The sequence below is a fragment of the Vulpes lagopus genome, chromosome 4 (assembly GCF_018345385.1).
Source record: "Vulpes lagopus strain Blue_001 chromosome 4, ASM1834538v1, whole genome shotgun sequence".
Lineage (NCBI taxonomy): Eukaryota > Metazoa > Chordata > Mammalia > Carnivora > Canidae > Vulpes > Vulpes lagopus.
The window spans coordinates 31,824,265-31,895,625 of record NC_054827.1 but is presented as its reverse complement, the minus strand read 5'-3'; the positions used below and the strand labels follow the sequence as shown (position 1 = coordinate 31,895,625).

The following is a 71,361-nucleotide window of genomic DNA, read 5'->3' as shown; positions in this document are numbered from 1 at the left end:
GCAGTGTGACTACCGGATGTCTGGAGCCATGAAGAGTCTGGAAGGTAGAAAGGCCTCTCTCTTGGGGTGGGGGTGAGTCTGCTGGTGGGGCTGGGGCTCTCAGTGCTCAGAGCAAGACAGAGGAGCAAGGCTCTAATTTTGGGGGCCAGGGTACAGACCAAGGGCCCCAGAAGGAGAGGGTGGCAGGGGAGGAATCACAGAGCAGAGTTCTGGGTCAGTAGAATGCGCAAGACGTCTTGCCACCAAGGCAGATCCCTGCACCCCCCAAATGCTTTACAAAAAATATCTCCTCTCTGTTACTCGTACAAAGGATAAAACAGAACCTCAAATGTAAGGAAACAAGAAGAAATGAAGGGGAAAGAGGGGGAAAAGAGAAGGGAGAAATGTAGTCTTAACCGTTAGGAAGCATGCAAGAAATGCCCCAGGAAGGGAAAACAAATAGAACCCCAGAACCCCAACTCTCCCTCCTCCCCCTAAAACCAAACCAATAAAAAAAAAAAAGCAAAAGCAAAACAAACAAAAAAACCTTATATCTAGGAAAAAGAAAAAAAAATAAAAGAAAGGAAGAGCGGTGGGGAACATGTGGTTATTTGTGTGATTAATATTATTATTTGGGGAACACAGACTTTTTGCATACCATTGACTCGTGTGGGCCGTTAATGCACTTATATTCCCAGCTTGTAAGCTAACATTATAGTAAATAAATACACAGTCCGGTGGGGAGGGTCTGGGCGGGGAGCCCCGGCAGGGAGAAGCAGTAGTGGAGGTTGGCAGCGGCGAGGCGGCAGGGGGGAGGAAAGGAGAGGGAGGGGGAAAGGAGGGGAGGGTGGGGGGAGCAAGAGCTGTAGTTACTGGTATCCCAGTGCGGAGGCTGAGGCTAGTCTCTGTCCGTACAGCGCATACGGTGAGTAGTAGGGTCCGGCTGTGGGGAGGGAGGGCACGGCCAGGCCCCCAGCTGTGGATAAGTGGCTCTTGCCATAGGGGTGGTACCGGCTCAGCCCCAAAGTGTGTGGACTCCGCAATGACAGCGACCCGGGGCTGCCCGGGGCGGTGGGCGGGGGGAGGTGCAGGTGGCAGGAGGCGGCGGCCGCGGCGGCTGCGGCGGCGCTGCCCAGGCCCGAAGCCCCGGGGTAGGCGGCCAGAAGTTTCTCGGCGCCGGGCAGGGCCGTGTGAGTCCGTAGGTGGCTGAGCAGCTCCTCTGAGGTGGCGAAGCGCTTGTCACACGGCCCGCTGGCCGCCACCCAGTTGCAGCTGTGCGGCAGCGGTTCGTTCTGCAGCATAAAGCCGTAGGTGTAGAGCGGGTGGCCCGGGAGCGCGGCCTGGGCGGCGCTGGACGAGAGCGCAGCGGGCTGCAGCGGGTGCCCGGGGTACACCAGCGGGTAGCCCCCCGCCTTCAGGCTGGGCCCCGCGGGGTCGTGCGCGCTGCAGGTGGAGCAGCTGGAGCCGCCAAGGTGCGAGGCGCTGTGGTAACCTCCCAGGCAGTAGGGGTCGCGGCATAATCCCTGCAGGAAGGAGGGCGGGGAGGCCCCGGTGAGCGGGCTGGAGCTGGGGGGCTTGCCCGGAGGCAGGCCCAGGCCCCCCGACAGCTGGCCTCCCACGAGGCCAGACTTGCTAGGATCCAGGCCAGGCACAAACTGAGACGGGTAGCCGGCGTAGGCGCCCACGATGGAGCCGTGGTAGCCGATGCTGGAGGGTGGCAGCGGGAACACCGAGTGGCCCGGCTTGTAGGGGGACACGGGCGCCACGTGGCCGGCCCCCACCAGCGCCGAGGGCGGCTCGGACTTGCGCCCCGAGGCCCCAGCCTCCGCGCCACCGCCGTGCGCGCTGGGCTCCGCACCGCTGCCGCGGCTCACGGCCGCAGCCTCCGGGCTGGGCTTGGGCTCCGGGTCTTTCTTGTCCAGCTCCCCGCCGCCGCCGCCGCCGCCGCCGTTCTTGCAGTCAGGGTGGTGCGGGGAGGCGCCCCGGGAGCCGCCGGGCGAGGACGACGACGAGGACGCGGAGACGGGCGCTCCGTGCGGGGGGAAGGGCGTGCAGGCGGCGCTGGGGACCCTGAAGCCCGCCTTGTCTCCCGGGGACAAGGAGGATGCGGAGGAGGTGGACGACACGGAGGAGGAGCCGCTGTCTTTGCGGGAGTCGCCGCCGCCGCCGGAGCCCTTGGAGTAGGGCTTGAAGCTGGACTTGTCCTCGGCCGGCGAGTCCCCCAGCTGCTTGAGGGCCGCGGACGCGGGCGCGGCGCCGGCGCCGGGGCGGCCGGGGTCCTTCTCGGCTCCCAGCCCGTTGGCCGCCGCGGCCACCGAGTTGAGCTTGGAGGAGGGCGGCGGGTCCGGCTTGCCGATCTGCGAGCAAGTCTGGGCCAGCAGCGCCAACGGACTCTTCTTGGCGTCCAGCTGTGGGAGACAGCGGCAAGGGGAGGGAGGAGGAGGTGAGACCGGCAGGGCGCGGGGGCCCGCAGCGCGCCTGGGGAGCCGGGGCGGGGGCGCGGGCGCGGGCGCGGGGAGAGGGCCTGAGGGCGAGGGCCGGGCCGGGCGCGGCGCGGCGCGGCGGGGCGGGGCGGGCCGGCGGGGTGGAGCTGGGCTCGCAGGCCCGGGAGGGGTCCGTCGGTCCGCTGCGCCCCAGAGCGCGGCGCAGGCCCGGGGAGCCGGGCGGTGGAAGCGGCCCACCAGGGGCCGCCGCGGGAGCAGGTGACTGCGCCGCAGCGGGGCTGGGGGAGGGGCTGCGACTCGCCCCCGACCCTCCGGTCTCCCCCTCCCCTGTGCCCAGGAGAAAACTTACTCCTCCAGTTCGGGCAACTTCGCTTGGGACGGGTTTCTGGCGCTGGCGCCGCGCGGCAGGAGCCGGGACACGCGCGTCCCAAAGCCGGGGCTGCCGGGGCTGCCGGGGCTGCCGGGGGCGCTCCCTCGGTGGCCCCTCCCTCCCGGGGAGGGCACCCAGGGAAGTGGGAGGAAGGAAGACCTGGGCCCGGGAGTGCGGGGCTAGAGCGCTCCGACCGGCCGGGACAGAGGCGGGGCGGGGCGGGGGCGAGCCGGCTGCAGAGACCGCGCGCGCGTCTGGGGGCTGGGGGCTGGGGGCGGGCAGGAAAGGCCCCGGCGAGACCGTCCTTGGCCTGGAAGCCGGGTGCAGACGCAAAGTAGGGGGCCCGGTGGACACTCCAGAAACAAACCCGATCCAAGAGAAAACACGAAGCTCTGAAGGGCGAGCGTGGAAGGGGCGGCCTTCCACGGAGAAGCCTGCGGAGAGCCGGGCGGACTCCGATCCCCTTCCCTCGGCCCCTCCTCGCCCCGTCCGCCGGCCTGGCCGGACCTGGGCGGCGCAGGAGCCCCGGGGCGCAGGGCGTGGGGCCGCGGGCCGGCGCGGGGCGGGCGGAAGGGGGACTGACCTCAATGGGGCTGACGGGAGTGGAGGACAGCGGCTGCAGGTACTCCGGGTGCAGGAGGTGGCCGGTGTGAGCGCTCAGCATCTTCAGGACCCTGATCGGGAGCCGGTTCGCCTGGCGCAGGGGGTCCGCCGGGGGCAAGAGGGACACCGCCGCCGGCACCGCCGGCCTCTGCCCGCCGCCGCCGCCGCCGCTGCCGCTGCCGCTGCTTTCGGGTGTCCTTGGGTTAGATCCAGCGGGCGAATCGCTCATTTGGAGGAGGCAGCGCCGCTGGGGGGGCGGGGAGGGAGGGGAGCACCGGGGAGGCGAGCTCCCGGGGCGGGTGGGCTCGCTCCGCAGCGCCGAGCGCGGGGCAGCAGTCGCGGCGCCTCCACCCCTCCTCCTCCTCCTCCTCCTCCTCCTCCTCCTCCTCCTCCGCCGCCGCCGCCGCCGCCGCCGCTAGCCCGGGCGAGACACACAAAAACCTTCGCCTTCCCCGAGCCGCACGTCAAATAGCCGCGATCGGCAGCCACACTTCAAAGGGATCGCCGCGCCCGCCCAATCGCAGCTCTCGCCGGGACCCCGGGGCGGGGAGAGCGGCGGGCGGAGGCCGGCGCCGCCGGTGGGAGGGGAGACCCTTAAAGGGGCCTCGCCCGCCGCCGCCGCCGCCGCCGCCGCCGCCGCCGCCGCCGCCGCCGCCGCCGCCTCGGCCTCTGCCGCCGGCCGCGCTCCCCCGCTCCCCCGCTCCCCCCGGCCGGGGGGTCCCAGAGAGGACGAGACTTCCCCGGGGCCCGGGACCCGGGACTGCGCGCCCGAGCCTCCGCGGGCCGGCCAGTCTCTCCCCTCTCGCTTCACAGCGCCGGGGGCGGGGGGCGCTCGCAGGGGCGGGGCGGGGCGGGGCGGGGTGAGGGGGCTCCGCCGCGGCCGAGTCCAGCCTCCCCCGGAGGCCGCCTGGGGGCGGGCCGCGCCTCGGGAGCTCCAGCCTGGCTCCAGCCTAGCTCCAGCCTAGCTCCAGCCTGGCTCCAGCCCGGCTCCAGCCTAGCTCCAGCCTGGCTCCAGCCCGGCTCCAGCCTAGCTCCGGCCTGGCTCCGGCCCGGCTCCGGCCCGGCTCCGGCCCGGCTCCCTTCCCCTAATGGGCTTCTCCCTGGCGTGAGGACTTGGAAGCGCCCGAGCCCTGGAGGCGTCCACGGCCCTCGGGACGCGGCGTGGCCGCTCCAGCTACTTTGAGCCCGTCCGGCCCGAAGCCTGCGAGTCTGAGGACTCCCTTCGGGGGTGAGATGGTCGCGACCAAGCGCGGTGTCCCAGCTGTGCCCGCAGCCCGGACTCGCCCGGCGGCGCTGCCCGCAGATCTGTAGGTTGGGTCTTGGGTGTGTTTCAGGTTTCGAACAGGGTCTGTTTGGAGGCGCGCAACTCCCTTACTGCATCGCGCCTAACTGCTGTTTGGGGGGATCCAGGATCGCAGGAGGGGCCAGTATCCCATTGGAGGGGGGACTCTCTCTCTCTCTCTCTCTCTCTCTCTGCTGCACGTCGATACCGATTCCAGAGATGCGCCTTCCCATTCCCATCTTTTCTTCTCGTGGGGGAAAATGCACTAGCTTTTCCCAGGGAAATTTTGGAATAAAAACTTTTTGTTAAAAATAACAATACCCTCCTCCAACCGCCCTCCCTCCGCCTTTTAGATGAAGTGTGTATTGCCAGCTTAGCGCTTGGCAGAGATTTTACAGAGTCATAGCACTGACATTAAAGTTCCCGGTTGGCGGATCCTCAGAAGGTGAAGCTGGTCCTTTGTGCGCCGGCCTCTAGGGAGACCACTTTCCCGTGCTCTCAGCGGCCAGTGGAGGCGCGCTGGTGTCACTGCCTCCCTTCGAGTACCACTTTCCCAGACCCAATCCATCACTCTGATTGTCAGGCCTGTCACTTGGGGCATATTGCTTTGGGACTACCCGTCCCTGACTCTGCCGCGTGGATCTACGCCTTGAAACAACATGAGAACCCAAGGTGGGGGTAGGTGATTTCAAAGGGGTTCTTCGAACAGAAAGAAATAACTATCACGGAAATAACAAATAAGCATCCCGTACATTTATCATGCTCAGTAAAGAAGACAGCAGGCACCACTCCCAGGCCATATCAATCATACAATCATACACTAAACTAAATGTAGTCCCTGCATCCCTGCTGGGTTTTTTTTTTTTTTTTTTTTTTTTTTGGGCAGTATGCATAGGCCTCTTAGAGATTACACAGGCTCTTCCTACCCCGGTTTTAATCCTGGTAGAGTCAGGTTGACACCAATGCTAAGGGATGCCCTGGCCAGGAGATATCTTTCATTTTGCAGCAAGAGAGGGTACAAGGAGTGTGTGTGTATGGGGGGGGGGGCAATCCCATTTATCTCTGTGTCTCCCCTGCCCTTTCTCATGCCAGCCTCTGTGCTTTCTGACATCATTGCCACTGCCAACACCACATTTACAGGTCCTTTGCAGAGCTGCTGCAACCTACAAGGCTGTTTGGCCTTGGGGAGATTGCTACCCAGACAGAACAGAAGAAAGCCTTACGGACTGGAAAAGGGTGAGACTCCATAGGCACCCTAGAGGAGGACTAGCTGGGAAGAGAGAGACCCAGGAGGCAGAGAGATGAAAGACTCCTTCTTGATTATTGTAACCAGCCCAGCTGTGAAAGCCAGCCAAGAAATCCTTCCAGGACCCAAGCAGATGTGTGTTAGGGATGATTAATGGGAAATCAGTTGGGAGCAAAGGGGAGGGGAGAGAGAAGAGGAATTTAGAAGGAAAAGAGGAGCAGGGGGCAGCAGAAAGGAGAGAGGGGAGAAGAATAGAGGACGACAGTATCTATTTGGAGAGGAAAAGAAAAAAAGGGTAGTAGTTGAAAGGAGAAAGGAGGGGGTGAGGATAGAATGATCAGGTTCTGGGTGGAAGGTGAGCAATTTGCCTTGGTAGTGATATACTGTCCTTACCAAAAAAACCCAAAACAGAACAAAACAAAACAAAAAAACAAATTGGGGCACCTGGGTGGCTCAGTTAAGAGTCCAACTCTTGGTTTTGGCTCAGGTCATGATCTTAGGGTCCTAGGATCGAGCCCTGCATCAGGCTCTGCACTCAGCACAGAGTCTGCTTGAGATCCTCTCTCTCCCTCTCCTCCTCTGCCCCGCCCCTACTCCTGCTCTCTCTCCCTTCCTCTCTCTCTCAAATTAAAAAACAAAAAAACAAAACAAAACAAAACAAAACAAAACAACCAAAACACCCGTGCCCTTAGGTCATAGCAATGATCACAGATAGAAACAGTGGATGCCTGACAGTACTGAGGTCAGACCAGGCCTGTTTTCCCCTCTCCTAGAAAGTGCTAGCAAGGGAATAGGGACAACTTTCCTTTTAGGGTGCTGGTGAGAGCAGCGGGGCTCCTCTGGCTAAATCCACCCAATTGCCTTAGCCAGGCCAGAGGCCTAATTAAAACATCACTAGATGATTACTACAATCAGTATTTGACATTCACTTAGCTGAAATGCTAACCTATAGAGTCCTAAATGGGGGCTCCAGTGGCCTACAGCAAGGGCAGTTTTCAAAGGAATGGCTTGTCACTTGGGAGACAATAAGGCTCAGTCTTCAGTTGGGCCATATTTATTGAGGGTCACCTGTAGGCAGAGCATGGTGCTATAGGGGAGTGGTTGAAAAGCCCATGCAAGATGTTGTACAGGGCATCTGGCACTCGTCCTTGCCTTGTGGAAGAGTGACAGATGTATGGTTAAGGAGCCTCCCTCTCTCCAGGGCCTGTTCAGATTGCCCTGGGAATGAGCAGCACCATTAAGATAGGATGCGGCGAAGGAGAGGGGATGCCCCATGCCATTGTGTTGAAGCATAGCCATTCCATGTGTTGGGCACTCCATACGCATTAGGTACTGTTATCCCTATTTCCACCTGAAGAGAGCGAAGCTGGAGGGGTTAGTCCCTTACCCAAAGTCACTTGACTGGTGAGTGGTAGAGCGGTCACTTGGATTTGGGTCTCTCAGAGCCAGGCCTTTGAACCATGCTGCGGTGGGCTGAGGCAAGGCAACCTCCCTTCCCTCTTCCCCATGTGTAAAATGTAAGAGTGGCCTCGTCGGAGTCAGGAGGCCAGAAGTGGACACTGTGTGGCCACATGTTCAGTGCTTGGCACAGGAGAGTTCCGGGTAGATGATGGTGATACATCAGCTGCATCTGTGGGGGCTATTGGTCGAGAAAACAGACATAGCAGCAACTGGATCCGGAGCCTCAGCACTGGGGATTGCCACCCAAAACCCCAGCTGTCCCAGAATTTGACCAGAGTGGGAGTGCCCCTCCCCCAGCCTCCAGTCAAAACGTGTCTTTTTAAAAAATGCACCCCCCCAAGCCATTAAGAAAATCCTTTAGGAAATTCTTAATATTTATAGGGTTTTTTTTTTTTTTTCACTACTTCGATTTACAGAAAATTCATCACCCAGGAGAAAATGCCTGAGTCAGGTTGAGAGCTGGAGGTAGTGGATTTGTTGTGTGGGGTTAATGTGGAGTTTTCAGTTTTCAGTCCTTGCAGAGCCAGAATTGCCTGAATGATCGCCTCTCTCTGCATAACACTCAAACCCTAATGGCAACAACGTGAAATAATATCTCACTGGGTAACTATTTACATTTTTTTTTTTTTTTACAAGCCGTAAGAACTCTGAAAAAGTCTGCCTCATAGAGGACTTGGTCTTCCTCCCTGGCGCTTAATATCTTTCAGCGGCTGGCAATTACTGCCTTGGCCAGGAGCCCTGGTTTAGGGCTGCATTTAGGGCCCTGGGAGGCACTTCCGCCGTCTGCCTCATCCCCAGCTTCAGACACAGCCCGGGGCAGGAGAGGGCCCCGAGGGGCAAGAACAGCTCCCTCTTCTGTGCTCTCACGGTTGTACTGTGTCCTGGAATTACACTCATCACTCAGTATCGGCCCTCGTTTGTTTACTTGTCCGTTCTCCCATGGGACTGTGACTGCTTCTGAATTGTCGGCCGCCTGCTTGTGTTCTTACTGCCCAGCAATAGCATCACAGTGGCCAGCTCCAGGAGCCAAGCACTGTCGCAGGTCCTTTGCCCACAGGATCTCATCTAATCCGTACAGAAGCCTGAAGACATGGGTCCTCTCCTATCCCATTTCATGGCAGAGGACTTGGGGGTTAAGTCACTTGCCCAGTCTCAGCGCATGAGAGGGGGGTGGGGTGAGATATGAATCTAGGGCAGTCTGGGTATCCTGAGTGCCCTGTGAATGTTTGCTGCTGAATGCACGAGAATTTTACCTGTGCAGGGCTATTTGTTTTACATCTCACCTCATTGGATTCCCAGAAAGGTTCAAGGTGGACAGTGTGGTGTTTTTCAAAACGTCAACTACATAAACATGTGAAAGTATCTTTTCCCAAATCCGTGTTTCATCATTCCCACCTCCACCCCCACCGGCCCCAACAATTTTCTGAGTTATTTTGGGCAGGTGTTTTCATCTCTTTGGACCGATGAAGAACAGACACTGAGGGTTTTATGGGGAAGCCTCAAGTCACACAGGGAATCACTGGCAGAGCGCTGGAGAAGAGGCCCCCTGGTTCTCCTATCAGGGCCCACTACAGCCTAGATGGGGAGGTAACTCCTTTTGATAAAAGAGGGAGGAATTAACTACTTTCCTCCCCCTAGAATTTCCTTTGGAGATGTGGTGGGAAGGAATGGACAAAAGGAAATGTAGGCTGGAGCTTATCATCAAGCCCTGGTGTTTGATCCGGGTCCTTGAGCAGGGTGCTTTGAAGAAGTGGTTTCATTTATCTCCTATCAGCCCCCAGGGAGATAGGCAGGGCTGGCCTGGGAGAGCAGTGGGAGTAGGTGTGCTTTTGAAGCTCTTCTCGCTTCCTCTGCCCCGCCTCTTACACCCCATACATCCACCTCAGCCCTGGGCATTCACCCTTGACTACTTTGTTCCTTTGAGCCTCCAAATTTCTTAGAGATTTCTCTTAAATTGCAAATCCTTCTGGGAGGGAGGAACCCTATTTTAATAGTCAGCCAATGCCTCAGTTATGATTAGCAGACAGTAAGTATGCCACCCAGGGTAATAAATAACATTTACTGAGCACTTACTGAGTGCCAGACACTGTTCTGAGCTCCTTGCATGAACTCATTTAGGTGGGCACTATTATTATGCCTGTTTTATTGGCGAGGCAGTGAGGTCCAGAGTGGTGAGGTAATTTGTCCAAGTTCCACAGCTAGAATGTGCTCAGACCAGGATTCAAACCCAAGTAGTTGTTTCCGGAGCCAATCTACTGTGTGCGGGGCTGAGGGGAAGGAGGCCCTATAGCGGGGAGAAACTGAAAACAAATGCCTTTAGTTGTTTCCCAGAGCCCTGGTCTTCTCAATCAGGATTTCCCTTTCATCTCTAGGAAGGACAAGATTGTGGACAGGAAACAGAGGCAGAGAAAGAAGTGAGGGGAACATTCATTTAATTAATTAAACTGGATTGTATTAATTCATTCAATGACTATTTATTGACCACTTGGTTGGCACAGGTTTGAGGTGATCCTAAGGTGGATAAGGACCAGAGCAAGGCTGCATGCACATTCCACAGCTTCTGAAAGGCAGGGCAACCCTTTCTTTTAAAAAATATTTTATTAATTTATTTGAAAGGGAGAGGGAGAAACAGACTCTCTGTTAAGCAGGGAGCCCAACGTGGGGCTCGATCCCAGGAACTCTGGATCGTGACCTGAGCTGAAGACGGGTGCCTTACTTGTGTGGAGTGCTATCTGATGCCTGACTGAACCACCCAGCTGCCCCAGGCCTTTCTTTTGAGAGGAAGGATCTGTGTGCTTCTTTTGCAAATTAAAAAAAAAAAAAAATGTCAAGAGGGCTAAACTTAAATCCGGCTTAGTACCCCATAGTTTAGTTACCCACTGTTCTTAAGTGCATTTACTCAAAGTTAAATTCAGATGCACTAATATTTACCGAGCACCCTGGGGATGCCAGTATAAACTGTCCTAGGTGTGTTCATCCACTGTCTCATTTAGTTATAAGGGGAGTTCCAGAGTAGAATGAAGGCCTCTGAAGGGGAAGCAAGGAATGTGTCTGCTGGCACACCCTGCTCCTATGTGCTGAGCTTCCACTGGCTGGAACCAGTGGGCACCACAGGCCCTCCTGAAGATCTCCCTTGGTCTGTGGCAGACTGTGAGAATGATGTTTCAATGATCCTCCACTTCTGGGGGTTAAGCCTTTAAACTTGCCAAGAGCGTGCATGCCTCCAGGCTGGACTCGCCACTGGCTAGGATGTGCAGCTTCAAACTCATTTCAGCAAAGACAATTAGAGAAAAAGGGGAGAGCTGCTCAGGCAGTGGCTCAATTATCACTGGTCGTATTTGATGAAACCAAATTCCAAGATGTCAGAACAATTTCAAGGAGTCTTTATTTCGGTGGCCCTCTGCCAGCCTCTGCTCAGAGAAGGAAACCTAAGAGGCCAGGTCCCCACTGAGCCCTTGGCCAGAAATATCCAACCCTAGTGGTCCATTCAGAGTGGGGATTTACATAATGAACCCCCTCTGAAAGTGATTTAAATTATTTTTTTTATTTTATTGAAAAATGCATTTATTTATTTATGATGAAGTGAATTCCCATGGCACCAAATTCCAAAGCTGTGAGAATGTACAGTGAAAATACCTCCCTCTTGCTAGCTCATTTCTTTCCCCAGTGCATCAATGCTATGAATTTATGGGCCATCCTTCCAAAGATCTTTTGTACATATACTAGCAAATATGTGTATATTCTTTCCTTCTTTAATACACAAATGGTGACATATTTAAAAAATTATTCTGCACTTGCTTTTTTATTTTTATTTTTTTCTTAAAGATTTTATTTATTCATGAGAGACACAGAGAGAGAGGCAGAGACATAGGCAGAGGGAGAAGAGGGCTCCCTGCAGGGAGCCCAGTGTAGGACTTGATCCCAGGACCCCGGGATCACACCCCTAACCAAAGGCAGACACTCAACCACTGAGCCACCCAGGGGTCCTGCACTTGCTTTTTTTTTTTTTTTAAATTTGATATATTTTTGAGATTGCCTCATATCTATCTATCTATCTATCTATCTATCTATCTATTTATTTATTTTGCCTCATATCTATTTATTTTTTAGTTTGCTGGCATTGTTACACAGACATGCCACAGTTTATGTGACTGGTCCCCTACTGGTGGACATTTGGATGGTTTCTAGTCTTGCCACTGCCTGTATATACATAGTATATGGGTATATATAGAATATATATCATTTTCCATGTGTGCTAATATGACTATAGGGTGATATTCCTAGGAGTAGAATTGCCAGGGCAAAAGCTACAGGTGTTCAAAACAAGCTCCCTTTAAGATGGTTGGGAGGCGGGGCTTAGAGTGAATTAGAAGTTCAGCTGAGGGACTCAGGCAAGGAAACATGGAGGACATCTCAGGGACTTGCTGGTCACATTCATTTGGAGAACCTGAAAGGTCCATTTCCATCTTTGGATTTATTTATTTATTTATTTATATTTTTAAAAGACTTTATTTATTTATTCATGAGACACACACACACACACACATACACACACACACACACACACAGAGACAGAGAGAGAGAGAGAGAAAGAGAGGCAGAGACATAGGCAGAGGAAGAAGCAGGCTCCTTGGGAGAAGCCCGATGCCAGACTTGATCCCAGGACCCTGGGATCACAACCTGAGCCAAAGGCAGATGGCTCAACCACTGAGCCACCCAGGTGCCCCTCAATCTTTGGATTAAAAAAAAAAAAAACTAAACATGCATGCTTCTCATGACCCTGCCTTCTCCCCTTCCCACCTTCTCCTTCATTTCATAGGAGAAAAAGGAGGAGAAGAATATTCAAGTCTGGCCTAAAAGAATCCAATACAGCAAACTTTTGAAAGAGTAAGCCTCAATAAGAACTCTGTATCTTCTAGACCTTCCTTGTTAGTGCTCACCGAAAGGCAAAAATTTGTGCTGAAGACAATACAGGAAATGGGTTTGGTAGCATCAGTTAGGTTTATTTCTAGTCCTAACCATGAATTTCCAGAAGAAGGCCTGTGAAACATGGCAAGACGTCAAATCATGAAATCAACAATTTACTGTTAGTCCAGTGCTCACCAAAGCAGGTAGATAGTTTTAATTTTCATTTTATTTTTTATTTTTCAAGGTGCAAAAGGGTATGTAGGTATGATTTCTCAACAAGGGTGTAGCTTTTTATTGCCAAGACTCATAGCAGAAGCACTACCCTGGTCCCCTCACTTCCAGGCCTAGGCCTGGGCCTCTTCAGGTGCATAGCTGAGTCAAAGCTCACTTTTTATTAGTAACCTTGACCTGGTGGCAATGGGAAGAACCATCAGGACCAGGCAAAGTGTTGATAAGCTTTTGAAATTCGGATAAATGTGCATTCCAAGATGCCTAAGGTAAAATTCTAACATCTTGAAGAACTTTTCTCAGGCATCCTGAGGAACCTCTTGCATGTCTCCCAGGGCCCTGTCATGGATAAGTTCAACACAACCACTTTCTGCCACACCTTCTCTGTCTTTCTCATTAATTTCCTTAAATGGAGAAATCAAATCAATAAGGAAATGATTGAACAAAACAACAAACAACCCAAGCAGCCAAAGCCAGAAAAACTACAGTAGTTCAAAAATCACCAGTAGACAAGTAGACAGTGTCCTCTTCCTTTTGTTCATTCCCGTTTGAAGTCAGGCCTGAAGGGGCTCTCAGAGGTCCCTGCCCAATCTCGGTGCTGGGTGAATTTTTCACCACTGCAGTCAACATGCATAATGACAATCTTATTTATGACAGGAGACATGTTTTAAAACAGTTGTTTTAAAACAACTGACAGAGCTGCAAGATGGAACACGACAAGAAAGTGCGATTTTTTTTGGAGGGGGTGGGGCGGGGGGATTGGCTGCTGGCACAGGAGGATGGTATTTTCCTTATTAAAAGTTGGAATTCATCCTTTATTTCTGGAGCAAGTCAAGAAAATCATCAAGGAAGAAAACTAGGGTAGGAACATTGCATAATGACAGTACTTGGAAGCCTGGACGGTTGGGCTTGGGCTTGCCCTTGACTTGCTTCTTATTGGGCTTTCCAAAGACACAATGCTATATGCAAGTATACAGGCAGTTTGGGGGCCAGAAAGAGCTGAGCTCTGCTCTCCAGCCCCACATCCCCCTGTTCGATGGATCTAGGCAACTCAACAAGTGTCTCTGAAGCCCCAAGATACCTGCCCTTGACATGATGTTCACAGTCCAGGTGGAGGATGCAAGTTGGACACTCTCAGAATGGCGAGAGAACAGTATTGGCTTTATACAGATGGCTCTTTTCCTGTGCGTTAAGGGAAGAGAAATAAAATGTTCTCTCCCGTGTTTTAGGAGAAAACTCTTTCCTAGGGCCAGCATGGGAAACTGTGATCTCCTTCTTAGAGTTGTTTCTCCCTGTGAGTCTAGAGGGAGAATCACAGATGCTGAAACCTTACCTGGTTTGACTCTGACCCTACAGGAGAAGAAAAACAGAGCAAAATTAAACACTGCAAAAATTAAGAGCAAAGAAAGGAAAGTAGGGAAAAGTTCATTCTAACTTGGATGAGAAAGACGTTACTGTCCTCACTGTAAGAGTGAATTTTAAGAAAGTATCTGAAACTGGTAATGGGACCCAGGGCATGGGAAGGTGTTGAAGTACTCCTGACATCTTTTTAGAAAGCTTTGGTTTGTTTGTTTGTTTGCTTGGGGCCTACGTGTGATGGGGAAGCATTGATCAGAAGCAGTCAACTGTGTTGAGGGATCTTTGACTCTTTCTTTCCTTGGTTTCTGGACATGATCATGTTGACATGGGATCCACTGGGTTAATTCAACAAGCTCATCTCTTTTTATTCCGACAGTGATACAGCCCAGGCCTGCGGGCTACGCACCCAGGAGCCTGCTTATACTCAGTTGCAGGACTGGGCTCCCCCTTGCCCCTTTAGCTCAGACCTGGGCAGGATGCATAGTTAAAACATTGACCACTTCTTCCTTGGGGACATGGATGCAGACCTTCTTAGAACACCCCTGCCCCCTCAACCACTGTGCAAGCAAAGCAGGATATTGGTTTCTTAAACCTCACTGTGTTTTGCCAAATCAGAGTGTTAATACCCCCTCCTCCCCCACTCTGCATGAATTGGATTACTTAAAGCATCTTTCCAGAGACGTCAGCAGTTTAATAGAGGCAATAAGTCAGGGCTGCCCTTGTGTTTTATTTTTCTGCCAGTATTTAGTTAATTAAAGAATGCAAATTAAAACACCTTAATTTATATAATATCAATACCAACGCCTTAAAACATTTGGCATAACCACTCTGGCACGTCCCTTACATAAACTCTTCAGAGCAGTGCTAATAAAAATGAAAAAAGGTTGTAAATCAAATTTAATTTATTCATCTTCTGTTTGGTACAAAAGCATATGCCAAACTCTAGTAATTTATGAGCGCGTCATAATAATAGGCATTTTTGTTGGGTTGCAAATGACAAAAAAGGTTTTTCTGAGGGATGTGTGTTTTAATTGTCTTTAGGTGCAGCTGTTTTCTGGGCTCTGATCTCTAAGATTTATATTTTTACACCCCTATCTTCAGAAAAAAAAATAGATTTAGATACCGAAAAGCACAACGAGCCTAAAAACATGGCAACATCCGCTCACAAAGGCACCTGCAACCGTCCATATGTAGATAGACACATACACCATCCGTCCTATGGAGTATGGATCTTCAGGTGAGATAAAAGGTTGGTGATTTATATCCGATTTCTTAAATATTCCATTAAGAGGATTATCTCACAGGAGGCTCAGATACAGACAGCGTCGGAAGGGATTTGGTGCGCAGCTGCTTCCTTGGAAGCCTTGGAGATGAACTACATGTACGTGAATGAATCGCTGAACAACCATTTTCGTCTTTCCCCGCCTTTGTTGATATATTCCTTCTTTGTCTGGTGGATCTGAGCATAGAATACATTTTATTCAGTCTTGGAGGAAGAACAGTAGGCTCCATTCAGGGGTACTGAGGGATGGCGTGTTCTCCCTGCTTCCCGTGGCAAAGCTCCCTGTGCAATCGTCCTTCTCAAACTCCCTTGCTCACCCAGCTTTCGGCTCTGCTCTGCTCAAACAGGTCTGGGGCAGGTGGGAGAGTTGAGAGAAGTTTTGGAAAAACCCTCTCCACCCTGACCCCATCCTGGAAAACCCAAACAAATTCACACATAGGACACTCTAGCCAGCCCTTGGCCTCCCTACTTAGAAACCCCAGCACAATACTGTGCCCTATTCTGTTATCTTTTATTTTAACACGAGCATTATGAGCTGGGCGGAAGAGGTAGGATACCGGGGATCCCCACGTGGGGAAGTGATGGGCAGGAGAGGCAAGTGGCATCTTTCTGTGACCGTGACAGCTGTGGGTCCTGGGCTGCCACGAGGGTTGTGGGGAGAACGCAAAACCCTAAAGAAAACACAGTTCGGTGGTTCCCTTTCTGATGTTAAAAACAGCCATACACCTTTTACATTGCTTTAGTTTGGAGCTAATGGGATGCTCTCCCTTGCCTCAGACTCATTGCAATAGTGAGGTAGAAACTTACACTCTTTCAAGTAGATGCTTCTTTTTTATGGGGCGGGGGGCAGGTACCAAGGAAAGCAAGAGAAGGTCTTAGAAAAGTTCACTGCCTCCAGCCCCTATAACCTCCCAAGCTCCTCTACCTTCCCACTCTGTAGTGTCCCATTGGGTTATGGGAAAAAACAGAGTCTGGTATGACAGGCCAGCCACTCAAGGGGCCCCCTGAGCTCTGCTCTGCACCAGGACGGTGAGGATTGGAGTCTCAGGGCAGCGCTGGAGGGAGCACTGTGGCCAGTCCCTCAGGGTGTCCACAGATACTTCCCCACGTGCAATCGTGGGCAGATTCTCTCCCTCTTTTTCTTGCTACATGTCATCTTTAAAAGCTAATTTTGACCTTTATATTTATTTATACCCCTCCTACCTCTGTAAAGATATGAGGTCGCTTACAATTCAAATAGCAGATACAGTAAAACCTGAAGCCGTTAACAGAAAAGTAACAAGATCAGAGCCAAGTACAAAAGAGGACCGGGAGGAAGAAGCAGAGTTATTATACCAGAGGGGGAAGAAATTTAGATTAAGGAAAGCTAATGCAATTGAGAACAAAACCCAGCTCCTAACTCCCTGGTAGCGTGGTGGGCGACTGCCAGCTATTGTAATAACTGTAGATTATTGTACCTCAAAGGCAAGTTTAAATGCCCACTGAGGGTTCACTGGCCCCATGAGCTTGGTCAAGCTCCTTCAGCTCTCCAAAGAATCTCTGTTTCCTCATCTGTAAAGTGAGGATTAACTCACTCATCATGGGGCTTTTATGAGAATGCATTTCAACAATGGCAGTAGCTCTCACTTAGATAGCTACTCTTCTAAGTGGTTTATTTTATTTATTAGAGAGAGAGAGAGAGAGAGAGTGAGAGAGAGAGGGAGAGAGAAAGCGTGAACAAGAAGAAGCAGGGGGAGAAGCAGACTCCCCACTGAGTGGGGAGCCTGATGCAGGGGCTCTATCTCAGGACCCTGAGATCATGACCTGCGCAGGAAACACTTAAATGACTGAGCCACCCAGGCAATTTTTATAAGTGTTTTATGTGGACATTTTAAACATCTTTTAACACCTCTGACATTGCTATAAAGGCATTGTGTCACATATTGTTTCACAGCATGTTCTTCTTTCCCTATTGGATCTAACATCCAGGTACATGGTGGATTAGACATGTTATTAACCCATTCAGCCCTCACACTAACTTTACGAGGTTGGTGATCTTTTTGTACCATTTTACAGATGAGGAAACCGAGGCATAGAAAATTTAAATGACTTCTCCAAAGGCTGTAGCTGCCAGGCAGTGGAGTTGGGAATGTGATCCCAGGCTATCTGACTTCACTAAGACACTATACCGTTTTTCGACAACCATTTCAGCAACATGCGCTGTAATGAAATTTCAGTGTTGGGCACTGGGAGCATAAGCTGAAAAGATGCGTACTTGCCCTGGAGGACCTGACTCCACTAGTCCATGTAAACAGGCCACATCTTGCACTACTCAGCGCATCAGTGGAAATCTACCCCAGGCATAGAGGCAGAGAAGGGAGGATGATTAGTTTCTCTGAAGCCACTGTCCTAGGGTTCAGCTTTACAGTAGCAGCTACCCCTCTAGCACGTTAGGAGAAACACATGTTTTCTTGGCTCTGAGAGGAATCTTTTGGGTGGACTTCCAAATGACAGGCGTTGGACAACTTCAGTGAACGTGTTGGAATAGTGGAGAACAAAAAGCACAGGGGTCTCAGCTGTGGCCATTTTAAATATATGGACACTGGAGGAGAGCTGCGGGGCAGCAGATCTTAAGGGAGCATCTTGCTCTCAGGAAGGTTTAGAAGTGGCTTTTGGGGCAGAGACTATGCGAGATGTTTGGCTCTCAAAGTAAGACTAGAGGCTCTGTCCTTGGACACTCATAACAGGAGACTAAAAGGCCAGGCGAGGACCTGAAGAGGGCAACAAGAATTAACCACCTGCTTGGAATAAGAAAACGTAGCTTCCAAAGGAATGGGACAATCATCTCTGGGATGCAGTGAGGTGTGGTGAAGGAAGGAGCTGACTTGGAGAAAGGGTATCTGAATTTGAGAAGTGATTTTGCCTCTTGGGACCACATTCCCTTTTGAATCTCAATTTTATCATCCGTCTAAGAGGGCATAAGGACAACACACTTATTACCTCACACAGTTAAAAGACCAATTAAGATAATATACGTGAAAGTGCGTTCCAAACTAGATAATGCTATGCCATGTGAATTATTTAATACAGGGGAAAAAGAGGAAAGCACACGGGAGGGGCCTTGCCCCCAGTCTGGGGCAGTCACTAAAGAGGCTTGACTTAGAACTTGAAGATTCTCCTGGCTGGGGTCTCACTGACCCCCCCTGCCCCCAACCTCCACCTAGTGAGTAAGCTTGGAGTTCTGGGACTCTGTCCCCTGGGTGAGGGTGGGGTCCCTGCCCCCCCCTTGCCCCCCAGCCCAGCCAGCAGCAGGTGAGCAGACCTCACCCAGCAGCAGGTGAGGAGACCTCACCGGGCACGTCTTCTTCCCCACCCAAGTAAAGTTCAGCAGCCAGGAAATCAGAACTTAACAACACAAAGCAAACAAACAAAACCAAAACAAATCCATTCTGACAGAACTTCCCTGATAAAGGACATTTCCTAGTATTTCAAACAGCATAAAGCCTGTATTATGAAAGCCTCTTCTGGACCAAAGGAGAACGGGCTGCAGGTCCGGCTGGGCCTCAGCCCCCGGGGTCTGTGGCCCCCGCCCTGCCCCTGCGCGGGAGGCCCCGGCCCGGGTGCGGGCCAGGGTGCGGGATCTGGAGGCCTGGGGGGCGCCGCCCGCAGCCACTCCAGGGCCACGGGAGCCCACTCCGCCTTTTCTGGCCTTTCCCGAGAGCGAGCAGGAAGGAGGAAGTGGGAGGAGAGGAGAGGAGAGGGGAGGGGAGGGGAGGGGAGGGGAGGGGAGGGGAGGGGCGGGCGGCGGAGGGGTGCGGGTGCGGGGGCGGGCACAGGGCGGCGGTGGGGCGGGCGGACCCCGCCGCGGGGGGTCCCGGGGCCCCGCCCCCGGCTGCAGACCAAAGGCCACTTCTGAGTTACTCCGAAAATGTGCTGCGTCCCCGAGGCGCGGGCCGGGGCCGCGGGGCGCGAGCGCGGGCCGAGCGCGGGGCGGCGGAGGGCGCTGTCAGTCACCGGGAGCCCTCCGCGAAGGGGCCCGTCAACTTCCCCTGCCTTTGAAGTGACTGGGATGGAGGTGCTCAATTAAAAGCCCATCAGTCTGTAAGTAAATCAACGCCTATCAGGCTTGTCACATCAAACAAACGATTATTACCCCAGCCCGCCCACCCCATTAATCTGGCTGTTCCTTCTTGACGGCTCAGGGTCAGGGCACCGTAAATCCTGCACTGGATCGCCGCCACCTGGACCCGGATGAAAGCGCCGGCGCGGCCCCGGGGACCCGGGGACCCGGGGAGGGGACGGGGGGGGGGGGGGCGGGGACGGGGTCTGTGGCCGGACGGACGCGCCAAGACGTGACACGCGGAGTGACCGAAGGGGCCGGGTGCTCGGAGAAGTGCGGAGAGAGAGCCCGAGAAAACAGACCAAGAACGAAGTCACTAGAAGAAGAGGCCGAAGTGATTGAGACAGGTGCCATCGAGACTCACCCAGGACGTGGGGAACGGATGGCCGCTCCTAGAGGACAAGGAGGGGTTCGGGATGGCATTGCTCAGACACTGGGTTCTCCGCCGCAGTCAGAGTGAGCAAGTAGTTGGTGGGCCCCCCAGCTCTCCTCTCATTCCCACCGGCGGCCCCCAAATATCCCTTAGCCAAGGGAAAGGCGGTGGGGAGGGCGCAAAGGCTCAGGGCTCTGCTAAGCGAAGCCCTGGGTGGTGGGTCACAACTCGGTCTTCTGCAATAAAAGGATATGAGTGAACAAACTGGACCGGAGTGTCAGGTTCTCATCATTCTGCCGAGCGGGGTCCCCAAGAAACACTTTGTTCCAGCGCATTTCTTCTAGGCTCTGTGAGTTGTTTTGTAGATTCGTTAGGCTCCTGAGATCAAACTCTGCACACCATCCCCACCCCCCACTGCAGACCAGAAAGGCCCTGTAGGGAGAAGAGCTGAGACAGCTGTAGTTTGGACTGGACGGAGGAGTGGGAGGTGAAGGGCAGGGGAGGAGTCAGCAAGAAGGTCGATCTTCCAGCAGAGAGGAACAAGGCCTGCTTTTGAGGGAAGGAAAGAACAATCTTTCCTCAAATGGCTGTTACAGAGCTGCCCCAAGGCATAGCTCACTCTGAGGGGTGAAGTTTCACATTTTAAAAGGGCCGTCACATGCTTTCCCCATTGATAGAATAATACACCAAAGAAATCAAGAGATGGAAGTGGAGTAGGTGAGACTGGACAAGAGAACTTCCTCTGACCCTATCATGGAGCTTGACTCCCAGTCTAGGTGATTTCTTACTAGATGAAGAAAGAAAATTCTAAAGAATGAAACAGGACCTCAACTGACACCATACGCAAAAATCAACTAAGTGGATTAAAGACTTGAATGTAAGACCTGTAATCCTTGAAACTCCTAGAAGAAAACATAGGAAGTGAACTCCATGACCTGGATTTTTTGGATTTGACACCAAAAGCAAAGCAATAAAAGCTAAAAGAAGCAAATGGGACTACATCAAACTAAAAAGCTTCTGCACAGCAAAAGGAATCACCAATGAAAGGATGCACTACTGGATGGGAGAAAATATTTGCCAGGCATATATCTGGTAAGTGGTTAATATCCAAAATATATAAAGATTTCAGACAACTCTATCACAACCCCTCCCCCCCACACACAACAAACAAACCTAACCAAACCAACAACAACAATAAAAAAAAAAAAAAAACCCAAACTATCCAATTAAAAAATTGACAGAGGAACTGAATAGATATTTTTCCAAGGAAAACAAACAAATGGCCAGCAGGTATGTGAAAATATGTTCAATATCACTAATCATCAGGGAAATGCAAATCAAAACCACAATGAGAGATATCACCACACTCTTGTTAGAATGGCCATCATCAAAAAGACAAGAGATAGCAAGGGTTGGCAAGGATGTAGAGAAATGGCAAGCTGTGTGTACTGTTAGTGGGAAAGTAAATTGGTGCAGCCTGTATGGAAAGCACTATGGAAGGTTCCTCAAAAATAAAAATAGAACTACCAGATGATCCAGCAATGCCACTTCTGGGTATGTGTCCAAAGGAAATAAAAACGGGATCTCCAAGAAATATCTGCACTCTCATGTTCATTGGAGTATTCACAGTAGCCAAGATGTGGAAACCACTTAAGTGACCATCAATGGATAAAGAAGATGTTATATTATATATATAATATATATATAATTATGATTATTAATTATATAATTATATGCATGCACACACACACGGACAATGGAATATGATTTAGCCACAAGATAGAAGAAGGAAATCCTGCCATTTGGAACAACATGGATGCACCTTTAGGGCATTATGCTAAGTGAAAAAAATGATAAGACAAATAATGTATGATATCATATATATGTGGAATCTAAAAAAACTGGATTCATAAAAAACAGAGACTAAAATGGTGGTTACAGGGGCTAGTGAAGTAGGGGAATTGGGGAGATATTGGTTAAAGAGTATAAATTTCCACTTATAAATTCTAAGGGTCTAATATATAGTATATGAAAATGCTGTTAATTAACTATTGTTAATACAGTTAAAATACCGTATGATATATAAGTCTATCACCTTGAATTTAAACAATGTATTATGTTAATTATATCTCAATCAAACTGGAAAACAAAAAATTCTCAGACACTCAAGACATTTATATTCATCCTCATCCTCCCCAGGATTGCGTAAGAACTGCTCGCTGTAATTCCTGAGGACAGGCCACCACCACCACTGCCACATGGTTGGTCCAGTGTACAGGGTTTTTCCCTCAACCCAGCTACCCATCACTCCATTGCACACTCATTCATTCCATCATTAAGACCTGGCAGTGCAGCAGCATATTCCATATTCCTCTGAGTTGATAGACATGTTGACCCGTCCAGAGTGTCAGTGATACCTTTCACAGAGATGAGGAATGGTATACAGATACCTTAGACTGTGGGAGAATTATCTCCTTCATATTTTCACTCATTCAACCAAAATTTGGTATTTATCAGTTTACAGGTATTTAGTATTTACAATTTACAGGTTCTCCTCTAAGCCCTGGGGATACAGCAGTGAATATGATGGGCAGAGTTAAGAGACCTGTGGAAGCTTTTACAAAGAACTTGGGTATTTGACCTAATTTTTATTTATTTGTCATGCATGCACTCATTACAGGGTTATTTGCTAAGCACCTACTATGTCTAAGTAATGTGCATCACAAAGAGGCAAAGAAAAATCAGAAACAAATCCTATCTTCCTGGAAGAGAAGTAAGACACACATCATGAATAAATCAGATGCGTTGTTTAAAATGGTAGGGGCCATAAGCCAGGAAGACAGGAGAGACTTCAGAGAGGAAAGATAATTTATCCTGGTTACTTCTTTCTTAGTGAAAGTCTGGAATTAAGAAACACATTTACTGTTCAATCATGGCAATTTTTAAATCTATTCTGTAATGTAGTACAGTGTGGGTTTAATGTTTATTGTTATTGTTATTGATGGTAATGACATTGTAATTCATTGTCATTGTAATTATGGACACATCACAACACCCCTCTCTCTGAGGCAGATGTTAGGAAACTCTGGAACTTGATTTCAGGCCTTGTCAGGAGTCGGGTATGGTTAAGAACTTCCAGAAATCTGAGACGTGCCTCTTACAAGAGGCAGAGCAGTGCAGAGGTTAAATGAGTAGGCTCTGAAACCAGATGGCAATTCAAAACCAGCCTTCAGGGATCCCTGGGTGGCGCAGCGGTTTGGCGCCTGCCTTTGGCCCAGGGCGCGATCCTGGAGACCCCGGATCGAATCCCACGTCGGGCTCCCGGTGCATGGAGCCTGCTTCTCCCTCTGCCTGTGTCTCTGCCTCTCTCTCTATCTCTCTGTGACTATCATAAATAAATAAAAATTAAAAAAAAATTAAAAAACAAACAAACAAACAAAAAAAAAACAAAACCAGCCTTCAAATGCCGACACTCCGGCTTGCCTGTTGTGAGGCCATGGGCCAATCACTTGAACTCCCTATGTGTGTTTCCCCATCTGTTAAATTGGGGTGATAACGGTACTGGCTTCATAGGGTTATGTGACAATTAGATGCATGTAAAGCATTCACAACAGTGCCCAACAGAAAGTATATACTCAATAATGCCTGCCATTCTTATTGCTCTACCTCATTCAGAGTGATCTCTTGAAGGTACAACCAGCGCAATGCTAGGAGGACACTTATTATATTAATGCATTGTTTTAAATGTATTTAAATATCACTGAAAGTCATTTATATTAATTTTACTTTAAAAATTCTTCCTGAGTTCAGCATGTGGGGTTAAATATTTGAATAATTTGTTTTTACTAAAAAAATTTTTTATTCACATTTAATGTAGTATTTGAAATATATAAAAAAGTATTTGTATGCATCATGACTGTAAACCTAAAGTGTCTGTATACTTCTTTGCTATCCCATTCCATAGCTTCTCCTTCACAAGTGGCCAGTCTCCTGAATTTTGTGTTTATTATCCTTTTGCTTTTTTAAAAAATAAAAAAGTTAGGGATCCCTGGGTGGCGCAGCGGTTTGGCGCCTGCCTTTGGGTCCTGGAGACCCGGGATCTACTCCCACTTCGGGCTCCTGGTGCATGGAGCCTGCTTCTTCCTCTGCCTGTGTCTCTGCCTCTCTCTCTCTCTCTGTGTGACTATCATAAATAAATAAAAATTTAAAAAATTATTAAAAAATAAAAAAGTTAAAATATAACATAAACAATAGTAAAATGTAAAGTCTTAAGTGCATAGTTTGACTGACTTTTACAAACTATACACTTATGTAACCATACCTAGATCAAGATGTGGCCTGTGGTTGGTATTCTAGAAGCTCCCCTCATGTCCCTTCCCTGTTAATTTTTCCCCCAGTCCCACTGCAAAGTAACCACTGTTTTGACTTACATCACTATAGGCAGTTTGGGAATTGTTAAGCATGCATTCTCATGTCTGCTTTCTTCCCATCAGCATGATATTTGCAAGATTCATCCATGATGTTGTATGCATTAGTAGCTCATTTCTTTTTCATGGTTGAGTGGTATTCCATTGTATGAATAAACCATACAATTTGCTCATTCATTCTACTTTCTGTTTGTGTGTGTTTCTCGCTGGGTACAGTATACTTTATTGATGGTAAATGACAAGGTAGGGCTCCCTAAGTCCTTCCCCTTTTTCAGGGGGTCTGGGAATGGAAACTGTAAAGGTTGGGAGATTCTCAATGTGTTAGGCGATGAATTGGGGGAAGGACTCCCAGCAGCTGAAGGCTTCTCTCTTCTTCTTGCTTTTTTTTTTTTTTCAGAATTAGAAAATGCTTTATTTCAAGGAATTACAAAAATGTAGTGAAATATAGGGAAAGGATGTTTGCTATAATCTGGTGTCACAGAAGAAATGGCCACCTAGTTTTGCTTTCCAACTACACACACAAATGGGGATCTCATTAGTTAAGGTAAGACATGATAAGATCAAAACTATAGCTCACTAGGTACTGGACTCCCTCATTTGATCTAGAAATCATGAGACAGCTGGTAACAGCATCCCTTGAGCTGTAATATCTACTTCAATGCAAAGGTCCTTCGTTTTATTTAGGAATTGTATACTAGTTTGGCTGCAACCATGTCTTCCACTGCCATTCCCAAAGACTGGTGGTCTGGGGTGGGGGGCTTTTATTCTCTGGAGGCCGTGTGGACCATAAGGTTGCTGTAGCCAAATTCATTGTCATACTAGGAAATGAGCTTGGCAAAGTGAGGGCAATGCCAGCCCCAGCATTGAAGGTGGAAGAGTAGGTGCCGCTGTTATAGTCACAGGTCCTCAGTGTGGCCCATGATGCCCTTGAGGTTGCCCTCTGATGCCTGCTTCCTCACCTTCTTGATGTCATCATATTTGGCAGCTCTCTCCAGGTGACAGGTCAGATCCACAACGGACACTGGGGGAGGGGGAGGGAAACAGAAGGTCATGCTGGTGAGCTTCCCATTCAGCTTGGCATGAATTTACCTATAGCCTTGGTGGCACCAAAGAAGGAGGGATGATGTTCCGGGGAGCTCCTTGGCCATCATACCACAGCTTCCCAGAGGGACAATTCATGGTCTTCTGGGTAGCAATGATGGCATGGACTGTGGTCACAAGGCCATCCACGATGCCAAAGTTGTCATGGATGATCTTGGCCAGAGGGTCAAGGAGTTCATGGTATAGGAGGCATTGCTGAGAATCTTGTGAGGGAGTTGTCACACTTCTCATGGTTCATGCCCATCACAAACATGGGGGCATCAGCAGAAGGGCAGAGATGATGACCTCTTGGCCCCACCTTCAAGTGAACGCCAGCTTTCTTCATGGTGGTGAATATCCCAGTGGACTCCACAACATACTCAACACCATCATCACCCCATTTTATGTTGGTGGGATCTTGCTCCTAGAAGATAGGGATGGGCTTTCCATCGATGAAAGATTTCCTGTTCTCAGCCTTGATTGTGCTATTGAATTTGCCATGAGTGGAACATACCAACAAATGTAGATCATGTAGTTGAGGTCAATGAAGGGGTCATTGATGGTGACAATATTCACTTTGCTAGAGTTAGAAGCAGCTCTGGTGACCAGGCACCTAATATGGCCAAATCTGTTTACTCCGACCTTCACCATTGTGTCTTGAGGGATGTGACTGGCACCACACCAGAAGTGGCTGTCTGCCAAACAGGGAGGAGCAGAGACCCCATTCATTCTATTTCTGATGGACATTTGTGTTGGGTATAATAGGAGTGTAATTGTTGTATCTTAGGGTATTTACATGTTATAATAAATACTTCTAAAGAATTTTCCAAAGTGGTTGTACCAATTTACATATCCACCAGCAGTGTGTGAGAATTCTAGTTCCTTCATATCCTTGACAACACTTGGTATTGTTAGTTAAAAATTTATTTTAGTCATTCTGGTGGGTATAGTGAGTTCTCTTTATATCTATTTTAGTTGCATCTGATAATTTTTGATGTTATCTTTATTGTCATTCAGTTAAGAATATTTTCTAATCTCCATATATATTGCAAATATCTACTCCCATTCCGTGACTTGCCTTTTCTCTTTATTAGTGGTATTTTTTTGTTATTGTTTAAAGCTTGATATTTTAACATAGTTTTTTTTTTTTACATTGACCTATGGGTTAATTAGAAAAGTATATTCCTTAATTTCTAAACATCTAGGGATTTTCTAATTATGTTTCTATTTTGAATCTCTTGTTCAATTTCACTGTTATCAGAGAATATACTCTGTATGATGTCAATCCTTCAAAATATACTCACAGACATATGTTAAAATCTCCAACTATACTTGTAGGTCTATATTTTTCTCCCTTAGTTCTGTCAGTTTTTGTTTTATATATTTTGAACTATGTTATTTTGTGTGTACAAGTTTAATATTGCTATATTTTTTCTCTTGAACCAACCACTTTATCATTAGGAAATGTAATGTAATAAAACTATTTGCCTTAAAGTTTACTTTGTCTAATACTTGTTTAGATGCATGAACTTTTCTTTTGAGTAATCTCTTCTTGCTGTATCTTTTTCCATCCATCCTTTTAGTTTCAACCTTTTCCAGTTATCAGTTGCTGTATAATAAAGCACCCTAAAACAGTGGCATAGACCAACAACTCAGTGATTTTGTGGGTCAGGAATTTGGACAGAGCTTAGCAGAGATGCCTTATCTCTGTTTTACAATGTCTGGAATTGTGATTGGAAGGACTTAAATGGTTGGGAACTTGAATCATTGGAGATTTTTTTCACATACACGTCTTGTACTTGGATCAGGATAACTGGAGACTGTGCTCAGCAAGGACTGTTGCTGAGTGCCTGCCCATGCCCTTTCTATGTAGCTGGGGCTTTCTTATAGCATGTAAGGCTCAGGGTAGTCAGACTTCTTACAAAGAGGCTCAGAGGTCCAAGAATGAGTGCTTCATCAAACAAGGCATAAGTTGCATAGCCTTATGACCTAGCCTTGAAAATCACAGTGTTAACTTTGCCACACACTATTGGCTGGAAGAGTCATAAACCTGTATAAATTGGGGTGGGGAATTAAACTCCCACCATTATAAGAGAAATTGAAGGATTTGTGGCTATGTTTTAAACCTGCCACATAGCTTTTTTCCCCCTATACCCTTATGTTTAAGATGTATTGCTGTATAGGATACCTCATTTCATTACTCTTTGCTTTATGACACTTTGCAGATATTGCATTTTTTACAGATTGAAGGTTTGTGGCAACCCTGTGATGAGCAAGCCTACTAGTGACATTTTTTTTCCAACAGCATTTGCTCACTTTGTGTTGTGTCACATTTTGGTAATTCTCACAATATTTTAAACTTTAATGTTATCATTATGTTTGCTATGGTAATCTATGACCCCTGAAAGCTTGGATGATGGTTAGCATTTTTTTGCAATAAAGTATTTTTTAAATTAAAGTATGTACATTGTTTTTTTTAGGCAATTCTATTGTATACTTAATAGTCTACAGTCTAGTCTAGACATAACTTTCATATATACTGGGACCCAAAAATTCATTTGACTTGACTTATTGAAATATTTGCTTTATTATAGTGGTCTGGAACTAAATGATCAATGTCTCTGAGGTATGCCTATAACATATCGTTGGGTTTTATTTATTTTTATCCAGTCTCACAACCCTTGTCTTTTAATTGGGGAATTTGGTCCATTTATATTTAAAATAACTACTGATAGTAAGGTTTAAACTTATCATCTTACTATTTACTTTGTATTTTTTTCATGTGTTTATTAATTTTGTTCTTCTTTCTTTCCTTTGGGTTAATTAGGCATTTAAAAATTATTACATTTCCCTCTCAGTTAGCTTGGCATTTGTACATTCTTTTATTATTCGTTAGTGATTACTCCAGAGATTGCATCATGTATCATTGTTTTGTTATAACCTATCTTAAGTGAATACTTCTATCACATCTGGACAATGCAATAATCTTATAACATTTTAACTCCATTTACTCTCCTCTTGTCTTTTGTGCTATTGTTAGCATATATTTAATTCCTTATATACTTTGAACTCCATAGAATATTAGTATTATTGTTTCATACTGTAATATTAACTTAGATTTATCCATAAATTTTACCAAAGGGTGCTGTTCTCCTTTCTTGAATTACTGTGTTTCCATCTGGAAGTACTTATTTACTGCTTGAAAAAATCCTTTTAGTGTTTCTTTTAATGCAGATATACTAATGATAAATTCTCTTCATTTCTGTTTGTCTAAAAATGTCTTTATTATGTCTTCACAAATGAAGGATATTTTCACTGAGTATAGAATTTTAGGTTAACAATTACTTTCTTTCAGCACTTTAAACATTTCCTTTGACTGTCTTATGGTTTCCATTTTTTCTGTTGCTTAGTTGTTAGTTTTATTTTAGTTCTTTAAAAAAAAATGTGTCACCTCCTCTCCCCCCTTCCTGGCCTGCCAACTACTTTTCAGATTTTTCTCTTTGGCTTTGGGTTTTAGCAGTTTTTGTATGATTATCTAAATGTGGTCTTCCTTGTATTAATCTTGCTTGGTGTTTGTAGAAGTTCTTTATTCTGTGGCTTGATGTCTTTCAACATTTTTTTTGAAAATTCTTGATCAGTATTTCTTTAAAAATTGCTTTTATCCCATTATCTCTCTCTTTACCATCTCGGACTCCAATAATAAATATTCTGGATGTATTTACCATGCCCCTAGACCTCTTATGCTCTCCTCCTCACCCCTTATTTTTCATTCTTTTTCCTCTATGCTTTATTATCCTCTCTTTGGCTACCTCTGATCTGATTTGAACCCATCTCTTAATTTTTTTTTAAAGATTTTATTTATTTATCCATGAGAGACACAAACAGAGAGAGAGAGAGGCACAGACACAGGCAGAGGGAGAAGCAGACTCCATGCAGGGAGCCTGATGTGGGACTCAATCCTGGGTCTCCGGGATCAGGCCCCGGATTGAAGGCGGTGCCAAACCGCTGAGGCACCAGGGCTGCTCCCTATCTGTTAATTCTTAATTTCAATAACTTTATTGTTTTAGTTCTAGGATTTTTCTTTTGACTTTTCCCTTAACAGATACCATTTCTTTATTTGAAAAATTATCTTCTCCTTTATTTTCTTGAACATATAAATCATAGTTACTTTAAAGTCACTATTTGATAGCTCAAATTAATAAGTATCACTGTTTTTTCTATTATTTGTTTTTTTTCCCTTTGGATTTTGAGTCATTTGACCCTATTTCTTGGCATGCTTGGTAATTATGTTTCTAAGATTCATCCATGTTGTTGCAAGTAGCTGTAATTCATGTATTTTTACTAATTTATAATATTTTAGTGTGGATTGACCACAGTTTATTTCTCTGATTGTCTTATTGATGGTCATGTGTCTAGTAGAGTAATTTAAAATATCACTCATTTTTAGTTTCTTGAAACCATTTAAAATAATTAATTCTGTAGTTACTTTGAGCCTAGAGAGCAAGCCAGTACAATGTGTTTGGACCACACTGGCAATGGACCATTTCAATAATGTGAGTACTAGAATGTGCTGTGAATATGATTTTTCTATTATGGCTTTACTCTGTATCCCCAAAGAAGCCCATTAACATTTCAGAGCAATTTGTTTGCAGTTGCTTTGGCCATGTGGGTGGGTAGTTGGCTTTACAATGGACACACAAAAATCAGGAGCTGGACTGGGTCAGTTCATTCTCTGTGGAGTGAAATGAAGGGAGCATGATAAGACCAGATTTATTTAGTCATTCTCTTGAAGGAGCTATGAATGTAACTGGAATAAAACCTTGGGAAGCTAGTGCCTGTTCACGCTTCCAGTCTCATGGGAAACTGTTCCAGCTCCAAAACACATGTACATTATCTGAAGTCCTTGAGATAATTATTCAACATATCTGGATGCCCCTGAGTGTTTTGTTGGAGCATGGGCATATATAGTGGAAGCAGTGTGAAGAAGTGGAAAGAATGCAAACTGCATTCACATTGACCTAGGTTTGAATCCTGGCTTTGATATCTACTAGATTTTTTATTTAAAAAATCTATTTGACCTCTTCATTTTCAATTTTCTCATCTGTAAGATGGACATGCTGATACCTTCTTAACTGGATTCTAGTGAGCATTACATGCCAAATTGTATGAAAGATGCCTAGTATAATGCCTGACAATATCAGATGCTTAATACAAGATGGCTTTGTGTTATTGTCATCACTGTCATCATCATTATTATCACCACCACCACAATGAGGAAAGCTTTGGACATGAACATGGCTCTGGGCTTCAGAGGAGGCCCTACAATCTTTGCTATTATGCTCTTCAGTGTGTCAAGTTTGTGCCCCTATGTAAGTTCCTAACTTATTGCTGTTTTCCAGGGTTTGGCCATTATAGAGGACCTTTTCTTCAAAGAGGGAAGGAGAAAGATTCTAACTAATTAGGAATGGGGTAGTCAGATTTAGGGCAAGGCCTACTGTAATGATTAGCCAAATGCCTATGGACTGACAATCAATTTGAAGAGGAAGACAGGTTACATAGCAATCTGCACTGGGGAAATCCACACATAGCAAGAGATTTTCATCAGTGCTACAGGGCTTAAAGCTGTCACTGAATTCAGCTGACTTTTAAATACACTGACAGATGATGTACACATAGGCTAAGAAGAGAACAAGTTTAGGAGCCTATCAGGTCCTAGGGAGATGAACTAATGATGTGCCATCAGCTTGGTTTTGTGCTCCAGTTGAAGTTAGAAGTCCACAGAGCAAGGTCTGATCAATCAGCTACTAACATAGCTCTAGTTCATTTGTTGGATTGTTTATTTACAAAACATTATTTATGAATATCTCCCATGTGCCCAGAACACTATGTTAGATGCTGTGGGAGATATAGAAAGGTGTCTATTTATAATTTATTTATCTATCTACATACCTATCATCTATCCTGCTATAAAGGACCTTTAAGTTTGGTGAGTTCCTTTATATGATTTATATATATGAAGGTAGCTATAAAACACAGAGTAAAGTGGTAAGGCTATATAAGATCATAAGAGATGTGCCAGTTAATTTCATGGGTGTTCAGAAGAGCAAGAGAACACTACCTATAGGTAGATGGTGTAAATCGTCTTGGCTATTCCTGCTGCTCCAATCTCAAACTTCTCCATGTCACTGCCACCCTAGTAATTCTAAAACACTACTTTCAGCCTGGCCAGCTCTTTTTCAAAACCCTTAAATGATTTTCTGTTTCCCACTGAACCAGTTTCAAAGTTCCTTTCAGATTGTTCTATTATCTCTGGCTCTGCAGATGTAATTTCTTCCCTCTCTTTTGGGATGGGTTTGGCAGTGTGGGGTTTGTAGATTGCTTGCCCTGGGTTTGGCCTTATATCTTGTGACTTTGGCCTGAGTGCATCTCCTCTTGGGGATGTGTCGGTGAGGAATTTTTTCTTGTTGATATCTTGGGTTTTAGGATAATTCTGTGTTTGCCTCTGCCTGGAGCCCTATGAGTTGCTATACTGAGCTATAATGAATTAGGTTTTTACCTCAAGAGGCAAAAGGCTTTCACATGTGGCCTTGGAACTGTATCCTGAGCTGATAAACATTCTAATTTCTGGTTATGGATAGCCTAAGCTTTACTGGTTCCTGGTTTTATTTATTTATTTTATTTTACTTAATTTATTTTTAGAGATTTTATTTATTTATTCATGAGAGACATAGAGAGAGAGGCAGAGACATAGGCAGAGGGAGAAAGAAGCAGGCTCCCTGTGGGGAGCCTGATGTGAGACTCCACCCAAGACCCCAGGATCATGCCTTGAGCCAAAGGCAGACGCTTAACCACTGAGCCACTCAAGCATCCCTGGTTCTTGGTTTTAGGTAGACAGCCCAGGTCATGTAGTGAGGTCATAGGGTTTTTGACCTTGACTTGGCATTAAAACCCCAGCCACCATGGCTTGTACTTTATTGAAGTGCTAGAAGCTGTAGGTGGATCACTTTCTAAGTCTGTATCTTTGGCCCTAACCTGACCCCTGACCAAATTCCAGAGCTGTAGGCTCCTATATCCAACTGCTTATTGGTCAACTCTATTTGGTTATCTTATGGCCATGATAATCTCGATTTAACGAGGTCAAAATGGGATTATGGAATTGATAATATATGTATGTGTTAAACACATCACCATGGCATATATATGAGTAAATATTTATTGAGTGCCTATTATAAACTGCCACTTTAGTGACTGTTGTCCTATCATTGTCTGTGAATGTTATAGGTAAATGTATGACACAGCACATATATGTATGTAGAGCATAGTTATTTTGATTAATGAGATATGCTTTGCTTTAGGTACTCCAACAATCTCAAGATTTGTAAAAATGTGTTTTTTAGATCATAGAAGTCCTACCACTAAGTGCTTCCCTTTTTATAAGTGCATAGTTCTGTTTTACTTGCTGAGAGGGGGAGCAGCTCTCAGGGCTTACTCCCTACTCCGGAGTTTGAAAAAGTGTGGTTCACCCACTAACTATGTGTGTCAGGATTGCCTAGGGTTCATTTTTTAAAAGATATTTTATTTATTTATTTGAGAGAGAGAGAAAGAGCATGAGAGAAAGAGAGAGACTGAGAGAGAGAGAGAGAAAGAGAGAGCACAAGTAGGGGATAGAGAGAAGCAGACTCCCTGCTGAGCAGGGAGCCAGATGTGGGACTCAATTACAGGACCCTGGGATCATGACCTGAGTTGAAGGCAGATGCTTAACCAATTGAGCCACCCAGCTGTCCCTGCCTGGGGTTCTTGTTAACAAGACTGCTTTTTGAGCTCTCCCAAGCTAAACTTTCTTAGGATAGGGCTAAGAAAAGCATACTTTTAACAAGTTCCTTAGGTTATTCTTTTTTTTAAAAAGGTTTTTTAAAGGTTTTTTAAATTTATTCATGAGACACACACACACACACACACACACACACACAGAGGCAGAGACATAGGCAGAGGGAGAAGCAGGCTCCATGCAGGGAACCCCAACGTGGGACTCGATCCTCGGACTCAAGGATCATGCCCTGGGCTGAAGGTAGGCCTAAACCACTGAGCCACCCAGGGATCCTTTCCTCAGGTTATTCTTAAGTGCACTGTGGTTTGAGAACCACAGCCCAAATCCCTTTTCTCTTTTGGCAATTCATCTAGAATATTTCTAGAAAAGACTGTTCCAGGGAGCCCAGAAAAGAGGGAGCTGACTCACAGCCATTCTTTTCCACACTGAAGATGTCATGAAAGCCAGGGCATCTGGTTTGGCCACATTTGCTGCCTGCACACATCCTGCTGAGCTGTACCATTGGACTCTCTACTTGAACTTTCCAGAACTATAATCACTACTTTAAAATTTTTTCAGTGCTTTTCGTCTTGTTGGTCTAAACACCTAAATATCAGCAGAGGATGATGACACTTAGATATCATTATGGGTTGACCAACTGTTCTGGTTTGCCTGAGACCAAGGGGTTTTGTGGCATACACGGGTTTTCGTGCCCCAAATACAAAGGTTCTGGGCAAACTAGGATGAGTTGGTCACCCTAGCAGATGTGTCTTCTATGTCAGTTTATGAGTGGGAACTAAATGCAACAGGAAATAATAGATTCAACTATATGAGATGAAATGTATTTGGAGATTAGACAGATTTGCAGTGTGGGATTGAATGGTTCATGATGTTGAAGAGTGGGCAGTTTCTCTCACCCTTTAATAAAGGTTTTGTATCCGTCATGTTGTATGGTGTGGGCACTCTCCTTCCAATTCCTGTTGTATTTGACAGCAGTGATGGCGACACCGTTGGAGTGAGGAAGTTTGTTTCTTAACTCTCAAACTAGGCTGTCCTTTCTGACGTAATGAATTGTTTGGTGCCTTGTAGGCTCCTAAATTGTTATGAGAGTAAACAAAGTGAACAATTTGTTAGAGGGTGGGGGAACGTGGTGGATAGCACTCTCCGTTCTCTGATCAGAAGTCTGTGGTTGGATCTGGTGGCTGCTCTCTCTGCTGCCCCTTTTAGCATGCTCTCTAGTTGGGACTACTTACATTAAGCAAGGAGATCAGTGCCTAGTGTCTACATACTTTTAGGGATTCATGAACATATTTTAATTTTTTTTAAATGATGAGAAACAGTTTTTTAGGTTGAAGAAAATGTTTTGATATATAATATTAATACATTAATTTTATAGCAATGTAGTCATTAAATAGAATTGTAATATAAATATCTAAATATGCATTTAATATATTAACATATAATGGAAAATCATTATATTAATATATAATATATAATTATATAATATGAATGCATTTATTTTTATAGCAATATAGTCATAAAGTAGAATTTTAAATTATATGAAATAATTTATATATAATTACAAAATTTATTATTATATAAAATGCATTTATAAAATAAAATTTTAGAATACAAACATTTATTTATTTTTAAAAGATTTTATATATTTATTTGAGAGACAGAGAGAGAGTGTGTGAGAGTGAGCATGAGAGAGAGAGAGCACACAAGCAGTGGAGAGGGACAGAGGGAGAAGCAGACTCCCCACCGAGCAGGGAACCTGATGTGGGACTTGATCCCAGGATCCTGGGATGGTGACTTAAGGCAAAGGCAGATGCTTAACTGACAGAGCCAAACAGGTGCCCTAAAATATAAACATTTAAATACGCATTTTAATAGTTAACTTTTTTTAATAGAGGAAAGGCAAAACATCTAGGTTTGCCTTTCCATGATGTGGCCCTACTCCTCAGGATGGCAGCTATTTGCCACTGTCCACTGGGCAGAGGAAAAAGCCTTCGGAGTAGCCAACCCTTGAAATGAGGCTGGACTGAGGCAAGAAGCATGGAGGGCATTTCCAGATGTGGGTCTGTGAGAGAACAGTTGAGTCTGGGGGACACAAGACATGTGAACTCTCTAGAAGGTGAAGGGTCTGTTGAGAAGGAATGCTGGTTGGGGTTCATTTCTAGACAGACTGGACCAGGAAATGATTTGTGGTGTCACAGCGGATGCCCCCTGGTGCAGTTTCCTGGTGTACTGTGGCAGGTGCCCTATTGTTCACTAACATCCATTCTCCTCTCCCTTTAGTGGTAACCTTGTCTGGTGCATTGAATTGTATCCTTTGGAAAGATATATCCAAGTCCTAACTCTTGGTAGCTGTGAATGTGACCCTGTGTGGAAATAGTGTCTTAGCAGTATGATCTCCTGTTGAAGATGACTGGTCTCTCTTTCTCTCTCTCTCTCTTTTTTTTTTTAAAGATTTTATTTATTTATTCACGAGAGACACACAGAAAAGGCAGAGACGTAGGCAGAGGGAGAAGCAGGCTCCCTGTGAGGAGCCCAATGTGGAACTTGATCCCAGGACCCCAGGATCAGGACCTGAGCTGAAGGCAGATGCTCAACCACTGAGCCACCCAGTCATCCTGATAGTTGGTGTCTGTATAAGAGGAAAAGAAAGGAAGGTTGGATCCTGAGACCCAGAGGCCATCTGACAGTGGTGTCAGAAATTGGAATGATTCAGTCGCAAGGTGAGAACACTAAGGATTGTCAACGGCCACCAGAAGCTAGGGAAGAGGGCAGGGAGGGTCTCTCCCTCAGAGCCTCAGTTGGGCTGATGCCTTTATTTTGGATTTCTGGTTTCTTGAACTGTGAGAAAATAAATCTCTGTTATTTAAATCACTCAGTTTGTGGTACTGTGTGATGGCAGCCCAAGGAAACCAATATATGCCCCCCAATTGTGCTATGCATGTGGCCACTCAAAATAAGACTACATCTCCCAGCTTCCCTTGCAGCTAGGTATTGAAGTTCCTTACTACTTGGTTCTAGTCATTGGGACGTGCACTCCAGGATTGTGTACAACTTTCCAGTTACACCATTAAGCATAAGGAAAAAATGGTGCCTTGCCTTGCTCTTTCTGCTTTCTTCTGGCTGGAATGTACACAGAACGGTGGAGCTCCAGTAGCCAGCTTAAATTACAAAATGGAAACCACATGTTGAGTCTGTGAGGGCCTCAAGGAAGGGCTTGAAGGAACCTGGAGCCCTGATATTGTGGCTCTGCCTTACTGTCCCGGATTATTTACACTTCAATTCTTACATGCGGAGGAAATGAACTATCATGGTTAAGCCACCATTATTTTGACTTTTATTAGAGCAGCTGAATGTTTTCTCTAAGGAATACAGTTCTATTCCAGAGTCCTGCTTTGTTGCAGCCCCTGTCAGATACTGATATTTGAAAAGGACATCTGGTCTTACTGTCAATAGGACCAATGTTTTGAGTTTTTTTTTTCTCCTTCCTTGATGATGGGAACAGACTGCATTTAGTTGATTCTCCTCCCAATCCCAGACATAGCTTCTCCATCTGATGGGACACATGTAAGCATGGGTCAGGGCCAGGAGGAAGATCATTGCCAGGATAAATCTCCTCATAGGGTTTGAATATACAGCCTTGACCTCATAATCATTCACATTTATCAGGCGCCGCCTTTCACTCAGCAGATTCCTAGCTAGATTTGGGTGCTCTGGCACCCCGTAATCCTGTTCCTATCAGAACAGGTAGGGCAAGGAATAAGCTGCTTCCAGTAACCAGCTCTTCTTTTCTGGGAGCAGAAATGCCCTTTATGGTGTTAATCTTGCGTGTGTTTGTTTGTTTGTTTTTTAAATGGTCCCTTTCTATTTCTGCATGAGAAATGTTGGCAAAGCTTCTCAGGGTAAGACCTGTGCAGTGCATGCGTGCACACGTGCAGGAGTGCCTGCAGGAAGGTGAGCAGTGATGTGCAATGCGATGAAGAAAGATTCACCCTTTCCTGGCCTTGGCACCGTTTAATTCTCAAGACAATCCTGAGAGGTAAGAATTATTCTTTGTATCTTACACATGCAAAACCAATACATGCATAGCTTGACAGCCAGTGAACAGCAGAGTCAAACATAGTTTCTACATTTGCTTTCAATGAACTTTTCCATACAAACGAATCACATCGTTTGTTATGACTGTAAAGCATTATGGGAAAGTAGAAATTCTAGAAATTTTTGCCTAATCTGATTATGGAACTGGCCACTCTGGAAATACAAGCAGAAAAGTATCTTTGGGGACCTGTGTTACTTAGGTTTTTCCTCCACACAAAGTTTACTTCTGCCTCCTTGGCCCTCCTCATCTTCTTGCACACTCAACTGTGACAATTGCAATCACACGCCTCTGGTTGTGTTAGAGAACATGAATTTCCAGACTCATGAAGCTGGTGAAAGTTTTTGTTCTAACCTAATGATCGTGTTTGTAATCTGTTTCCTTGTTTTCTAGAATGTCCGTTCTTTCAGTGGCAGTACTGATTTTGAAATTAACATTCTAGGCTCTTTTTATCCATAAAAATCTTATTTGCATTAGCATAATTTCATTACACAAAAGCTTGAATTTGCACGTGGGCCAAGTAAAAAGGGAAGTTTTTTTTAAAGTAACGTTAACTTCCTAGTTAAAAATGAACAACCTAGAATAGCATTTGAGTGTGTTGCCATCTTCTCATTTCTCTATAATTAACGATATGTAATATCATTGCGATGAAACTTTGTATTTTATGTCACATACACAAAGGAGTCTGTTTCTATAGATGGGTTTAGCTGTGTGCTCATGCACCACACATAGACTTTTACACACTCATACACATTTGGCTCCCCTCTTTTCCCTTTTTACTTTATGATAAAGACTCCTCTCTTCCTTCTTCTTCAGCTTGCAAATTGGCAGTGAGAGAATGAGAAGTGCTGTCCCTCTCCCTGGGGCTGACTTCACTTTGCACCAGTGTTCTCATGTCCCAGGGAGAGCTGGAGAAACATCACCTGAGTGTTTCGTGGGGCAATGCTGCCCTCCATTCCCATTGTGGGAAGAGGAACTCTGGCTCGGCCGAATGTCTTCTTGATGTCTCCTGATGGGGCAGCCCCCAAAGCCTGCAGTTCTTCCTTCTGGGGGTCATTAAGTTCTAGAGGGTACAATGTGATCTTTTTCATTTTGCCTTCCTCACCCTTGCAACCCCTCCCTGCTCACTTTCAGAATTTCAGAACAAAGCTCTTTGGGGAATACAGTAAGTGTTGGGAAGGAAAACGGATACTATTGATTTTTAAAAACAGATTTATTGGGGTGCCTGGGTGGCTCAGTTGGTTAAGTGCCTGCCTTCGGCTCAGGTCATGATCTCAGGGTCCTGGGATTGAGCCCCGTGTCAGGCTGCCTGCTCAGCAAGGAGTCTGTTTCTCCCTCTCCCTCTGCCTCCCCTGCTTTGTGTTCACTCTTTCTCAAATAAATAAATAAAGTCTTTAAGAAAAATAAAAAAATTAAACAGATTTATTGAGGCATAATTTACATACCATAAAATTCATCCACTTTAAGTGTATAGTTGAATGAGTTCAGTAAACTTATACAGTTGTACAATCATCCTTATGTTTAATTTTAGAACGTTTTCATCACCCCCAGGAGGTTTTAGAACATTTTCATCACCCCCAAGGTCTCCTGGTGCCCGTTTAAAGTCAGCCTCCACAGCCACCTGTAGTCCCAGTCAACCACTGATCTACTTTATTTCTATAGACTTTCCCTCACTAGAAATATCATGTTAATGGGACCATTAAGTAAACATTTACTCTTTTATGCTTTGCTTCTTTAATTTAGCCTATTTTTTTTTTTTTTTTTTTTTTTGAGATTCAACCATGTTGTTTCCGGTTACAGTACTTTCCTTTTTACTGCTGAATAAAACTATTCCAATGTGCGATTGTACTCCATTTTGTTTATCCATTCATTTGTTGATGGCTGGCTGGCTTTCTTCTGCCTTCAGTGAATAATGTGGGCTATAAGCATTAATGGCTATAGCAAATAATGTTGCTATGAACCTGGGTGTGCAAGTGTCTGTTGTGAGTCTCTGCTTTTACTTCTTTTGGGTATATACCTAGAAGTGGAATTGCTGGATCACACAGTAACTATGTGTTTAATTTTTTTGAGGAATCATTGTACCATTTTCTAGAGCAGTGCACCATTTTACTTCCTACCATTAATGAATAGAGGTTCCAATTTTCCTCTGTCCTTGCCAACACTTGCTATTTTCTGTTTTTTTTAAACATTTATTTTATAATAGCTGTCAAATGGGTGTAGAGTGATATCTCATTGGGTTTGATTTGCATTTCTCTACTGATTAGTGATATTGGGCATCTTTTCATGTGCTTATTGATGGTTTGTGGAACTTTTGAGAACTGCGTACTCAAATCCTTTGCCCAGTTTTGAATTAGGTTTGTTGTTGTTGAGTTGTAATAGCTCTTTATATGTATTATGAATATCAATCTTTGACCCAATACATGATTCGTTAATATTTTCTCCCATTTTGTAGGTCTCTTTTCACTCTGTTGATAGTGTCTATTGATGCACAAAAGTTTTAAGTCTGATGAATTAAGCTTATTTATATTTTCTTTTGCGGCTTGGGTTTTTGGTGCCATTGCCAAACCCAATGCCATGAAGATTTCCCTCTGTTTTCTTCTAAGAGTTTTAAAGATTTAGCTCTTTTGTTTTGATCTGCTCTGAGTTAATTTTTGCATATGGCATAGGTAAGTGTCCAACCTCATTAATTTGCATGTGGATATCCAGTTTTCCCAACAACATTTGTTGGACTGTTGAATGGTTTTGGCATCTTTGTCAAAAATCATTGACCGTATATTCTAGGGTTTATTTTTGGACTCTGCATTCTGTTCTGTTGGTCTATATGTCTGTCTTTATGTTGGTGCCACACTGTTTTGATTATCATAGCTTTGTAGTATGTGTTGAAATCAGAATGTGTGAAACCTCCTCCAATCTTGTTCTTCTTTTTTAAAATTGCTTTGGTTATTTGGGGTTCCCTGAGATATCATATGAATTTTAGGATAGATTTTTCTATTTCTGCAAAAACAGTGTTGGGATTTTGATAGAGATTTGATAGATTTTGCTGAATCTGTTGAATACTTTGAGCAGTATTGTCATCTTCCAATTATTATGTCTTCTAGTCCATGAGCAGGAATGTCTTTCCATTTTTGTATCTTTAAAATGTTTTCTTTTAAATATTTTTTATTTTTTTTAAGTAATCTCTACACTCAACGTGGGGCTTGAACTTATGTCAAGTGTTGCATGCTATACTGACTGAGCCAGCCAGGCACCCCTGTATCTTCTTTAATTTCTTTTAGGAATGTTTTGTAGCTTTCAGTGTACAAGTCCTTTGTCTGCTCGGTTAAATTTATTCCTAAGGATTTTACTCTTGTAATGTTATTGTAAATAAAATTGTTTTCTTAGTTTCTTATTTGGATTGTTCATTGTTAGCTTATAGAGGTGCAACTGTTTTTTCCTTTGTTCCCCTTGTAACTTTTAAGACCTTCATTTACTGTCATTTGACATCTAGAATTTCTTTTGAAAAATTTCACCCGTTCTGATTCCCATTTCTTTATATGCACTTGCTCCCTCCACTTCCCACCTTGACCCATGGAATTTTTATGGATAATTCTCTTTATCTTGGATGTTCTGAAATTTCATAATGATGTTCCTCAATGTAGATCCCCCGCGCCATTCATTATACTAGTCACTCAGAGTGTCCTTATTCCTTTAGTTCTGGGAGATTTTATTTGATTTTTCCACTAATAATTTTCTTCCTGTGAATGTTTCTCTTCTATCTTTATTAAATTCTTATGCTTTGGATTTTCACCCTTTGGGTTTATACCAGGTTTTTATATGTTCTCTAGCTCAATTTTCTACTCTATTGTCATTTAGTTTTAATTTATAGGGAATTTCCTTAACTTTTAAATTTAGCCCTTTTGAATAATGTTACTTTGGTTCTCAATATTAATTTTTAAGAGTTCTTTCTTATTTTCAAGTTGGGCCTTTTGAATAGCATTATACTCTTTGCTTTATGGTTGAAAATCATTGTGTCTCTTGAGGATATTATTGTTTGGTCTACTTTTCTTCAGAATTCTTTTTTATCATGTTTGTGTTTGATTGTATCTTCTATGAGAAGGATTTCCTTAAGAGTCTGATGATCCTCGGCTCTCTGTTCACACTTCAGCGGAGGCTGTTTGTGTGAAGGCAGAGGGACTTCACTGGGGAGAGTCCAGATCAGGTTGCAGTGACCCTTTGCACTACATCTCTCCAGTGTCAGTATGTGGGGGGTCTTTTTTCCCATCCAGTCTCCTGCTTCTGAGTCCTGTTGGTGTGTGTGAGGGTGTGCTTGGCTGCTTACATTTTAGAAACAGTGCAGGAAAGGGTGGAGAGTTGTATGCCTCACTATGTAAAGAGTAGACCTTCACTGAATTCCCTTATTTTTACTCTATTCCTAGCTACTGTCCTTTGATGAACCCATCTGCCTGAATTCAGATGTCTTTGGTTATTTTTTTTTTTCTTCAGAGAAAAGACTTCCAGTTTCCTTGGGTAATAGGGAAGCTAGATGCTTGTGCTGGTGAGGACTCTTGGGAAGTCCATGCACTCCTAATACAGACTTGTAATTACTTGCCTTCCTTCCACCTTGGTTCTAATATCCACAGGCTTGTTGGCTGAAAGTTTGCATACACCACATCATTTTGAACATTTTGGCTTTGTATTTAATATCTGGTGGGGCAAGCCTTCTCCCACCTATCTGAATTTACTTGGCTAGTCTCAGACATTGATTTTTTAATACAGATTTTTAAAAAATCACTGAGTATTTCTATGGAGTTATACAAATCTGTACATATTTTATGATAATTTAGTTTCTCAAATAATCCTGTTGGGATTCTAATTGAATTCCTATTTTTTAAAAAATGATTTTATGTATTTATTTGACACAGAGAGAGTGAGCAAGCACCTCTAGTGCCTTGTAAGGGCCTGGAACATGTTAAGCTTTCAAAAAACCCCTGTTAAATAGAAATAAACCTCTGATTCCATTGCCTATGCTCTCCCTATTACACCATTCTGTCTGATTTGTACTCAGATCGCAGAGCCAGCTGGTAGCAGAACCAGAAGAACTCAGGTGTCATAACTCACCACTCTGTACTTTTTATACCACACTTATACCTGTAAAACAATTCTTAGCAGTTATACACAGTCCAGCATAAGGGCTGTGCCAGTGTGAATGGAAGGTGATAAAGTCATGGAAGTCAAAGTTGTTTTAAAATCCCAGAGAAATATCTCTGCCTAGGTCAATCTGTCCCATTCCTAGAACAAGCTCCCGTGTGGGTGGGCAGGACGGGCAGGTGATACCTCCAGTTCGGACGGGTACATTTATGGTAGGGCTGAGGGAATATTATCAAGCTTATTTATGTTTTCCCATAGGAAGAGCCATATTTCAATGGCATGAATATGAGTGCAAAAGTAGGATGGTTTATCTGCCACGTCTGATCCATGTGGAGTTTCAGTAATAAAGTTTATTAGTGCCCCTGATTTAATATGACACATTTCCAGTGCAAATTACTCTGAGATCATCGTGTTCATAAAATATGACAGAAATCTTTTAAGTGTGAGCATAAGTTCTGAATTAATTTAATAACCCAGTCTGGAAAAAGGCATGTGGTTTAAAACATAACATTATGCACTGGGCTCTTACATTTCTCTTCCACCCACCCCTACTTCCCATGCCACTTTGGAAGAGCCCTTCTTTATGTCTTGGGTCATCTGGCCTCTTGTCAGAGCTCAGGGTTTTACCTTTTCAAAGAAGTTTGAAAAAGGACGTGTTAGTGCGGCCAAGGCAAGAGGGTCCATTCCTCCGGACATTGGGGCTCCTGAGCACAGCTGGTTTTACTTCTTAATAGTTCCTGCCCCATGGGGATGGACAGGGACTGATGTGAAAATGGTTCTTAGCCTCTATGATTTATGCTCTTTAGTGGGCTGGGAGGTGGGTGGGAGAGTGAGCATGGCATAGACAGGACGTTAGAGAGGCACAGTTGCGAGGAGCATGAAGAAAACCCCCCTACATCTTTCCAGATGGAAAAAAAATTACAGCAGCAGGACACATGCCCCAACTCTCAAATGCATATAAAATCACTGCAAGTTGTAAAATATAAGTCATGGTTCTATTTATCTTGTGGCAGGGTAAAAAAACCAAATGAACAAACACAATTTTCATCAAGATAGAAAACAGAAATGAAGACAAAGCATGAGCTGTTTGGTGTAACTTGACCAACATTCAGCCTTCTGTCTTGGGCATGGACCTATGACTGCCATGGCAAATAAATCTGTAACCCACACTCCCCACTCCTGCTCAAATATTTTAGGGCTTGGGATGGATTCCTTGCTCACCAACTAACTCACTTCCTGGGTAATCCTATTTTTTTCTGGGATCTCAAGGTCTCCCTTTTTCCTGTCCAAATAGGCTGAGAAACAGGACCAAAGGAACTCTGAGTCCTCCTTAGATGTGCCCTGAGGTAGTCCTTTGTTGTGTTTCCTATTTTGGCATCAAAATTGTGAATGGAAGGGCCACCTGAATGCCTGGTGATTAGACTCCTTCTGACTGTGGTGCTTCCAGCACTAAAACAGAGCAGCATGTTCCAAATGATTAGCATCTCAGAGGTGGCTGCCCACAGCTCCAAGGGATGTCATCTCACCATCCTAATTTTGCCCAAGAGGCTCCATGGAAGGTAAATTTTCTTATTTCAGATTTTCCTCATCACCCCTAGAAATTGCCCACAGCAAGAGTTCTAAGCAGGTTTTTAGCAGGAGACCTCACACAATTCCTTCTAGGGAGAAGCCAGAAGAGTGATAGTAGCCCCCCTTCAACAAGGGGGAGCTGTGGGAGGAACCTTCCTGGCTGAGGAAGCCACACTCCACAACCACACACCTGACTGGCTTCTGGTGCTGAGCCTCTTCCTCCTCTGTGCCTTGGTCCACCTGAACCCCCTGGCAGGGTGCCTTCTGCTGATTTCTGAAGCTTTCCCCTCCTTCAGAGAACAACTGGAGTCCCACCTCCTCCATAAACTCCAAAAAGCAGCCAACAATGATGCTTTTCACTGGTCTCCCATTGTTATTGCTTAACATAGACATTTGGCACTTGGTGATATTCCAGTGAGCTTTTATACTGTGTGTTGTCTTATTTTGTTCTCTAATTATTTCCTGTGGGTGAGTCTTGTCTGATCAACCAGGCTATAAATGCCAAGCCCCATCCAGGGGCTCGTAGTGCTGGGAGGGAGTGAATTCATGGGAGAAGATCAGAGTCTGGTTGTGGGATGAGAGTCGGGGCTAGGGAAGGGCCAGCCTTCCTGAGGAATGAGGTGTACTCTCGGCTGGGTAGGGGCTGAAGAGCCCCGAAACAAGGAAGGGCTCTCCTCTGGTTTCCCTCATGCTTCTTCGCTCCCTCCACACTGGGGACAAACAGACCACACTCCCATCTTTTCTCAGGACCTCTGGCCTCTGGGTTTTTCTCCTGCTTTCTCCCTCCTGCTACAGCACTTGGATCCCCCATTTCCTTCCTCAAGAATCAGCTCCAATGGCATCTTTTCCTGTACACAAAAAGCTCCTTAAGTTGCTTCATAAGTATTTTTTCAAAATTCAATGAAGTGCCAATGTGCCAGGAGCTGGAGATACAGAGAGGAGTGGGATATAAGCTTTACCCTTAGGAAGTCTGGAACCTGGTGGGTGAGACAGACACAGAAACAGTGACAACACAATGTGACAAGCATGACAGTGGAAATGAGAGTGGCAAGCAGAGGTGGTCCAGATGGGTAGCTGACTCTTTCTGGAGTAAGTGGGGGCGGGGCCTGGTCAGGGAAGACCTCATAAAGGAAGTGGCAAATGGTTAGGTTCACCCAGAGTGGCCCAGGTTCACCAGTTGGATCGCCATGTGGGGCGGGGGGGAGAAAGGTATTCCAGTGGGGGAGGCTGAGTACCACACACAGCAGGAGGCAGCATGGGTTTGGGAGGCTTATCAGGTGTGGTTTGGGGTCACTGTGGCACCAGGTATGGGGAGAAGGGGCGGGTGAGGTGGAGATGAGTCTGGAGTAGCTGGCAGCAGCTGGATCGCAGGAGGTTTTTATAACAACAAGTGTGGGTCCTGTAGTTGTAGGACATGCGGAGGCCTTTGAGGGTTTAAGGAAAATTATGTCAGGAAGGTTGTAGCAATTCTGTAAGGGAGTAGTGTAGTGACACACAAGACAAGAGAGGGAAGAATCTTAAAAAGCAGTGGTATAGCAATAGCAAACATTTGAAGGAGGTTAGGTTACCTGAGGAATGAGTCCTATCAGTGGGTGTGACAGTGAGGAGCTTTCTGGTGTCCTCCAGGGGAGCTGTTCCCATGGACAGGTTGGGGCAGAGACAGTCTGCAGTGGGCTGAGGGGGGATTGGAGGGCAGGTGGAGAGGGGGGAAACCAGCTTGGTAAAACCAACTTGACCAAGAAAGGGAGGAGAGCTATGGGGGTGTTAGCTAGAGACCGCCGTGCCTGGGAAGATTTCCTACACAGGATCTGTATCTGCTCCACCTCTGGAGGTCACCTGCTGCCCCCAGTACCTATCACAGTATCAGACACATAGTAGATATTCAGTCATGGTGGGAAGGACTACTAAATGCATCACGCACATTTCCTGGAAGAGGCTGAAGCAACATCACAGATTTGCTCACCAAGGATTCTTTGCTGTCTAGGGGTGTTCTGGGAAGCAGTTGAAGTCATGAGCTCTGTTCCCAATCACATGCTTTCCTGAAGCACGGAAGGCAGACCGCCAGGGTGTCAACACCTCAGGTCACACCACATAATGCAAAGCCTAATTTGACTTTCAGGCTGATGTCAACATTTTGTTACCTTGCTGAGAAGCCCAGCTTGAAGACTACATTAATTTACATTTGCCTGTGTTCCAACCATGCGTTCCAGCTCACAGCCTCAGGGCAGACACTGAGGTAGGCATTTCCTGGATGGAGGAGACCCCCTTCCTGGTATGCAGGAGCTGGGTGTGCTTTCAGAGCTCTCTGGGAGAAGTTTCACAAGCTCACCTGGTAGGGTAAACCCACTTAGAACCAGAGAGCCAACCATGGGAGGAAGATCCTCCTTCCACCTGCCTTTCTCTCACCATGAGGTGATGGCATTGTGATGCAGACAGCATGGTTATGGGCTCCCCAGTTTAAGGACTGCCCTTTCTCAAAGTTAAAATCCTTTTCCATGGGGAATTGGACAAATACATCCAGACTAGAATGTGGGGGAACAGGATTCCTGCCAAGTTGGTCACAGGGAAAGCTCACTGGGCTTAGTCACTGTGACACCCACCCAGGTCCAGGTGGAAGAGCCCTCCTGAGAAGGTGTGCATGTTTCTAGGGCCTTGGCTCCTCACCTGTGAGCTTTGGGTGGACATGGGTGACAAGGAAGGATGCGGTGGGGTTAGGAGGTACGCTGTTGCCCATGCCTGCCCCTCTCTCCAGCATCCCAGCCTTGGTTTTGATCACTATTTGCCCTCTTTCCCGTCCCTCAAACGTTGTCCTCATGGTCTCATCTCTTCTTCCCTAGCTTCTCTTCCTGCTCTTAGCGCCAGCAGCATGGATAGCTCCTTCCTTTGTATCTCCTGGTCTAGCTTTATGATTTTTATTCTCATCATTTTTTTCATGTGTCTGCCTCTATCTTTGAGCTGCGAGTTCCTTCCAGTGAGGCTCTGGGTCTTATGTAACTCAGCAGACCCAGTGTTAGCACAGTGCATGGGGCCCAGCGCGCTCACTGAAAAGGTGGATGGATTTATAAATATGTCACTGCTTCCATTCTTCAAGGCCCATTTCACTTTTAAAAAAAATTCATTAAAAAAAATAAAAAAAGATTCATGTATTTATTTTAGAGAAAGAGAGAGTGTGTGTTGAGGGGAGGGGCAGAGGGAGAAGGGGAGAGAGAATCTCGAGCAGACTCCATGCTGAGTGTGGAGTTTGATGTGGGGCTTGATCTCACAACCCTGAGATTGTGACCTGAGCCGAAACCAAGAGTCCATGCTAACCCAGTTGAGCCACCTAGGTGCCCCATGGCCCATCTCACTTTCTATTGCCTCTGCCGATTTCTTCCAGACCAATGATCACTCCATTCTTACCATTTATTCAATAAACATTTATTGAGCACCTAGTAGTATTTGGTACTATGAATAAATTTGACTAGATTTCTGTCCTCAAGAAATTTTATGAGTAGTTGAGAATAGAGGTAGGCTAATCAGTAGTTAAGTGAGATAGATGCTGTTACAGAGAAACAGTCACAGAATAATAAAGGCCGTTTTTAATAACCTTTGAAAATTTATTTTAGTAAAGGTTTTATCACTTTGGTGCTAGAATAAAATTTTAATGGAGCTGAATGTAAAACCCTGAATTTGCTATTCTGTTGCATCATAGATTAAACATATTTTTTCTAAATTAGAAAATAATGTGCTCATTATAGAAATTCAGAAAAACATAAAAATATAAAGGGGAAATAAAATTATTAACCTACACTCAGAGATAACTACTGTTAACCTTTTGGTGTGTGTTCTTACAGCCTATTTATTATCTCTCTATAACTGTCTTTTTTATTTTTTATTTTTTTTGGAAAATAAAACACAAAGCTGGCATCCTGAAAATTTCATTCTTTTTTCCTCTTTTATTATGAATACTTTATCATGAAATATTATGAAAAATATGATTATCAGTAACTATGCAATGTGACTGTGCCATGACTAACATGAAAACTATTCTTATTACTTTGGCTTTAGACTGTTTTCAATTTTTCTTTATTTTAATTAGCAGGAAAATCTTTGTACAAAGTTGTGTGTTATTTACTTATTTTTTTCCTTTTGGGCTATTCATCTTTTTCCTATTGATTTTTTAAAGCCTTTTTACATATTAGGAGCATCTGTCTTCTGACATAGGTATTAAAATATATTTCCTGTTTGTCTATTAATTTTGCTTAGTATCAGAATTTGAAAGCCAGATCTTTGAGGACTTTACCTCTCTCATCTGAAAAGTGAGGAGACTAAAACCAACATATTTAAGTGATTCCCAAATGGCTCATAGTGTTGGGAGCAGAGCATGCCTAGAACTCTTGGTTCTGGGCTTTCGACATATTCTTCAGGAATGCACCAGTACTGACCATATATCACTGTTCTTTGCTTTCCAATGGCGTCATTTGTGTTGGTTTTGCCTTCCTATATGGAGGGCAGGGGTTGTTTCCTACATCTGTTCTCTACCCCATCTGGTTCCCACCCAACCGCTTCCCCTGTTTCCTGCACATTACTTAGCATGTTGCTAACAGTTTGGCGATTATTTAAGCATACTTATTTGTTATAGTACCCTAGGATTTTTATTTTTATTTTTTAAAAGATTTTACTTATTTATCCATGAGAGACACAGAGAGAGGCAGAGACACAGGCATAGGGAGAAGGAGGCTCCCTGCAGGAAGCTTGATGCAGGACTCTATCCTCGGACTAGGATCACTACCTGAGCCAGAGACAGACACTTAACTGCTAAGCCACCAGGAGTCCTTACATTGGTCTTTAAAAAAAAAATATTTTAGAGACACCTGGGTGGCTCAGCTGTTGAGCGTCTGCCTTTGGCTCGGGGCGTGATCCTGGAGCCCTGGAATCGAGTCACGCGTTGGACTCCCTGCATGAAGCCTGCTTCTCCCTCTGCCTGTGTCTCTGCCTCTCTCTCTCTCTCTCTCTCTCTCTCTCTCTCTGTGTGTGTGTCTGTCATGAATAAATGCATAAAATCTTTAAAAAAATATTTTACTTATTTGAGAGAGAGAGAATATGAGCAGGAGGGGCAGAGAGAGAGGGAGAGAGAATTTGAAGCAGACTCCACGCTGAGTACAAGCCCGATGCATGGCTTGATCTTATGATCCTGAGATCATGACCTAAGTTGAAACTAAGAGTCCACTGCTTAGTGGACTGCACCACCCAGGTGTCCCAGTACACTGGCTTTTATTTTTTTTTTTATTTTTTTATTTTTAATTTTTGTTTATTTATGATAGTCACACAGAGAGAGAGAGAGAGAGGCAGAGACACAGGCAGAGGGAGAAGCAGGCTCCATGCACCAGGAGCCCGATGTGGGATTCGATCCCGGGTCTCCAGGATCGCGCCCTGGGCCAAAGGCAGGCGCCAAACCGCTGCGCCACCCAGGGATCCCTACACTGGCTTTTAAAGAGTTACCAATAATAATGCATAGCATCTCATTTGATGCTCACAACAAATCTGTGAAGAAGGCAAGGCCAACATCACCAACCCTGTTTTATAGAGGAGGAAGTTGAGGATCAGAGAATTTAAGGGACTTGTTCAAGATCTTACAGCTGGACCATGGCAGAACCAGGACTGCAGTAAATCTCGTTTGATGGGGGACTCTTAGTTCTCTCTGCTATACTAAGTTCTCTCTCCCGTAGGCTCCCTTGCTCCTGCCCTAAATGGGACAAAAGACAGATGGGCTGAAGAGGTGGAAGCCAGAGGCCTACTGTTACCTCTTTCCATATAGGGAGCCAGGATCATGGAGCTAGGGTCTCGACTGGGTTTCTGGATCGAAAAATCTGGAACCCATGATGAGGAGCCAATTTCACAGTTATAAAACCTGCATTAAACAACCACTCTGTTCTCCACTTCTCCAGCCCCTGGCACCACTAACTTCCTTTCTGTCTCTAGGGATATACCTGTTCTGGAGATTTCATATACATGGAATCACACAATATGTGACTTTGTGTTTGGCTTCTCTTATTGGCATAGGATTTTCGAGGATTATCCACCTTGTAGCATGGGTCGTTCCTTTTTCCCTTTCTATGCCTGAATAATATTCCATTGTATGGATATGCCACAACTTATTCACCCATTTATCTGTTGACGGACAGTTGGGTGGTTTCCACTCAGCCTGGGTTTTGAAGGACAAGATCCCCTAGAGCCAGAATCACTAGGTTGTAACCTAGTGACAACCTTTTCTAGATCCTATCCCAAACTCTGTTTGAAAATACTTTTTCTCTAGGTAAGAAGATGGAACTCCTCTTGGCTCCAGGGGGACATTCTGAGAGCTCAGCTGAGGAGCAGAGGTGTCAAGGCACTGAAGGGCTCCCGTTTTGGGGAATCCCTAGGTCCCTGGTATGGACGGCTGCAGTGATGTTGTGGAGACTGTGGGTTCCATCTCGGCCCAGGGCCACCCTTCTGATCCCCGCCTGCAGTCTCTCTCCTCTACTTTGTTAACAGCTTCAATTAGCCCATGAGCTGGAGATGCTTCATCAGCTGCCTGAATCGGCAGCAAAATTAAGCCGTCACGTTTATGAACTGCCCGGCGAGTTCTGGGAGGAACTTTGCATATTTTACATTTAATAACTTGCTTCTCGTTTTTATTTATAATGTTAATAATGATTTGGGGGGTGCTCTCGGAGAGTGCAGGGAGAGGGAGACTTTGACACAGAGATGGCAGGACACGTGGCAGAGGGATGACTGCTCTTAGCTCTGTTATCCTGCTCCTGATCCGCACACTCCCAACAGGTGTGAGGGGCAACACCTGCCCCCCAACTCTCCCTACCCGCCCCCCCCCCCCAGGCAGCTGGGGCTTTGGGAGCTTTCCATACTGTTCTTTCTCTGGAGGCTGAATGGTCAGGAGCCAGGGAGGAGTCCTGATTGTGTTCGGCAGCCTCTCTTGGCCTGCTGTTACTGTCTCCCTGCCCTGATGTGGCTCATGGGATCCAGGGGTGCTCGGCAAGCTTTAGGAGAGCCAGTCCATGTAGTGGGCTCCCTCTCACCTCAGACCTGCCCTGCTAGCTTCTCATATGGCCTGTCCAAGGGTGGAACAGGTGCCAGATTGGGTGAAGGAAATAGGGTTTTGCTCTAGGAAATGTTTCATATGGTGCCTGTTATTGGAAAATCTCTTAGCATCTTTCCAAATGAGTATTTTAGTGATTGTTTATTCTGGATATGAGAAAAAGAAGGTCCAGAGAGGGGCTAAGTGACCTTCCCAGGTGGCCAGCTAGTGAGCTGTAGCACTGGGGTTGGATGTGGGGCACCGGAAGGGCACGGTTTTCCCATTTCAGGGTGGGATGGTGGGGAAGCTTGGCCTCTTAAATCTGCCCAGCCTGAAAAAAAAAAAAAAAAAAAAAATCTGCCCAGCCTGGGTTCAGTTCCCAGCTCTGCCTCTGAATGTTTGTTTGACCTTGGGCAAATTATTTTGCTTCTCTGAGTCTCAGGATGCTCTGCTGTACCACTGGGAAAATCAGGATCTCCATTTTACAGGATTGGTGATTTACCCAAGATCATGTTTGTGAAAGATTCTGTAAACTACAAGTTGCCATGCATATCATCATTATGGATTGCCTTCTACTGAGAAGCCTCCTCTGGCACATGGCGTTGTTGGACAGACTCTAGAGAAGGGGTTTGTAACTTTTTTCAGAAAGGGCTAGTAAGGGATGCCCAGTGGCTTAGTGGTTGAGCATCTGCCTTTGGCTCAGGGTATGATTCCGGGGTCCTGGGATCGAGTCCCTGATCAGGCTCCCCCTTCAGGGAGCCTGCTTCTCCCTCTGCCTTTGTCTCTGCCTCTCTCTTTGTGTCTCTCATGAATAAATAAATAAATAAATAAATAAATAAATAAATAAATAATTTTTTTTTTTTAAGAAAGGGCTAGTTAGTAATGATTTTAGGCTTGGCATGCCTCACAGTCTCTGCAGAAAGACTCACCTGTGCAGGTGTAGTTGAAAGCAGCGTTTGACAATATGTAATTGAATGGGTGTGGCTATGTGTTAAAAGAACTTTATTTACAAACACAGGCTATGTAGGTCACAGCTTGTCAACTCCTGCTCCAAAGCAGCATGTTCCCAGGGCTAGGAGCACTGAATTCAAGAATGCAGGGCTGTCTGGAAGGAAAGTCCCCCGAGACACACGCACTGTACTGTAGTCTGGTTGCTTCACAAGAACACTTTTTTCACCTGCAAATTTTCCCTACCAAGAATACAGTGTTAAAAGCTCAATTACCCATGGCCTTGTGTGGGCTCCTCCAAAGGGAATTGCACAGACCTGGTCTCTACACTTCCCAGAGCTTGGCTCAGCTTCTGCACAGAAAGAGGGAAATAATCATATTCACCTTAGCTGCCTTCATCTGTGATGAGCAAGGAAATGCCCACACGCCAAAGATTTTTTGGTTGGAAAGATTGGCCTATTTTGCTCCATAGCTGGCTCTTGCCTGGAAGTTTCCATTGCTATTGTCCCGGAGGATAAGGGAGGAGCAAAGGGCAAGGAAGAGGAACCCAGAAAATGCTAATAATGGGGTAGAATGGCAGCCAATTACTTTGAGCTCAGTGTCACCCAGACACCAGATCTAATCTCTGCCACTTTACAAGGTAGATTGTGATTGCCATCTTACAGGTGGAGTAGCAGAGACCCAGACAGGTTAGTTACTGCCCACGGGCGTGGGAAGGGTGGGGAATCCAGATTAAGCCGGACTCTGATTCCCAAGCTTGTCATCTTCCCACGATGCCTCACAGCAAGGCAGATTTATTGGGTCTGCAAAATTCATCAGAAATGCATCCACCTGCTCGGTGCTGGCCCTCGTCCTGCGGGGCCAACGTGAGATGGGGAGTGGTAGCCGAGGGAACAGTGTGCGCTGAAAACCAGGAATCCGAGTCTGAGCTCTTGCTCCTTAATTGCCTTTTGACCTTGGGCAAGTTGCAGATACTTGCTGGGCCTCGGTTTCCTTATCCGGGCCCTGAGGTAGTCTTGCCTGCACCTTCCAGCTTATGATTCTCAAAGCTTTCCTGCAAATAGCCTGTGGTGGCCAATACATTCAGTTTCTCTCCGTCTGGCTGCTCCACGGGAGGGAGGAGGGAGGGAGGAGGGAGCAGCAAAGCAAGGTCAATCAATTCTAGCCAAGACCAAAGTCTAAGAGATAGGGCGTGGCGTGCTGAAGGATGATGGCTGGCAAAAATCATTAGAAGCATCTTTCAACAATCTATATGCCGTTATCGATCTTGTTATAGATCATCTTCCATTCCTCCCCTACCTTTCTTTCTTTCTTTTTTTTTCCCCCCAAGATCTTCTGGATCAATACAGCAAGTGCATTGAGACTGTAGCAACACATTTAAAACCTTATAAAAGGTTATTTAGTTGCTAACAGTGCAGTGGTTTCTGCAAAGCCTGCCAAAAGGTTACAGCTTTTTGGGGATCGTAAATTACAGACGACAGGAAAAAAGTAAGTGCGGTTTTCTTTATTGTCTCGATGATGGATGGACTCCTGAACAGGGCAGAAAATACATCATATCACCTTTAATGGGTGTGCATTTCTGCAGCCATAACTCACAATTTTAAAATAGAGAATGGTGAAATATGGCGTTGTATATTCCACTTGTGACATATTTATGAGTCCTTGCCTTCTTATAAATACAGTGATTGCTATTTCAAAGCACCATGTCAGGTATGAGCTGAGCACAAACAGCTGGCGCGGCTGAAAAATTATAGCCAGAGTGGACGTTTTCAAAAACTCTCTCTCGCAGCAGTAAATTTACAGTGTTTGCACTAACTGTTATTAAAACCAAATCCATATCTTGGCAACAGGAATCCATTGCTCAGTAACAGCTGGAGTGACAGTGTGCCCCGGCAGCTGGGGTGAGCTCTAAACTTGGCCGTGGTGCACTCGGGAGGGGGGGAAAGGTCGTGGGCCTCAGAGGGAGACCAGGGGGGCTCCGTGGCTCCTGGGTCCTGAGTCCAGGCTGGGGCCCCCTCTGGGTCTGCCTCTGTCTCCTGCACGCAAGCATGCTTGCTACTTCCAGCTCTTTCCCTGGCCTGGCCAGGGAGCCTCTCCCCACAGCTTTCTGTCTAGGACTTTGTACCTCTCACCCCCACTCCATCCCGTCTCCGCCTGGTGAGTCACACTGGTGTCTGGAGAGGGAAGCAGGGGAGCCGAAACCAGGGACGTGCTCCGTGCACAGCCCACGGGAGGAAAGACAAGGGGCAGTGTCCAGCGGGGTGGGATTGTGTTGGGGGAGGAAGGGGGCGTGTGTGTGCAACTGGGCTGTGGGGGAAAAACCCCACAGCAACTAAAAGGCCAGATGGCTTATGCAATAGTAACAATTTTCAATTCAAGCAACATTTGTCTGGCACGGATTATGAGCAAGGCCTAATTTCAAGGGCTGGAAATACAAAAATAAATAAATAAATAAATAAATAAATAAATAAATAAATAAATAAAAAGCGGGGAGGGGAAGACATCTTTTTCACTCTCAGAGAGCTTACAGTCTCCAGGCTGCTGGAGACTCCACTAATAAGACCACACCTTGCATAGTTTTGTGTTTTATGCTTCCTAAGTCCTTTTCTTCTTTGATATTCTATTCGGCTGTTTCAGTAAACTGAAGAAAATGTGTAAGTGCATGGACCAAACTCCAGATATTATGTTAAGTAAAAAGAAAGATACAAAAGAATACATGTGGTAGGAATCAACGTGTATAAAGTTTAAAAATGGGGAAAACTGATCTGTGGGGAAAGAAGTCAGAAGGGTGCTTACTTTCTCATGTTATAGGTGAACTTCTCAGATTGGGCCTGTTTACCAAAGAGTGGTTCTCAGCCTCTTCCTGGCAGCAGCAGATTTCCCCTCTTGCTCACTAACACACCATCACCGGGAACCCAGATATGAGCAACCCAGAGGCTCTGCTCATGCACAATGGGTGAGTAGGGCACCCTGCTTCTCCCAGCACCCACAGGGGCCTCCGTCTCCACTATGGGCATGAGGTCTCCAGAGAATGAGGTTTGAAAACCAATGGTCCAGTGATTTCCTACTCTGGCTTTGGCAACCTATTTGGAACATTTATATTGATATGAAAGGGTAAGTATAAAATTGACACAAAGATTTGGGATTAACTATATATGCTCATTCTTTCTTTCTTTCCACCTTTGCTGAGATCCTTCTATGTGCTGGAAGGACGTATTTGCTACAGCTGTGCAGGAGGCTGGATCTTGAAGGCGGCCATGATGTGGTCCTTGTTTTCAGGAATTGGCTGATTGGTAGGGTGGCCACTCTGTTCTGGCAGCAAGGACAGACGAAATCTGCTGGGACATAGCAGAAGAGGGCTTCGTGGACAGGGTGATGCTGATACTAGATCTTGAAGGACAAGTACAAATTCCCCAGAGGCAGCACTGAGGGGCAGGGAAAAGGAGGAACAAGAGTCCAGGGTGCTGGCAGCATGGTTTGTGAGGGAAGGGTGGCCTGAGAAACGTAGGGTGAGGGCATCTTTTGGGAGATGCTGTCACCCTAAGGATTAGGCTCACCTGTTAGCGAAAAAAGTTCTAGAAAGTTTTGCACAGAGGCTAGATATCGTCAGATCTGGCCTCTGCAGCATATGGGAGTGAAGGGCAAAGAGCTGCCCCTGTGAGAAACTTCTGAGTGGGAGAGGCACGTTGAGTGGTGGTGATCTCAGAGGAGACTGCAAGCCCTAAGATCATATCCACAACCAAATAATAATCAAACAACAACCACTATTCAAAAAGGTTGGAAAAACTTGAGAGGTCCAATCCAATATCCCTACTTACCCACACTTTTTTTTTTCAGGGAGCTAGTTTACTTGGTGTGTGATTTTAATAGAAATATCTGTTCAATCATAAAACAAATGCTTGCTTCTTGTAAGAAAACCAGACGATGGAGATAAGAAATAAGTTTGAGATGCGCTCCAGGCCAACTTTGGCCTTGGTATTTGGCCCAAATCTGATATTTGGCTTCAGTTTTGGGCTTGGCCTTTGGAGGACTGGGTAGTTGATGCCAACTCCAGCATCATTTCTGGCATCCCTGAACCTGCATGTGATCAAGGTTTGTGGGACTGCATCGTATCTAATCACAACAGTGGTGATACGAACAAGGTGTGGCATTCCCGTTTATTAATAGCTAAACATTTGTTTTCAAACAGAGGCAAGCCCTCTAGATATAACTTGTAGTGGGAATCCCTTTTGAAGCTTTATATGTTGAAACATTATCAATCGGTTGAAGTACAAATGTGCATTTATTATGGTAAGAGCGAAGTGCTACAGTAACCATGAGAATGAAAGTTGTTAATTTTATGCACAAATTTATGAACTTTTGAATAGTTAAATAAATAGGGGAATAGCTGATGCCTAATATGCATGACAGGAGACAATATGTTAGCTAGACGACTTTGGGAAAAAACATATCCTGATAACCATTTCGGGAACCAATAATTTTATGAAAATCTAAAAAATAACAAGACAAGAAAGTAGATTAGTGCTGACTTGAGTGTTTGTATTCCCTCACAGATTCATACGTTGAGACCTCAACCCCTAATGTGATGGTATCTAGAGGTTAGGCCTGTGGGACGTCCTTAGGTCATGAGGGTGGAACTTGGGATGAGAGCCCTTATAAGAGACCAGGGGCCCAGCTCTTTCTGCTGAGTGAGGACACAGTAAGGAGGTGCTGTCTGCCAACCAGGATGAGGGCCCTTGCTCTTGGACTTCCAGCCTTGAAAACCATGAGAAAGAAATGTTTGTTGTTTAAGTCTCTGGTACTTGGTGCTAGCAGTTGATGAAGGTAATTAGATTGCCATTAAGTCTCATTTTTAAGAATTATTTATTGTAATAACATTCATGACATTAAACAAAGCAACCTTTTAGAACTGTTTTAACTTTGAAATGTTTATGTCTCTTTAGGCCGTGAGTTTTTCAATGAAAAGCCTTATCTGAGAAGGCTTCACATCTTGTGAGGATGAATAAGAGGCAGGACGGCAGCTTTACTACCTTAACGTTTCAAAAGGAAGAAACATGGCAAAATCACATACAGCGTCTATGATAAATGATCCTTGATTCAGATGTAATAGAGAATATGAGAAGAAGGAAGAAAAAGGGAAAAATGAGATGCTCCCTTCAAAGTATGTTGCTTCTTCTCTACCTTGGCTGAAAGTGACCATCTCCTCAGGGACACGGATGCGCAGGGAAGGGATGGTGGACATCTCTCTAAACTCATGATCTGGTAACAGGGTTTCTGTATTCCATGTGGGCCCTCGAAATTTCATGGTAGTCTTTTTTTTTTTTAATTTTTTTATTATTATTTATTTATGATGGTCACAGAGAGAGAGAGAGAGAGGCAGAGACACAGGCAGAGGGGGAAGCAGGCTCCATGCACCGGGAGCCCGATGTGGGATTCGATCCCGGGTCTCCAGGATCGCGCCCTGGGCCAAAGGCAGGCGCCGAACCGCTGCGCCACCCAGGGATCCCTCATGGTAGTCTTAAGCAAAATCGTGGAAAGTTTTAATATAAAATTATGTGTAGGGTTTGGCCTGAATCTTTTTTTCCTTTAAAGATATTATTTATTTACTCATGAGAGACACATAGAGGCAGAGACACAGGCAGAGGGAGAAGTAGGCTCTCTGTGGGGACCTGATGTTGGACTCAATCCCAGGACCCTGGGATCACACCATGAGCCAAAGGCAGACAGACAACCACTGAGCCACCCAGGTTCCCGGTTTGGCCTGAATCTTAACCCTAGACCACTTGGCATTCAGGTAGAATGTACCTCTCAATATAATGCACCTTGAGATATAAGTTGAAAATCTGGGACACCTGGGTGGCTCAGCAGTTGAGTGTTTGCCTTCAGCTCAGGGCATGATCCCACGTGGGATCAAGTCCCACACAGGGCTCCCTGTGAGCCTGCTTCTCCCTCTGCCTGTGACTCTCATGAATAAATAAATAAAATCTTGGGGATCCCTGGGTGGCTCAGTGGTTTAGCGCTTCCCTTCGGCCCAGGTGTGATCCTGGAGACCTGGGATCGAGTCCCACGTTGGGCTCCCTGCATGGAGCCTGCTTCTCCCTCTGCCTGTGTCTTTGCTCTCTCTCTCTCTGTCTCTCATGAATAAATAAATAAAATCTTTAAAAAAAAAAATCTTTAAAAAAAATTGAAAATCTTTTTTTTGTCCCCAACACCTAGTCTCTTTCCCATAGCTGACCAATGAATCTAGTGTGTTTTCTTTCAGACTTGTGAAATGTAGCTATAAAATCTTTTTATTTATTTATTTTTTGCCACAATGGGAATGTATCATAGTTACTAGTGTCCAATAATTGGCTACTTACTATTTATTTATTTATTTATTTATTTATTTCTATTTAGTAATTTAATCTAAACATCTCTCCATGAGATTGCATGTCACTCTATTTTATGTTTTGTGATGACTGCCCATATTCCAATAAATGGATGTGGCATTATTTATTTAACTAATCTCCAGTTAAAGAACATTCAGGCTATTCTCAATTTTTATCCATTGTAAGGAATGCTGCAATAAACATTTTTGTAGTCTTTAGTAAGTACTAATTATTTCCTTATATATATATATGTGTGTATGTGTGTATATATATATGCATACATATATATAATTTTTGGTATGTCTTGCCATATTGTCTTCTAGAAATATTGTATCAATTAATATTTCCACCCACAGTGTTTATATATAAGAAGCCTGTTTCCCTCACCAACACTGAGCATCATCTGCCTTTTGAATCTTTGCCAACAGGGTATGTGAAAAATGGTCTCTTGATATTTTAATATGCATCTTTTCTTATTAGTGAACTTGAACATCTTTCTGCATGTTTTTGCATTGATTACTTTTAATCATGGAGGAAATGATGTCATCCTAACTGAAGGAGAAAACACCAACCTAGTGGTGTGATAGTCTAGCCCTAGATGCTTCTCCATAGATGAAATGTGTGCTGAATACTCTTTATTGCTCTTTACAGCGGGCAAATCACTTTTGGGTACTAATTTCAATTTATCCTCACAATCACCGTGTGAAGTATTTATGGTTATATGAACATTCCCAGGTGTGAAAAGATGGAGCTCTGAAGGGGTCAACTGACTGGCCTAACACATTATGAGTAAAAGAGTAGATCTGGGGTTTGATAGATTTTCTAAAGTTCAATCAATCTTCGTTCCTCTTGACCTCACTGTGTCTGCTACTGACAAATTCAGATCTAGATTCTTGGGCTAACAGTTCTTCTTTTTTAAAATGAAGATCTTATTTACTTCTTTGTGCAAGAGATAGAGAGAGGCAGAGAGATCATAAGCAAGGAGGAGGGGTGGAGGGAGAAGCAGCAGGGAGCCTGATGTAGGACTCAATCCCAGGACTCTGGAACATGACCTGAGCCAAAGGCAGATGCTCAACCACTGAACCACCCAGCTAATAGTTCCTGAATAGCAAACATCGCCATCCTTACTGAGGACAGCCCTGTAAACACATAATCTCACTGAACCCGCATACCAAGGAAGAGCAGGTGCTCATGCACAGGTTCAGACGGGATGCTGACCATGGTCACACCGAGCAGGACCTAACCCCAAGGGCTCCCTGGGGCCCCTGCTTATGCGGTTATACCACAGAGCCCCTCATGCCCCCCAGCACCACGCCTGAAGAAACAGCCTTTCCACAGCTGCTAGCGAGTTCCCCAAACTGCAGGGCACCATGTGAGGCTGTGATGTTTATTCGAGGGACACAAGACAAATCAGGCTGTGAATTAGGGCTGAGGGCTGGGAGGTGTTGGCATTCTGGAAGATTCTTAGCATGGTATTATCTCCTGCGTCGCCGGAGGCTTGGCGTCCCTGCTGTTTACTCTCTAAAGGCCAGTGGCGTCCCTCAGGGACTCTGACAACCCAGAGTCCACTCCCCGAATTTCCAAATGGTCCATGAGGGGGTGGCAGTGCTCTGGTCGAGAACACTGGGCCAGGGGACCCTTGCTTGACGGTGGTACGTGTTTCTATCGGCTGATGGGTTCGTGTGGTGTCTGGTAAGAATGGGGAGCTTTAGGCCAAGCCCCCGCACCAGGTAGGGCCTGAGGAATGTTCTGCACAGGTAATGTGGTATTTCTGGGCCTTCCTTTGGGGCTGATCGTCGGTCACCCCCGGAGCTCCTGACGCAGCCTCTGTCTGCAGACAGTCAATAAATGTCGATACTCGCTCCTGACAGATGTCTGGGTGTCTGTGCTGGGCTCTAGCCCACGGCGACTGCTTTTGCAGGCCCGGATTTTTCTTCCGTTTTGATTGCAGGGGCTGAGGCAGGCAGGGGAACCACCAGCCCACAGTCACCTTGCTATAGGGAAGACTTTCAAACGGTTGGAACCCAAGCTCTGTGGGTAGCCCAGCCCTATTCTCCTGGCCATGGGAGCGGGCCCACTAGCTCCGTGGGGCCCTTCTGCCAAGGCCGTGGCATGCCCGGGGCTGCTGTGTGGGTTCATGCTGCAGCCAGGAAGCGCTGGGGCCTCTGGGGCGCAATCAGCAGAACTTCAGGAAACTCGAGGAGGGAAAGGCCATGAGTGGCTTCTTAGGGTTTGGCTCCTGGCCTGACCTGCCTCCAGCCAGCTGACTGTGCCCAGTGAACTGGCTCTGCGGGCCGACTTTCAAAGTCACGGGGGCAGAACAGCAGCACAATTTAAAACATTGCTTGTCTCCAGTTTGCCCGGCAAGGAGAGTTCGTGACGGGCAGTAAGAATGAACACGTGTGCCACAAAAGGTAATTCTGAAAACAGGATGTTCTTGATAATAGCTGGATTAGTAACACAAGGGAGAGTGTCCTGACTTCCCCCTCCTCATCCGTGTGATCAGCAGTCTCTCTCACCTTTGTTGTTGTTTAGGGCTAGGCTGTGAGCAGGAAAGCAAGTGGTTTGTGCAATGATCCTCCCACCACATATTATAAATACATGACAGGCCTCCCTCATCCCCAGGGCAGGCTCCTGCCCCTGGAGGGTGGATGGGGATGGTAGGTGAGGGAATTCTTTCTTTCTTTAAAAGATTTATTTACTTATTCACAAGAGACACACACAGAGAGAGAGAGAGGCAGAGACACAGGCAGAGGGAGGAGGCTCCCCTTAGGGAGCCCGATATGGGACTTCATCCTGCGACCCCAGGATTACACTCTGAGCTGAGTCGAAGGCAGACGCTCAACCGCTGAGCCACCCAGGCATCCCAGGAGGTGAAGGAATTCTTAATGGGCTTCTGGTGGTTTTGCTTCTGCTTCTGGGAGAAATCTGGGCAGAGAGTTTTCTGGGCCGAGGCACTTCTTAAGGGGCTTCTCCTTGGCAGGACTCTGAGGTCCTCTGGGGAGGAGCAGGGGAATTTGTGGGATCTTCCCATCCCCTTTCTGGGCCGGCCTTCATCCTGGACCTGTGTGTCATGTGTGCTCACTGCCCATCTTCTGGGACATGCCTTCCAACTGATATGCTCTGGGGCTGTTGAGGGGTACTCTGTGGAAGTGCAGCATGTTACGGATGTATGGGCATCTCTGTAAAAATCCACAGACGTTGAGCATGGAAGAAGCCAGACTTGGACTAAGACATCCCTTAGTTAGCTGTCTTGGAACCCGATTACTCTCTGGCTCCAAGGCTTCTCAAGAAGCAGTGATGACAAATTTCAGGTGTTCCCACTGAGCAGGGTGGGGTTTATGATGCGGAGTGTGGTGTGGTGGAAAGAGTTTGGGGTTTGGAATCAACCAACCCGAGACCAATCACAGGAGGCCACCACTTAGTCACTCGGCAAATGGCCTGGGTTTTGATTTCCTTGTCTCTCAGAGGGGAGATAATAATACCTTCCCTGAAATGATTGCCTGGAGAATCAAGAGAGACATGTGAAAAGCCTTTGGAACCTGTAAAATGCTCTCCACGTGTCGTCTTTATTATTCTCTGCTCTTAGAAGATGAACTTTAAAAGTCTCTTTCAACTGTGATGAATTCTGTGATGTTAAACTCTTCCTGGGACAAAGCTCTCTGTTCTTTTTTTTCCCCACGAAACACTACAAACTCAAGAGGTGCGTGGAGTCCAGGTGCAACCCAGTGAGTTGACGCTCTTTTTTTGTTTGATTCAGTGCAATTTTACATTTTCCCTCTCTCTTTCTTCCCTTTGTTTTTGTTTTAAGTTGAACCGAACAGATCCTTAAAGTAACAGTGGCTCTGGGAAGAGCCATACAGGGCTCTGGCCCAAGCTGTGGTATCAGACATGAGGTCAGCAGCAGAGCAGCTGTCTGGGCAGGCTGCTGGAAGGGGGGCCACCTGGGTTTGGTGCTTCTTGATGAGGTGTTTCTCCAGGAATGACTTAAGTATGCTAGGCGAAAGAATTGAGTGTTGAGTTTGGCTAATGCCCACTAGAGAGCTGTCATTACATCAAGGTTAGTTCATGACTCAAAGGATGTCTTGAATATCAATTGTTTCTTCCTTCTGTGAGGGGGAGGCATATTTTATCAGTCTTGTCGGGAAAGAGGGTAGGGTTGAGGCTTCGATATATAGATGGAAGCATCAGAGTGTAGTAGAAAGACTACTGGCCTTGGAGCCTTAAAACCTGGGTGGACTTGCACATCACTAACTGCCTGTGTGACTCAGTGGAAATCACTTAACCTCTCTGGTCCACAGGAGTTTTATATATATATGGAGTATAATAACATTTGGGGATAGTTATGTGTATCACGTTATACAGTAATTGCCTTTGTAAACAATGAATATTTCAAAAATTGATGTGTAATATACATTCACAAAACTGCCCACATCACCAGCACAGAGCTTGATGAACTATCCCAACCTAAATCCACTCATGTAACCACCAGCCCGATGAAGAACTATTGTATCACCAGACGCCTGGAATCCCCTCTTCGCCCTCTCCCTGCCACTCCCCAGCCTCCTCCTCCAAAACGTGTATGATCCCATCTCCTAACACCATAGATTAGTTTTGGCCATCATCGTTGCACTTTACAAAAGGAAATCATACAATGTGTACATTTTTGGTGTCTGGCTTGCTTTGCTTTTGAGATTCATCCACGTTGCCATAGGTAGCAGTTATGTATCTGTTCGCATTGCTATTATTGCTATTATTACAGCCCACTGTATCCACCTGCTGCTGGTGGAGATTTGGGTCATTTCTAGTTTGTGGCTCTTCTTCTTGGTGTTCTATTGCCTGTATCTCTGTCTGGCATATACTTAAGGGTGGAATTGCCAAGTCCTATAGAGAGTATGTGGCTCCGCTTTAATAGGTATCGTCATGGAGGTTTACACAATGGGTGTCTTAACTTCCTGTCCCCCACCCAGCAGTGCCCAAGCTTCCACCTCTCCATGTCTTTCATTGTGTCCCGCTATCACATGGTGTTTTTTTGGTCGCATTTCCCCCATGGCTGCTGAGGTTAGGCCCATTTCTGTACATTCATAAGCCATTTAAAAATCCTCTTTTGTGAAGTGCTTGTTTAAGTCTTTTGGGTCATTTTTTTGTTGCATTAAAAATTTTTTTTTGTAAGAGTTCTTATATTTAACTGTAATACATTGCTGGATATATTAATTGCACATAGCCTTCTCCTACTCTGTGGCTTGCATTTTCACTATTTCATGAACAGAAGTTTCTAATTTTAACATAGTTTAATATACCAATCCTTTCTCTTATTGTTAGTTTTTCTTTTTTGTGTTGTCCTTATGAAGTCTTTGGGGTATGAGACGAGCATCCTGGGGAAGATGTAAGGCAGCAGCATGCCCGTCAGGACACCTTCCATCTGATCCCAAGATGCTTGTGGAGCTCCACTGAGCTTGCAGGTAAGACAGGTTCTGGCTGGTTTGAAGAAACTGCTGGCAGATCAAGGCTCCTGACTGGAGTCAGGGGCTCAGTTATGGGTACCCAGGGCTTATGATTTTCAGGGACCTTGTTATTTGTTTACTTGATTATGGGAAGAGATAGCATTAGTTGGCACTTTCCAATGAAGACTGTGTTTCTAGAACCTCTGTGGAAATAAAATTTCTGGCTTGGTTTATGGTCCTTGGTCTAGGAATTAGACCCAGGAGCTTCTTATTGGCCCAGATTCCCTGTCAGGGGATCTACTGTCCTCCCAAAGCTTTGCTGAGTGAGTAAGGCCCATGTGACCCTGCTTCCCTTGTCACCACTGATTGGGCCAGATGTTGACATGGGAGCTAGGAGTATCCTGACTATGGGCTGGCCAAAGAACTATTAATGGCTTATGTGGATTGAAACAAAATGTTCTTCTCAGTCATTAAGATTCTCTTTTTGGGGCATATGAACCAGGGACCAGAAGGATGCTGTAGGCTGATGCTGGGACATGTGTGCTGAAAAGCCATGTAGAGATGAGGTGAGGGGAGTGCTTTTGGGACTTTGTGCTTGCTAAGTGTATAAGGAACTGGGATTCAGAGAAGCCAGTCTGGAGGGAGAGGGGATGGGAAGGGCCTGAGAAGAGCAGAGAAATCATGCATGAGTAAAGAGAGCTGGAGAGCAAATCCCTGGTTCCTGTCTTTCTGGAGGCCTGATTCAATGCTTCCTGGTTTCCCTCAGGGCCTCTGTGTACCCTTGCAATAACCTCAACCTTTCATTTGAGCTCGTTTGAGTGGTTTCTGATCCTTGCAATCAAAAGAGTTTGGGACAAAGATACTCCAGATCAAAGGTAAGACAAAAAGAAAAGAAAAGATTTATGGCTTGTATTTCGTTCAATGAACTTTACAGAATTCTACTAAAAATTGATTCCCCTACAGTTTAGATCGCCTATCTTATTGACTAGAATTATGTCTGTGAGAATCACAGTGCTGCTCTTTAGCCATTAAAATGTTAATTCTGGAAAAGTGGGCAAGGAGATGGCATGGAGCAAGGACCTGCCTGTTCTCCATCCTGTAATTACGGCATGGCCCTACTGTGAAGGTGGGGAGGGGACAGAGGCCTGCCGAAGCCCCTCCGCTTCACATTCCTCACCTCTGGGCTGGGGCAGTGTACCTCATGGTGCTTCAGAGGATGTTGGGGTTTAAAAGCAGTTACGACCTAAATGGCCAAGAGTAGAATCATTAAATAAATTAGTGGTCTCCAAATAAGGGAGTATTTATGGAGTCATTAAAGGTGATGTCATTAAAGAAGCTTTTAATGATATGGGAAATTAATTGCATAATAATATGTAACATAAACTGAAAAACAGATGTAAAATATTTTATACAGTTTGGTCTCAACCATGTTAAAATAAACAAGTGAAAACTGTGAACAGTAGTCACACACACACACACACACACATACGTATACTAGTTACACATATATTTGCCTTTGCTTTTTGGTATTTTCTATGATTACTTTTATAATCAGAAAAGAGGTTTAAAGTTAAAATACAAATGAATAAGCTCTTTACTTAGATTCTCAAAGTGTGACATGAGTCTGTTCTGGAATTTTCTTCAAAACTTTATTCTCGGTTCTCAAATCCTAAGCCCCTGCCCTTAGTGGATGAGTGTATCGTGGAAGAGGAGGGAACTTCAGCTCTGTAATTATAGGGCCAAGTTGAGATCTAAACTGTGGGAGAAGCAAGTGGTAACAAACTTTAGAAGTGCTTTGAGATCTCAGAGAGAGGAAGCTTGTCTCCAGGCACTCTGGCCAGGGAGGGCATTTTTGAGGATTTGGTCGAATGAATGGCCTGGCTGGGATTCAGTGGGACATGGGGCAGGAGAGAGAACACAGGGACAGAGTTGCAACAGCCAGCCTTCAGAAACCATGTGGGCAAGCACCACTGCTTTACAGATAATGCCAGCTACTACCTTGACTTGAGTACCCCCCCTCCCACACTCGATGTGTACACAGTGGAGAGGTGTGGCACAGTGGAAATTTTATTTACTTTTCACAACAGCCCAGTGAAGCAGATTTTATAATCTTCATTTTGCCAGCCCCCAAACAAAGCAAGGCAGTCAGCTTAGAGGGGGTAAAGAGCTATTGACCGGTAACTGATGGCAGGTCCAGAATTCACAATCACACCTTTTTACTTTGAACTCTGATGGTAATAATTGGGTATTGGTGCATATTGGGTCTTTCCCATGTGCCAGGCCTTGTATGGAATGCTTTTCCTGCTTTATTTCTTTTAAGGCTCACAGCAGTGCAATGAAATAGATCATATTAATATTCCCAGTTCATGCTGAAGAACTGAGGTTTAGAGGAACTTCCTAATGGTCACAAAGGGAGTGACAGAGATAGCTATGGAACCCAGGTTGGTCTGAGGCCAGGTCAGAATTCTTACTGTGACTTCAGTGGTTTCCTCTGGATGGGGTGTACCCTACCCTATTCTGGCCCTGTACCCTACCCAAATGCCAAGTACAGGGTAACAACCCCAGCATGACCCTGGAGTCTGTAACTGTTGTTCCAATCCTGCCAGCCACTGAATGCATTAGTCAATGCATGCATGCACCCACCCATGAATCCACGTACCCACCCATGCATCCATCCATCCATGCACCCACCCATGTATCCATGCATCCATCCATGCACTCACCCATGCATCCATGCATCCATCCAAACCTGTATCTAATGTGGAGTGGGGAAATGGTAGACTTGGTGATCTCCAAGACCTCTCTCAGATCAGTGATTTTAGAAATTTGCTGACCTTTTGTCTTAAGTCCAGATCTTTGCTAAAAATTGTGAGGCAAGAGAGGGATGGAGGAAGCATATGCCTTAGGCTTGCCCTCATGGAGTTTCAGGGCAGAGTTCAGGGAGGTATGTGTCGACTGCCACTCAGAAAATATTTATATGATAATGAAGTTGACAGTGTGATACAAAGTTTAAATTCTGAGATCAGTGTGCATGGAGCAGGTGGAAAAGAATGCTCTATGTGTGTGAGTATGTGTGTGAGTGAGTGTGTGTGAGTGTATGTGAGCATGAAGGTGGGAAGCAAGTGTGTCTATGTGAGTGAGTCTGAGAGCATGAGTGTGCACGTATGTGGGTGTGGGCATGGGGGAGAATGTGTAAGTGAGTGTGTATGGGTGTGCACGTGCAAGCATCTGGGTGTGTGTGACAGTTTGCGACTAAGTGTAGGGGTCCTGTGTCAGAGAGGAGCATGAAGACCTCCCTGGTCTCCTGAGAAAAGAGGAAGGAGGAGGGACGAGGAATGGAGAGAGAGAGAGGTGCCCAGGGAGCCCAAAGCTTAGAGCAGCAAAGGGGTTGAGAAATGGCTCAGACTCTGGCTGAGATAAAAGATGGGGGTGCTCACTCCGGAGGTGACAAGGAAGGAGAAGTGAGTGTATGTAGGTGTGGAGGGTGTTTGCGTCTGTGGTCTCCTCTGACTTCGTGTCCAGGGAGGCTGGTGCCCAGTTTCCAGAAGGGAACCAGACTTCTGGGCCTGAGGCCTCCATCAGACAAGTCTGGGCCTAGAGGAAGATCAGATGCCCCACCTTCCTCTGCAGGTGAAATCTGAGGCCACCCTGAGCTAAGGAAAGAGGCCCCCTTGATGGACTGGTGCCAAGGTAAGCCTCCTTAGCCCTGGGTGGAGGGGCCCAAAACGAGGGCCCTTCTTTTGATACAACTTTCTGATTTACTCCAGACCTATATAATGAAATATAGCTATCTGTTTCATTAATGGTTTTTATCAGAAAAGAATTAAATTAGTTGATATGGCCATGGAACCAAGGCCCATGTATTTACTGGGGTCTTTTTTTTTTTTTCAAGATTTTATTTATTCATGAGAGACGCAGCGACAAGCAGGCTCCCTGTGGGGAGCCTAACGTGGGACTCAATCCCGGGACCCTGGGATCATGCCCTGAGATGAAGGCAGATGCTCAACCACTGAGCTAATGGGGTCTCCAAACCATCAGAGAGGTGGACTGACCTCCCAGCCAAGAATTCCTTAACTTCAGGATGCTGGTCCTGGATATTTTGGTTTGATTGGGATGGATACAGCTACAGAGAACCTTGTTCTTCCCTGCAGAGCACTGGGGCTATAGATATTCTGTCCTCGGGCCAGGAAACTGGATGTCCTGATTCCTTCGCTTCCTGTCCCACCCACTCACTGGACCTGTGTGCCTAACATCTGCAATCATTTGCAAAATACAAGTTCCCAGGCCTGGAGGCGGCACTGTTTTCTTTCCTGCACACATGCAAAGACCTTTGAGTCGGCAGCTCTGTTTTATAAGGTTGCTACTTCCTGCCCTTGCTTTATTACATCTGTTCTTTGGGGCATGGTGTTATAAATTGGGTATGTGATGATGTGTAATCACTAACTGAAAAGCCAATACATTTTCACTGTACCGGCAGCAAGACAAATAAAAGGCAAAATGAAAGGCTTGTGCTCTTTTGACAAAGGGAAAAGCACACAACACACATATTAAAGAAAAAAAAATCAGGTTGCAAATTGAAAATGTTGTCATCTTTGGGGAGTTGTTTTCCTGGGGGCAGTCTGGCTTGTGTTTGCCACCCCTGGGAGTGGGGTGCCTGGTGGCTGGGAGGCAGGGAGGGTGGAGGATGCTGTTTTATTCCTCTTGGGAAACCACGTATTCTAGGACTTTGGGAACCTCAGGCAGTCGCCCCGGGGTGCTTATGAGATATGATCCAGCAGCCTTCACTGGGGACCAGTGGTCTGTGGTGGGAAGACACAGGTCAGAAAGAGACAGTGCAGAGAGAGAAAGAGAGAGAGAAGCGGACATGCTGGTATTTACATAGGTGTGTATAGCAGAGGGCTCTTCCTTTAGCAGAAGTTCAGGAAACTATCCTGGTTGACACTGATGTGTGTCGGACAGCGTGATCCATACAATCAGGCTTCAAATAAATGATTTCTTCTGTGTCTGTTCTGATTCAGAGCTTTCACACAGTAGGGATTGAAGCTGAGCTTGAGAGCTGATAGACAAGAAGTCCTCCTGCCCATTCATTTTCAATAAATGTGAGTATTCATTCATATTTGATTTCATGACCCTACAGAAGGATCATCTGGAATTTTGCTTCAGTTTGCTTTTCTCTTCTTCAAAGACCCGAGGAAAATATAATAGAAATAGAGCTTGGGGGTTAGTTTTTTGAAACATATTAAAGCAAAAGATAATAGGAATGATATATATTGTCAGTCTGTGAAAGGTGTTGCCAGACAAAAAAAAAAAAAAAGAGAGAATGAGAAAGAGAGAGAGAGAGAACATCTGTCAGCTTGGTAACTAATTATGTACATGAAGTTAAGATGATTGTGAATGGTGGTAAGGGTTTCCCCTTTGTAAGGAGGATTCAACACCCTATGAACATCCTAGAAATCTGGGCTTCAGTAGTTTTTCCAACACGCTGATGTAATAACACTAGTACTAATAATAGCAACATAGCTACCGTACATTAGAGACCACCTGTATACAGTCTTGATGGAAGGTGAGAACCCAGTGCAATGACCAGGGCTCAGGGAGCTGGAGGGGCCAGGGGCTCTGTTGCATAGCAATAAAAATCTACCCTTTCTTGCGGCTCCCCATTTTTTCCTCCTGGGACCAGACCAGTTCTCAGCAGGTTAATTAAAAAAAAATCATCTCATCATTTTTCTTATTTGTTTCTCTTAGGAGTTCTATGGGGGTAGATAGGAAAGGTTATCCTGTCTTGGGCGGTTGACTCACCCACGGCCCCAGGGCTAGGGGCAGGGCCAGGACCCCACTAAGGCCTTGCAAGGCCAACTTCCGGCTTCTTCAGGCCACACAGTCAGGGGCTGTGAAGGAGAGAAATGTCAAAACCACAATGCCAGCCCATGCTAGGTCATCTGTGTGTACCCCATCGTCATGACCATTTTCAGTTCTGGAGCATAGGCGCCTTGGCCGCATTGGCACCTAAGAAGCCCAAAGTGTGACAGCACAGGGTTCCTGATGGGCTGGGGAGCAAGCCTGGCTCCTGTGAGGTTGACCCGTCCTTGTAACTAAACAAAAATAAGCAGCCCCGTGTCTGTTGTTCTGTTGTTGGATTCGTACGGGGGAACACATAGCACTTCTCTTAAGGATGCTCCTTCGCAATCAGAGGTCATCTTCTGAGATGAAAATGCTGGCTTCTTAAGTTATTTAATATAGACCTTCATTTGATTTCCTTACAACACCACAATTTACGTATCAATGTGCTATTTGAATTTTTATCATCTGTCTCCACTGCCCACTCTTCAGTCTGAATGCAAGATCTGTGAAGGCAGGTTTTTTGTTTTTTCCTTTTTTTCTCTTCTTAATTGAAGTATAGTTAACATATTATATTAGTTTCAACATAGTGTACAACATAGTGATTTGATAATTACATACATTAGGATATGCTCACCACGATAACTACAGTTACCATCTGTCACCACACAGAGTTATTACAGTGTTATTAACTGTATTCCCTATGCTGTCCTTTTCATCCCTGGGACCTATTTTATAACTGGAAGTTTGTAATCTCATAATCCCCTTCACTTATTTCACCCCTCCCACCCCCCTCCCATCCAGCAACCACTAGTTTCTTCTCTATTTTTATGACTCTTTTTCTCTTTTTTGTTGCTGTTTTGTTTTCTAGATTCCACACGTCAGTGAAATCATATGGTATTTGTATTTCTCTGTCTTATTTCACTTAGCACGATTACCCTCTAAGTCCATCCATGTTGTCACAAATGTCAAGATTTCATTATTTTTTATTGCTGAGTAATATTCCATTATATATAATATATATATCATATCATATATGTATATGTGTATATATATATATCACACCTTCTTTATCCATTTATCTATGGTTGGACACTTGGGTTGTTTCCCTATCTTGGATATTGTAAATAATGCTGCAATTAACATAGCAGTGCATGTATTTTTTTGAATTAGTCGTTTCTTTCTCCTTGGGTAAATACCCAGAGGTGGAGTTGCAGGATTGTAGGGTTGTTCTATTTTAAATGTTTTGAGGAACCTCCATTCTGTTTTCCACAGTGGCCACACCAATGTACATTCCCACTAACGGGGTAAGAGGGTTTCCTTTTCTCCACACCCTCGCCAACACTTGTTATTTCTTGTGTTTTTGATACTAGTCACTCTGACAGGTGTGAGGTGGTATCTCATTGTGGTTTTGATTTGTATTTCCCTGATGAGTGATGATGTTGAGCATCTTTTCATGATTCTGTTGGCTGTCTGTATGTTTTCTTTGGAAAAATATTTATTCAGGTTCTCTGCCCATTTTTAATCAGATTGTTTTTTTTTTTTTGGTATTGATTTTTTTCATGTTTTATTATTTATTATCCAAGTATAATTCATATACAGTGTGATATTCGTGTCAGGTATACAATACAGTGATTCAACAATTCTATATATTACTTTGGGCTCATCACGATAGATTATATGACTTCTTTATATATTTTGGATGTCAACTTCATATCGGATATATCATTTGCAAATATCTTCTCAAGACAGGATTCTTTGGGTCTTTATTTTCCACTTAAGATCCCAAGTGCTCAAAACAGCGCCTGATGTAAGTGCTCAATAATTGTTATTTGTTTGATGATTGACTGGTAAAATAAAGAGGAAATAGCAGAGGCTAATTATCTTAAATAATACGTTCATGTCCAATGAAAGCGAGAGGATGTCACCTTTTGATGCCTAATCAGTGGCT

General features: G+C 45.4%; 1 protein-coding gene and 3 long non-coding RNA genes across 8 annotated transcripts in view; 2 read left to right on the top strand and 2 right to left on the bottom strand.

Moving 5' to 3' along the window:
• ZNF703 (zinc finger protein 703) overlaps positions 1-4,016 on the bottom strand; it is a 4,533-nt gene extending 517 nt beyond the window's left edge. The window contains exons 1-2 of the mRNA XM_041753690.1: positions 3,377-4,016; positions 1-2,387 (exon numbers count right to left, since the gene is read on the bottom strand). The exon at positions 1-2,387 is cut by the window's left edge and continues 517 nt beyond it. Coding sequence (XP_041609624.1) covers positions 849-2,387; positions 3,377-3,625 — 1,788 coding nt within the window. The 5' untranslated portion in view covers positions 3,626-4,016 and the 3' untranslated portion in view covers positions 1-848. The remainder of the gene's footprint in view (positions 2,388-3,376) is intronic.
• Positions 4,017-14,764: 10,748 nt separating this feature from the next.
• LOC121489968 lies at positions 14,765-19,782 on the bottom strand. The gene is made up of 2 exons (XR_005987473.1): positions 19,626-19,782; positions 14,765-15,339 (listed from the first exon to the last, which is right to left on the bottom strand). It is a non-coding gene; the product is annotated as an uncharacterized LOC121489968 (long non-coding RNA).
• LOC121489966 lies at positions 18,950-19,903 on the top strand. The gene is made up of 2 exons (XR_005987467.1): positions 18,950-19,242; positions 19,344-19,903. It is a non-coding gene; the product is annotated as an uncharacterized LOC121489966 (long non-coding RNA).
• Positions 19,904-35,522: 15,619 nt separating this feature from the next.
• On the top strand, positions 35,523-68,069 carry LOC121489967. Of its 5 annotated transcripts, XR_005987468.1 has the most exons (11): positions 35,523-35,689; positions 36,846-37,005; positions 45,878-45,994; positions 53,091-53,248; positions 54,572-54,716; positions 56,704-57,022; positions 58,485-58,557; positions 63,480-63,590; positions 64,339-64,447; positions 67,203-67,262; positions 67,465-68,069. It is a non-coding gene; the product is annotated as an uncharacterized LOC121489967 (long non-coding RNA). The 5 variants fall into 5 exon arrangements; XR_005987469.1 differs by lacking the exon at positions 45,878-45,994; XR_005987470.1 differs by lacking the exon at positions 53,091-53,248.
• The last annotated feature ends 3,292 nt before the right edge of the window (positions 68,070-71,361 follow it).